The following is a 72,089-nucleotide window of genomic DNA, read 5'->3' on the forward strand; positions in this document are numbered from 1 at the left end:
TTGCCCAGTTGATTTCATACAAGAGATGCTATTGGCGGATGGCTGAGAAGCTACCCAATCAGAGCACGCAGTTAAGTTCCTGTGTGCTGCTGATTGGCTCAGCGACGGAGTGCTGCATTAACCAGGAAGTCTCATCTCACTCATTCAGCATTAACGTGCTCCTGTTACTGCTTCAGGGGCCGTGTCCAAGCGCCAACAGAAGATGCAAATGACTGCAGAAAAGGTAAAAGTTTTGGATATGTTGAAGGAAGGGAACAGCTACACTGCTGCAGGACACCATTACAGCATCAATGAGTCCACGATTCTTTTTATTTAAAAAGGAGGAAAAGCATATAAGATCTACGGCCGCAGTGTCCTTTAACCAGGGCGCAAAACGAGTTGCAAGTGGACGTGATAAGGCAGTAGTCTGGATGGAATCTGCTTTAGGAATCTTTGCAACAAGGTCGACGACGTCATGACCGCCTACAAGCTGCTACGTGTACTTCGCTATACAGTAAGTGTAAACTTATCTACCGATTTCATATTGCTTAGCAGTTGTCCCTGTTATTAATAGAGTAAAGGGGGGGTTGTAAACAATACAGGGAGGGTTTAAAAACGTCCAAACACACGTTGAATAATTAAATAAATATGGTGTCCCTACTTCGCGGAAATTCAGTTATCGCGGTCGGCCTTGGAACCTATCTCCCGCGATAAGTGAGGGATTACTGTATAACAAACGGTGGAGCAGACTTTTCTTCCTTTGGAGACTGAATTCCTTTAATGTGGAAAATTACATTCTTCACACCTTCTATAATTCTTGGTTGGCCAGTGCAACTTTCTACGCTGTGGTGTGCTGGGCTTGGAACATCACTCCAAGAGAGGCCTGCCAAATCAACTTAACAGGGCAGGCTCAGTTATAGGATGCACTCCACCCCCCCCCCCCCCCCCCCCCCCCCAACCAGATGTTGATGTGACGGAGAGAATTAAAAGAAAACTGAGTGCCATTATGAACAATGCTGCACATCCTCTCTGAAACATTAGCACTGATGACTGTCAGCAGATGTGTGTCAAAAGACACTACTGGGGCTCCTTTATATCAACAGCAACACGTCTGCATAATGCCTCACTGCGACTGTGACTGCCAAGTCAGACATTTTCTTTCTTTTTAATTTTCTTTCTTTTTAGTTATTCAGGCATGCATTCAGACCATATTGTGTGTATTTATCTATTTATTTATGTATTATTTAAATAGCCTCTGTAAAATGTATTATCTGTCTATCTATCTATTGGTCATAAGTCATCTGCAAAAGTTCATATCATGCCTCATTGGACAAATGCATTTTAGTGAACCATTGTACAGTACTTTTTAAATAAAACCCACTGGGTATTGCAGCTCCAGTAAAGATTCCTTACACAGTGGGTGGTGACCAAAGATGAGACAGTGCTACATTCTATAAAACACTGAATAGGAGGATAATTTTTATTTTATAGAAGCCACACACCACACAGTAGATCTGGCCACTTATAAGATTACTTGTCATGGACACTTTCTGAATGAGATCAATAAACATTTTATAGGACACTAATGTTTTACAGTCCCACATGGTAGAACATACACTGTACTTCAATTTTTCATTTAAGCTGAAGATATAAAGCTTAAAAAGCAGACATTATTGTCATTTGCATCTATCAAAATCAGACTTGTATAGGTCAGATAAAATGTAGTGCTGTCTTCGGATGATATGCGGTAGAAGTTTTAAATCAAAAGAAACCAAATACAATTTTTGATATTTTTTCGGCTAATAATGCTGTACATTCTTCTTGCAACAACAAAACTGATGTGTTTAAAGTAAAGATGTACAACAATGAACAATCAATAACAGCTTGTGATGATAAGTACTTAAGATTTCAGTGGCAAATGTTACTGGGAGAAAAAGACACATAATGGCTTGAATGAATGAATTGGCTCACTAGCTTTGTTTACCAACATTGGTTTCAAAAAGCTGTTTTCATTTTTACTTTACACATAGAGAAGCAATTTGACTGGTGATGACTGAAGATGCCTGGTGATAAAACATAGATTTATTCGGAACTGCATCTGAAATGGAAGGAGTAATTTGAATGGAATTAATATGAATTCTTGTTTACCACATTCTGATAAAGTTGTGGCCATTTGTTTTGCATTCCAAAATCATTTCATCTATGGGACAGGAAGGACCAGATAGAGTCAAAACAAACCTTATACTCTTTGAAATACTACTAATAATGAAAGTTGTATTATTATTTACAAAGTGTTCCTATGTTTTTGATGGAAGAAAAAAGTGTGAAGCATGCTTATAGTATGTATGCAAGAATGTACTATGCTTGGCTGCTATAACTCTGTGATGTCACGCTAGCCTCGCAAAGCATCATGGGGTGCTGGGGAAAAAAAGTGTCTAAGCTGGCCCAGCAATGAATTTCCAGGAAAATAAGGGTCACCAGCCAACACAGTTTATCTGCTGTGAAAAAAGCTTTGTCAAATTTCACCAATTAACACTACAATATTAGAACAATCTAGACAAGAATAGGCCATTCAGCTCAACAAAGTTCACCAGTCCAATCCACTTAACTCTTCCAAAAAACATTAACTAAAACTCTCTAAACTACGAAATTTACCCTTAACAAGTTCCCAACTGTATCCCAGTGTTCTTGATAAACTCATTTTAAAATAGCAGTTTCGACCTACTGTAGTAATTCCCTTCACAATTTCAAATGCTTCCATCATGTCACCTCTTAATCTTCTTTTGCTTACCAGTAAAAATCAAAAAAAGAAGTGGTTCAGCAATCATTACAAGACATTTCAAGGCAAAAGAACTACTAATCAAGTGTACCTTTACAAAAAATTAAATATAACCCAACAACCACAGTTCAGACTTTGCTCATTTCGTGACAGCTCTTCTTCAATGAAGTCCTTAACTAACAACATTGCATTCTGGAGTGATTACCTCTTAGCTTTTTCTTTCTCATTTAATGAGGAACAGGACATTGAATGTGACCATTGGATAACGTAAGCATGTCTGACTTGATACTTTCCATTTTGTTTTGTTACATTAAACCCAGTAATAAAACATTTTTAAATGATGGATGTCACAATCCATCCACCATGTTTTCTTTTAACAATCTGTGACTTTAAATCTATGTGCTACACAAGCATGGCTGAGCCTGTTTCCATGCAACCAAGAGCTCACTAAAAATGCCAACAAAAATTGGTCATATTCATTTACGGATAAAATAGTTGTTCAGTAATTTCACTCTGTCTTCAAATCTCGCAAAGGAAATTGCTTGGGGCTTAAGCTGACATCAGAACTTTCATCTAATACAATCCCAGGCTGAATGATTTTAAACACCTATAATTATTTATTCACATTTCTCTTTGTGGACATTTTTGATAGGACATCAATGGGTGGAGGATTTGCATGGATGAAGCGTTTTTATTTTCATTTTCTTTATTTTCTTCTAGAAGCAAATCCTTGCTTGTACTATTTGGATTCTTTTCAGTACAATTGGTTTTGAAGAAGGCAAAAGCGGAACATCAAAAAAAAAAAAAAAAAAAAAAAAGATCTTTATACAGTTACATGAGACATTTTGTCTCCATGCCTTTTTCATTTGCATCTAACCATCAGATGATTGCTAAATGTCACTGCCCATGTATCATCATTTACAGTGGAGTCCTAATCTTACTTTCATTATGACAGAGAGTTATATTTTGACCTGTTTGAATCCTTCTGACATTTATTTGTTTCATTATCATTATTCAGCTCTCCCAGACTTGAGGGAAAGCAGGGGGCCGCCCAAGGTCCCATGCCAGCCAAGTCCCTCAACACTTTCCACTCCATAATCTGTAATCCATTTTCACACCCACATAAAAGTATAAATACATGCTGTACAAATTCAAACATTTTAATAAAGCAACACACATTGAAATCTACTTCATGTTCTCCCTTCCCACTATAACACCCACTTTGCTTATTCCTTGAGCGGCCCACTCAGCTCTTTAAAACCCCCTAACCTTCGTCCATTACTGTCCCTGTTAATAGAGCTTTTGCCCCAACTCATCCAGACTTGAAACTCACTGTTAGGACTCACTGGCACAAAATAATTTCTTTAAGCAGCATAGCATGTGTTGACAACTGTTCGCATAAAATGTGACAGGGAGACGAAGTAGAAAAACTACTTATGGCATAAACCTTTCCACCTTTGCACGATGTGCTACACAAAAAAATAAAAATAAAAAAAACCTCAAGGGGCAGCTCTATGGTTGTTCAACTCAGAAGGTTGTATGAACGCTAAAATTGAGTTGTTGCCTAATTCACTTCTGCAGTTATACACATCATTAACACCTCACTTAACTCAGGTACCTTTCCTATTGTGTTCAAACAAACTCTGATAAGTCCACTCCTCTAAAAACCAACACTCAAGCCATTCCACGGTAACAATTACAGGCTCGTGTCTCTCCTTTCTTTCCAAAACACCTGAACATGCTACTTCTATCCAATTCTGTTCTTTCCATGTACAGAACAGATTGTTTAATCCCAGCCATTCTGACTTCTAAAGGAACCACTCTACTGGGACAGATCTACAGATTGTGGTCAACCAGCTGCGGTTAGCTACAGCTACCAGCATGTCCTGATCCTTCTAGATCTCTCCTCTGTCTTTGCTACAGTCAACCATGAGATGCTTCTTGCCACCTTCTCTGAACTTGGGCTGCACTCTGATGGTTTGAGTTCTACATCTCGGGCAGATTCCGCTATGTGTCCTGGTGAGGAGAAATGTCAATGGTGCATCAGAAATGCACAAGGTTGCCGCAGTGATCAGAGCTGGGTCCTCTACTCTTCTCTCTCTACATAACTTCACTGGACCCCATCATCCAATCCCATGGTTTCTCATATCGGTGCTATGTGGACAATACACAGCTGTACCTGTCCTTCCATCTGTCCTGAGGACAGCATGGTATCTACATGTCTTACTGATATTTCATCCTTGATGATGGACCACCATCTACAGCTCAACTTAACAAAGACGGAATTTCTTGCTATCATGACCAGCCAGTCTGCTCAACTCCCCATCTCTGTACACCCTGGGTCATTGTCACTAATACCTATCAATTCAGTACACAACCTCGGGGTGGTAATTGATTATTTTGGTTATTGATTATTTCTCTCCGACCACACTTCAGCTGTTTCTCATTTACTATATACTGATTCACTGTGTATAACATCTCCAAAATCAGACCTTATCTGACTAAGTATGCAGCATAACCTCTAGTACAGGCTTTGGTCTTGTCAGATTTGGAATACTGCACCTTACTAACTAGCAGGAGGAGTACAAGTCACAGCCCGTTTTTTTTGTTTGTTTGTTTGTTTTCAGCCAGTCAAGATAGCCACATGTCACTCCTCTCTTCAGGATGCTATATTAGCTGCCCTGTAGCAGCAGACATTAAAGTTCAAATCCTGGATACATGTCTACAGAGTAGTCAGTGGGTCAGCACCTGGAGTACGTTGGAGAAATTTTGCCAACTTGAGGATTAGCCTCTTAACTGGGACCAATTTTGCCCTTACTTTTCATGCACTCTCTAATTACTCTTTAGCCTGTGGTACTTCAACAGATTGTCTTAACCAGATTTCTCACACAGAGAAACACTCTGCGTGACCTCAATAACTGATACATTTACTCTTACACATTTCCAACTTGTATATTTTCCTGTTACACTTCAGTTAGCCGCACCCAAAGCAAACAAATCCCCTTTGTGTTGGATAGATTTCAAATCTTTTTTCACTCTTTTAAATGTTTTATGTTTAGAAAATATGAACTACAGCTAACCTTAGAACTTTCACAATGAACAACTAACAGTAGTAAAACAATTTATGAAATAGTTCACTTCAGTTAGAATCTGTTGTCTATGAAAGCTATTGCCACTGCCACAAGACTATCTGGACTGTTATTTTTTGAGATTGACTCAAAATATTTCATTAACAAAATGTGGTATAACTATTGTGACCACAAGAGGGAGCCACTGAGCCCTAAACCTCAGACACAATGTAACTCAAAATAATTCCAGCTTCAAATAAAATGTTTTTTTATTTTTCACCAACACTTTTACTCAAAACATAATTTCTTCCTCCTTACACCTCTAGTGGAGTGTTGCACTCTGCCTCCCCAATGTGAGGTGACAAGCTCCTTTAAAGTTGGACCCAGGAATGCTTCCGGTGCCACAGCATGTCTTGGACGCACTTTTGGGTCATAAGGAAATTAGAACAGAGCCCTATAATGGCATCCAGTTACCCCAAAAGGGTTGCACTTCAGGAATCCAATTCCCATGTACCTCTATGGGTGTCCAAACTGGGATGCCACTAAAGAACCACTACCAATATGTCATATGGGGGAAGGAACTGCTCCTAGCCTCCAGATTCAGATAATGTGTATGACTTTGGCCGGGCAAGAAGTGGTTTCCTCCTCCATTCGACATGCTCATACATCCTTACAGTCTGGCCTCCCACTGGGGAAATAAATTACCCTCCATCCCTGGTCTTCTTCTTGGTCACTTACACTGTGTTAGGGAAATTAAAAAAACACTTGCCTGTTGTAGCTTGTTCAGTCATTGCATCAATGGACTCACATGATGTGATATAATTCCAAAAGTTGAATCATTCAGTAGGTTTCAGAATGTTATGCTAAAATTCAATCTGAAATCCATTTAGCTATACCTATCAAAAATGAAATGGTAATTTTTATTTAAACTATACAGTTCTACAGATTAATTTTCTATAGTAAACAGTATCAGAATATTCCACATAAGAAAAATAATGAATGGGATGCGCTTGTGTGGCTTTGTGTGTCTACAACAAAGTTTGCACTGTTGAGTGTTGTAGTTTTCCAGCTGGCTCTTTTTCAAACATACTCATCCAGAAAATCCCCCCTTTTTTGACATCCATATGGTCTAGCTGCTATTTCCAGAACTGCAGCAGATTTGCAGCTATCAAGGGAGCCTTAATAAAAAGCCAGTTGGAATGATGGGGGCTGTTGATTCATAAATCTAAGAAAATCAGTTACATAAAACTCAGTACAATGCTTGTGATTTTAAATTTAAAATCTTACTGAGATTTTCCAAATTACAAATGCCTCATTTTAAAATTATTCATTTGTCTTCAACCAATTATGATAAAAAAAATCTCCAACACCCCTGAGAAAAAAACAAGAGCATTTTAAAAATGATTACTATACTTGCCTTGAGGTGTTACCAAACCTGTTTAATTCAGTTCAGGAGGCAGTCCGCAGCACTCATGCTACATGTTAATCTGCAATTAACCTAACAAACTTGTTTTTAGTACACAGTCATTGCAACACTTATTTATATAACACATTTTCACATAGAAGTGTATCTTAAACTGGATCATAAATAACAATAAAAAGGAAAAAAAGCCCCTTAAATAGGGAGCAAAAGTCAACATCCAATTTGAAAATACTGTGGTCAAACAGCCATGGAGAAGAGGAAAACGAAACTCCAACAGGCATGGATGCTGAACAACATTGACCTCTAGAGTTTCCATGGCCAAAAGACCACCCTTGGGTAAGTAAAGTCACACAGCCAACTCTATACACATTACTCTGATTATAGGAACATGTGGTTGTGAGGCAGACACTCTTCTTTTCATGCCACTTTGTTTAAAGAACATGTTCCTTCTTAGCAGAGAAAGATGTCTAAATAATTTTTATAAAAATTAGTCTTACCATTCTCACATATCTCTATGGAAACAAACAACTACTGTATTTATTTTGGTATTTTCACAAATATGACAGAAAAAATATCTTCTTAATCCTTTTTAAAAGTTTTCAAGGTTGGACAGTTTCTCAGAGTTAAATCTCTTGAATCTCTTGTAGATGCAGGGCTTCATTACCTGAGAAACCTTGTTTGCTAGATGCTCCAGTTTCTGTTTCAGAAGTTTAGAAGGCTTTTGGCTCCATGAATTCTGGGAAAGCACCTGGTCCTGAAGGGTTACCACCTGAATGTTTATCCAAATTAAAATAATCCATTCTCTGCCCTGTTACATCAAAAAGGTGTCACCTTTAAACCAAAATCCTGTATTAACTGACTAATGATTTCAGTTCACCTTAAACACGGAATGGAACATTTTGAAAGTTCCAGCTAATGCCCATTATAATTCATGAATTCAGATGTTAAATTGTTGAGAAAAGCACTTGCACATCAGCCACTGAGAGTGGTTCATACATTGATATGCCTTGATCAGACAAGGTTTCTTAAATCATTGGGCTTTGAACAATATCTGATTTCTTTTTTATATTATTGATGATCACTTGATGCAGATAAGGTCTTTGATAGGGTGAATTGGGCCTTTCTATGGATAGTCTTGGAGGAGAGGGAATTTGAAGGTAGCTTCCCTCTTCAGGAAGAACTGTGAGGTGGAGTGGAGGAAGAACAAGTAAATAAGATGGTACAACTTGAGCTTTGCCCTTCACAAACTTGAAATGATCTCTCCTATAAGCATTTACAATATTCAATATAAGCTTAAGATTTCCCCGTATGCTGATATTTTACTTTTCTTATGGAATAACTCATGTGACCTCCCACATGTTCTTAATCTCTTTAATTTTTCTAATCGGTCTAAATCTGAACTGCTTATGCCCACAGGCCACTCTTCCTTGGTCCATAACAATCCTATTTGAATTCCTTGGTTTTGGCATTTGCACCCTGCTCCTAAATATTGCCATTATCAACTACTGCAGTATTACAAGGAGCCTCTGGCCTACTCTTCTTTTTCTTTTTTACTTTCAGTTGGCAGTTATTAAAAATTAATAATTGCATTGATGACTCTGGGTTCCTTCCATTACACTAATTATATCTGAGGATTTTTTTTTAATCCTTTCTACCTCTTTTTTCCTACATGCATCTCAGACTAGTCTATGTAGTGTGCCACTGTCTTCCTCTTCAACCTTCGTATGATGTTTCGCTCCTCAACTCAAGACAAGAAACCAGCCTCCACAATGTATTCTATTCTATCTGAAAGTGTCCTACTGTTTCCTCTCATTTTACTCTCTCTAACCCATTTGGTCTTCCTTCTGCCTCGCTATTGTTCTGGAATAACAAATAAGAACCACTCTCCAGCCACCAAAAATCCAAACCTCAGCGTATACAGTTTAAATTTGTTTGTGCACCATCTATTACTTTAGGACTTGCTGTCAGCTTTTGATGTAACCTATGATCTCCTAACATCTCTTGGCATCCTTATCCACACGTTCTGGGTTAGCCCCATGTTGCTCACTCCCAGTTCATTGTGTCCAACTCTCTAAGGTTCTGTCTTTGAATATTCCTTTTCTTCCTCCTCATATTTTTCTGCTCCTGTATCCATCTGCATAATCTTTGATCAATAAAATCCAAACTATTTACTAGACACAATAACAGCAAAATTGGCTTTAACCTCTCTCTGGAAGTCATCACCTATTCTCTTCTTTCTAACCTCTCAAAATCTATAATTTAGTTTGCTGTGCTCCATATTAATGCGTCATCCAGTGTCACATATTGACAAGTGGTCAGTCGGATGGTACTTGTGCAGTGATTTTTTTTTTTTGCCTATTCACAGAACTATGTGGGTTGAAAAGGGCTGATTGACACGATGTTTTTTTAATGATTTTTCATCTGTGTTCCCTTTGATATGTTTGATATTTCATTGTATATTTTAACATTATAAAATTTGATCGTAATAAAAATGCAGGCCTTTAATATATAACACATTTTTAAAACATAAACTCATGATCATCTCTTGTAAGAAATAACTTGCAACACATGTGGGTGACAGTGAGGTGCGACAGTGAATAGAACTTCTACCAGACTTGACGCCATGGAGTCTCCACACATTTTCCCTACTTACCTTCCACAGTCCTCAGACATACGGTTAGGTTCAGTGTCTGTGTCCCCCTTTATACAATTGCCCCCACAGCCGGGGTCTGATCCTAATTCCTGGCAGCTGATGTCAAGCAAGAACAAGTTCCTTATTTACCCAAGTCCTGCAGCAGAAAAGGCAAAATTGCAAAGGGAGAGGACTTGCAATTCTTCAATGGAATTCTCTCTGTTGGTCGTCATTTTGTGAATTCAATTTTTGTCTTCTTAGAAGCATGAAAGACAGCTATTTGCCAAAACACAGTGAAACTTTATATTAACCCACCTTCCAATTCATACTATTGGAAAAAATAAAATTTATATTTTTTCAACAAGTAACAGAAGAAAAAAGTTTCATCTAGAATTCATTCATGTATTGTTTTTTCAGCAGGCTCCTTAGTTTTGAACCATAAGACAGAGGCCATCTAATAAAGAAGGCTGTGTTCTGCACTCATTTTAAGTTTTGTAAGCCGATTAAATGGTTTTAACACATTTATTTAAAAAAATAAAATAAAAGGAGGAATTAGCCATACCCTTTGAATACAAGATCTGAAAAAAATTGATTTTAGGCAGAAAAAGAATCAAAATTATGAAACATTTAAAAACACTTTGATCAATTTAAACAGGATTACTGCGAATTGTGCACATTGATTAAAGTGCTTTCTTCTATTTACTGAGGTCAAAGCAGATAAAAATTTATTACAACTGAAAAATGATATTGGATGCATTGTTGTGCAGTGAGTAAAAACCCCACTTAAAGAATTTACAGTAGGTATTGCAGATGCAAATTGATGTCCACGGCCATTTCCTGCCTTGTGCCCAGCATTGTCAGGACAGACTTTGACAGACTGCAACCCTAAACTGTGTTTGAGAACACTAAGCTTAATATGAAATAAAAAATTAAAAAGCAAAGCATACAGAAATAGCTAAATTTCTTTCCATTGAATATTGGGACAGTCAAGCCAAAATTGCACTTTTTTCTGTATATTCAATCAATATTGATTTGTGAGGAACACTGAATACAAATCAAAAGCACATAATAGAACTTATTTATAGAAAAAGAAAAAAAAAAAAATATATATATATATATATATACACACACACACACACACACAGGGCTGTCAAGGTGTTAATGCCTATGATTATTGAAACAGTAGACAGATTTTTTTTTTTTTTAATTGCATACATTTCCATACCCTTTACCATCTAGAGAAGTAAAAAAAATTATGGTTGCTTTCCCAGACAGTTCAAAGGACAAAAATGTTGATATTTGTAAACGTAGTGCTGGCAAGTTTAAATATCATGCTGTATTAATTAAGAGCATATTATGCCACAGTTAAAAAACATTTAATCCGCAAAGTCTGTGCCAGATAACTTAACTGTACAACATGATCCAAAATCTACTGCTACTGAAAAACTAACATCATTGTCAGAGGTGTAAGAGTTCAGTACCTATAAAAGATGTAAAGTCCAAAGCAGTTATATCTGACTGGGACAGTGAATTCTGAATGCTCAACTTTTCTACAAAATTATACATACAGTATAATTTTTAGTGAAATGCTTAGTTGCTTCTCTCCTATGACTACCTTGAGATGAATATAAACAGACAATACAAAAATTTACAATTTCAAAAATCATTAATAGAATTATAAATATATAATAACAACTGAAAAGAATACTTAAATAACTTAATGTGAGATAATTAACAACAGGGCATCATGTATTTCTAGACATTTTTCTTACTTAACATATGGATTAACTGTAGGAAAAAGCTCCTAGGATTCTATCCTGTTATAATTTTTATAGGATTTTAACAATGTTTGCCCAGTTACTCAGTTTGGCTGGATAGCCCCCCCCCAAAAAAAAAGAGTCCTGGTGGTTCCAGACTTCTATTTCATAATTGCTGAGATAATCCAGGGAACACTCTAAGCTTTAAAAATGGTTTTATACCCTTTCTTATAACTTTATTGTGTAGGTCTACAGGGAATTTCTTGGATGTCATTTCTTGGTTTTTGTTCTGCCATGCAGTGTGAATTGTGGGACCTTATATAGACAAGTGTTTGCCTTTCAGTTGTCCAATCAGTTCACAATACCTCAGGTGGACTCCAGTCAAGTTCTAAACACATCAAGGATAACGGAGTTAAACAGAAATGCCACAGCAAAAGGTCTGAATACTTATATACCGGTAAATAAGTGATTTCAGCTTTTTATTTTTAATACATTTGCAAACCTTTCAGAAATAATTTTTTCATTTTGTTATTAGGGGTTACGGAGTATAGATTGATGGGCAAAAATGTCAAATTTATCCCTTTCCAATTACATTTATAACACAATAAAGTGAAGGGATCTGAATACTTTCTGAATACACCAGGTTTGGGTTGCAACCTGGGATAAAGTTAATTTGTGATTTTTGAGGCTAGTCAACTCTTGGTCCACCATTCAACATAGTTATTTGTTTTGTGCCTGCACTTGAAGAAACATGCAAAGTTCTTGAAATTTTCTGAATCTATTTACTTTCATTTCTTAATTTAAGGATATACTGTTGTTTCGTCTTGCTAAGTTGACCTATTCTTGTCATATCACAGACTACTACAACCAGAAATAATGGCTTTCTACCAAATAGGTATTAATACTCACAATTACCTTGTCACAACAAAACAGGCTCAAGAACATTAATGAGGAAAGAAATTCCACAAATTACCTTTTAAAAAGGCATACATAGTATTAGGTTGATATAATGATTGTGGTTAAATATTTTCCTATCTTAAAATGCAATTATTTACTAAACAAAACTACTCTACTGACTGGGGGACTTTTAAAAAAAAAAGTATACTTTTATTGTCAAACTTTATAAAGGTATCAGGTTCACCATTTATGTAGTGTCTTACAATTTTCATACAGATGAAAAGTCGAATATGAAAAACATACATTTATTCAGGCATGTCCAAACCTTTGACTGCTACTGTGCATTATTCTGTCCTTTTGTCACAGTGTGATCCAGCATGTCATTTCCATCAGGTGTGCTGCAGTTTAAGCTACCTGACAATTCTAAATATTAAGAAGCTATAACAGGTTGCCACACAGGAAGGCAAATTATTGCAGATGATGTGGAAAACATTGTAATTGTGAGCCAGTGGCTAATGCTGAAGAAACTAGGAATCATCTCAGCAGATAAACAATTACTCATTATACAGGCTATGAAGTACTTACCCAAATAGATCAGGAGCCTTAAAGATCCATAAAAACTGTCAGGCATTTTCTGTAATTTAACAAAAATTAGTGTAACAAAGTAAAAAATAATAAAAAGGAATGTAACATCCTCATCCCTTAAGCGTGGAGAAAAGGCCTACACTGGCAGTATTGGGTGCTAGGCAGAAAATGGCCATGAGTAGGGTAACAACCCATCTTTGAAATATAATGAAAAATGTAACATTTTTCTGCTAAACTATAGGGTCATTCCATGTCAAATCAACAGATGTACCCATGTTATCCAGGAGACACCTTATAAAATTATTTTGATGCAAGATGAATACTTTCCATGATACAACCAATTTTGTGAGGGAACAGGGGATTCGAATTTTTCATCAATTTCACAAGAACATATCTGAAGAACTAAACCACCCTGTAGGATCAAATTTTGCATACTGGTACCTTTACAGGTATAGTACATAACAAAATCAAAATGTTTGGTCTAGATGGCATCACTTGGTAATAGCATCTGACCGGCAATATTTGGGGGAAAAAAAAAATTTTGCATCTTTGGCTTTGCCATGTTTAGACTTTCAGAAAGCATACTAATAACCTATACAGCCTGCTAAAAATTTTCCATGTCTGGATACCTACACAGGACTTTTCAAAATGTTGTAAACAAACAAGAAACTGCATCAGGGTTTGAGCAGCAAACCTGTCAAAAGTGAAAAAATCATTTTGGGTCTAATTTTCAGACCAGCTTAATGCACTTATGGGAATGTCCAGACATTTTTAAAATTATTCTTCCTGTATCTTACATGATCCATTCTTTCTCAAAAAACAAGTCTTACTTTTATTATGTAAATCTTTCATTTTTATTTTCCATTCTAAACATGGGTTAAATTCAGCATTTCACAGTAATGATAATCATCAAGTTCATCATCACTAAATTGGGTACCGGATTAATGGAAAAAAAAAACCAAATCACCAAAGGCACATTAAGTTCAACACATGAACAACAGCTGCTTAAACTATCATTAAATACAACACTAGTTATAATGAAATGTTAACATCTTGGTATTGAAGCAGCAGGAATGTGACCCACTTCATTTCTGTTTCAATCAAAGTGCAGAGCATCTTTGTCATTGAGATTAAGGTGTTACTGCCTCCCACTGACCACTGTAATGGCATCTAACAAATATTGTCTTAGGTGGCCAATGGAAAGACTGTGCAGGATAGTTTGGATGCATGAAACGTATCAGGATGCCTTCCACTCTTGTCACGAATCACACCAATCCAACATTTTCATCATACATGCACTGAACATAGCCTCCAATAGGACACTGGTCTAATGTGAGGGAAGCATCTGATCTATCGCCATTGTGATTGCAAGAGGGCAGGATCACAACAGCCGCTTAAAATGGTGAATACTCAGACAGCCACCTGACTTAGAGTTTGCCATCTTCTGTGGGGATGTAACAGTGGTACTCTTTTGGCCATGGAGAATCACATTCTATTCAGCAACATGAGATAGGACACTGTCATTTGATATGAAAAAAGTTTGACATTTTTGATAAGTTACTGATCGAAAACTCAATGATTACCATTATTGACACATGGTGCATTCAGCCTTTGTTGAGGATGGAAAATAAACATGAAAGATTTGCATAAGAAAAGTAGAGACAATGTAGAATAAATGAAAAATATTTTTAAAATTACCTGCACATTCCCAAATGTCATTAGGGTGCTTTGAAAATTAAATCCAAAATGATTTTTCGGATTTGAGAGGTCTGCTGATCAAACCCTGATAGTTATTTTCTGTTATTGCTATTTCAGAAAGCCGATGTAGTAAAATCAAGTCTGTTTTGGTTATAAAGGTGTGTTTCTGAGGCCTAAACATACTGTAGCTAAGCCAAAAATTAAAATGATTGGTCAATTTCCAGGGGCTGCTTTGACCATGCAGGGTCATCAGGACCAAATGTTTTAATTTTGTCACATACTATACCAATTAATGTACCAGCATGCAAAGTCTGAGCCTGCACGGTGGTTTAGTTCTTAAGCTATGGACTTGTGAAATATGATGAAAAAATGAGGCCGGATAAAATTGATAATGCCCCCCAGCCCCCCATGGTAAACTGGCTGTATCTTGGAAAGTACTGATCTTACATCCAAGATGTTTTACAAGGTGTCACCTGACTAATATGGGTACATCAGGTAATTTTTCCAGAATTTTTTCAGTCCGAAGTGTGAAGGCTAATGGTTGTTTTGACATGGAATGACCCTATATGATGTATAGATGTATGATATAATTATGCTGTAGTGTTCAGGGAGACCTACTTAAATCATACTTAATTAACCTGGATGAGGGAGTTTGAGTGTGCACAAGTATGTCCCGTGATGGACTGCCTTATAATCCATAGTGCCAAATTTGACTCTGTCTCATTTGGTATAAATACAGGCACACAAACATTACAAATTTTTAAAAAAAGAAAAAAATTAAAATGGTCATTATACTTTAGTATACACACATAAAAATAAAAATACACATTATGTATTTGTACCAAAATGTTTATACATTTCAATGGTCAAGAACTCACGCAAGGGTTTATCCCAAGAAAAAAAAACCAAATATAAATTCATCTGTTACATACACATTTTATTACAATATATTAATATATACAGGGTATATATGCCATACAATATATTGTATCAAGTGTTCAGATTGTTCACTGTTAGTGTCCACACACAGTTGCTATCTTCAAATAAGTGATCTGCAAATGTTCATCAAGGTGTCTTCTGGCACTGTTGCACAAAGTTTTTCCTTAGATTGCCCTTAACCCTGTAAATGTTGCATGTTTAACACCATATAACATACAAGAGGTTACATGGGTAAATGCATACATTTAAATATTTTTACAAAACTTTAATCTTTTGGTAATTATAACTGCACTAAACAGTGTTTAAACCAATAATTTGAAAGATGATACATTAGAAAAAATGAGATAAAAATCAGTAATTAAAATGTAACATTATGTTACAGAATCTGAATGCTTGGCTAAAATTCATCCTCGTGTTTTCTTCAAAACAGCCTAAATAGAAAAGGAGAAGAAAAATCATGAGATATTACTGAATACATTTTAAAAAGACCATTGCTACATCTTTGATATAAACCAGGAGTTGCCATCTTCACTCCTGAAGGGCCACAGGTTTTTGTTCCTGGCCAATGTTAATTAGAAGCTAAAGCTTCCTAAAGCAGTTATCACTCAAGCAACATAATTGTGCTTCATTTACGTTAACTTGCTTCTTAAGATTCCAAACAAATCTCTATATAGTTTAGTCTTAATCAGCTACATTGGTTTTAACTGATCCTGGTTTTCTTAACCATCTGCCAATTAACAACGAGTTTCAAATGACAAAGAGGCCAGCGTTCACATACTGTATAACTTAGTTCCTCTCATACCTCTGTGTGCTCACCATGAAATATCAGTTTTGATAAAATATTTGGAAAGAAATTAATGAGAAAAAGAATGGAGAATTAATAATCTACTCCAGTCCACAAATCATCTGAATGATATGCTCAGAAAGGAAAAGCCTAAAATATAACAATGACCTAATGTGAAAGAATGAAAACACCAAACAAACGACAAAATTAGATGGAAAATTCTGTGTTTACCAAGGATCAGTTTCTAATTAAGCCAACAGACCAAAACAAGCAACTGCAGCCCTGTAGGTGTAAAGTTGGGAACTCCAGACAGAGCCAGACAGACAGCTTTATTAATCCCAAGGGGAAATTCACATACTCCAGCAGCAGCACATACTACCCAACTTATCCTTAAGATTGAGGTGTTAAATACTAGATATTAAAAAAGCAACTCATACTTATTTAACACCTCCTTGTACATAGTTTTTATTCTTAGACCAGATTAGCGATCTTTTATTTGACTCTTCCCTGAAGAAGGGGCCTGAGTTGCCTTGAAAGCTTGCATATTGTAATCTTTTTAGTTAGCCAATAAAAGGTGTTATTTTTTATATAGCTTAGAAACAGAAAAAAAAAAGAATGCTATTACCTGATATGTAAAATAGTGAAAATATTTTAATTTATTCTGACCAAACAAATTGATACTATAATAGGCAATTAAAGTAACAAACACAAATATTTTACTGAATTAAAGAGGAGAAATGATCTATGCCATAGTTAAATGCAACTACCAAAAAAAAAAAAAAAACAATCTGGATATAAAACCTGAACTGTTGTCACAACAATCAACAGTACAGTACATAGTCTAAAGTCACTGTAGCCATAAATTTGAAAACATCAGATTTCCTACTGTGAGAAAGAACACCTGCCACACAGAGTTGTGCAAGGCTGTCCTTTACCTATCAAAATACGTTGTAATGTTTCTTTAATCATGAGAAAAAGGTTAAAACAAATTATCAATCAATCATTACAGCAGGATGCTGTAATCTGTGTTCTCTGCAAACATTTAGACAAACCTTTTAGCATCTTTTACTACATGAATCAACTATAAAGGCTGTGATGGGCTGGCGCCCTGCCCGGGGTTTGTTTCCTGCCTTGCGCCCTGTGTTGGCTGGGATTGGCTGCAGCAGACCCCTGTGACCCTGTAGTTGGGATATAGTGGGTTGGATAATGGATGGATGGATCAACTATAAAGGTATGCTACAAAGTTACTTCCAACAGGTAAAGACATAATACTTAAAGATATCCACATACAGTAGATATTTCTAGTTAATCTAAAAATAGTGATATTGTAAATACATAGTCTGGTGAGTTTGCCAATCAAGATGTGATTGCTAATGAAAAACCATTCAACCATCAATCCATTACAAAATACATTGTTATCAGTGGGAGCCTCTCCTAAGAAAATTGTGAGCAGTCAAAAATATTCTCAATACTATAATTTACATGCAATTATCATCCCTGGTGTTACCATTCACAGTGTAATTTTGTCTCATTTTCTTGGAGCCATTTAGGAACTGCACAGCCAAATGATGACAGATACTCTGGTAAAAACAAAAACAACCTCTCCCTAAAACACAAACACTATGGAAGAGCACTTCTAAAAACTTCAGGCAATAATTTTTTGGACTTGAAAATTGCATTGCCAAGTCAGCAAAACAATAAATGCTGGGAAGCAGCATAGTTTATTGTGACACTTTTATAGTTTTGACTTAAGTGTTAGGATGACATTATAGAAGTTTTCAGTATTGACATAGTATATTCTGCACACACATTTTAAAAAGAGCACTTGATTCTTGCTAAATCAATATTATTTAAGCTGTACATTACATGGCCAGAGATCTGCACTTATAGATTTACCAAAAGGTGGACTGAAGATAGACTGACATACAACTGCCTTTTAATTTTATGACTCTTGTTTTAAGACAAAATGTTGTTATGGTTCTGTTCAGACCTGTTCTTTAATGTGACAAGGGTTAAGCTTAATGCCTGTTTTAATAAACTTCACAACTATGGTACATCATGCTCTAATAACAATTTTCATTTTAATGACCCTTGTAAATAATTCACAATGTTACATAAAGTGTTTTAGTAGGACTAATCAATTTTGTTTCTTTGGAGGGTAAATTGTTAAAAAAAAATTAGCTACAGTTTACAGCCAGAATTACTGTTTACAAAGTCTATTTTAATGCTTTTTTTCTACATCTGCCTGGGAAGAAAACCATTTTTTATTTACCATTACTGGTCACTATTTAAATAACTGACTATAGCACATAAGCAACATGAACAATGCATACATGAGTAAATGATAACTACTACTACTTAATTACTTTTCAATATCCCAAAACCTAGAAAAGTCAGACCTATAAAAAGAAGTAAATGATCAATCCAGCTTTGTAGAGGGTTGCTACAATTTTAACTGAAAAAAAAAATGTACTAAAGTAGTAATGCTACTTGTTTAAAACAATCAGCAGTGGTTTAATTGTGTTGAATGTTAGAGACGAAAAAGGTCATTGCTATTTTGTACAAAAGGATATTTAGAATATTTAGCATGTTCTGAAATACATTTAGCATATAGCAGATCATAACATAGTTGAAGTATTAGTAGATGAAAGTCACTATATAGTCTAATTAATATTAAGGACAGTGCTTACAACCAATGATTTCACTATACAAGAACAACTGTCAAAAACTAGCATATTATGTAGATAATGAAAAAACAATACATGAAAATTCTTTCGTTCTCTCTTTCACAAGTATATGCAGACTGCAGTTAAAATTAGATTTACAAGTACTTGCTTTACATGTTGAAATCTTATAACTTTCATCTCAATTAAAAAAATTGAATATGTTTTTGCAAATTAAGTGCTATTTTACCTTTGCTACTTCAAGAAAATGTTCCTCTCGAATGGTGGCACTTCTTTTTTCAAATGCTTTAGCTCTTGACTCTTCTGCTAATCGTTTTGTGAAAAGTAAATAGTTTAACAGAAGCTAGAAAACAAAGAAAACAGTCGGTGAAATATTCATTTTATGATTAATTACTTTGTAGAGATAATAATTACATTAAGTAATTAGCAACATGCACAAAATATCTATTTGTTAAAAAAGTGGTTCATTAGAAAGATATAGTATTTGAATATCTAGAATTAGGGATATCACAAGAACAAATATTTCAATAGTAAATTGGTGCTAAAGTTCCAAAAACATAACGGTGCCATCATTTTTATAGTATTGGCAGTACCAAATGAGAGTCAGTACTGCATTGCATTTTGGATTACTACACATTTTATGCTTCACTACTGGTCAAAAGTTTCAGAACATCTCAGTTTTTTTCAGTTTTTATGTAAATGGGTGCAGTTTAGAATCTTAATGTTTCATGAAATCAAGGCACAGAACAAATAAATAATGGTAAAAAGTCAAGAAATCATTAAGTGGACAAAACTTTATTCAAAGTTTTTGATTCAAAAGTAGCCACCTTTTGCTGATACAACAGCCAAACTATGGTAACCCTTTTGATTCAGAATGCCAATTACTCTGTCCAAGTCACCAACTCTACCTCCAGCAAAAAAAACCCAGACCATCCCACTTCCTCCTCCATGTTTGACAGTTGGTGTCACACATCAAGGAACCATCCTTTCACCAACTTGACGGTTTACAATCACCCTGCATAATGTACCAAAGTTTTCAAATTTTGATTCATCCATCCATAAAACTTCCTTCCATTCTGCAGAAGTCCACAGCTGATATTTCAAAGCCCTATTTTGTCCTTTAAAAAATGGCTTTCTTATTGCCACTTGCCCTGTCAAACCTGCAGCACCTGCAGAAACTTGCTTTTTTCGACAACTGTTAAGTTGTGCTTTGAAGCTGTTGTGCTGTGAGGTGCCTATCAAGCAAGCTGGTGAAAGGTGAAAGGCCTACACCTCTAAGAGCAATAATGCTCTGTCTCATTTCATTTGTTAACTGTTGTTTTCTTGCCATGGTCCATGGAATTTACAACTTTCTACAGTGTAACATTGTCCAAGTAGTACTTGAATTGCAAGGTGCAACATGATGAAATATATACCATTGATACTTTTGATATATTTGACAACACTAGGGCATATCACACACAAGTGAAATAAAATTAGTCAACACATAGACCTAGTCATCACAGAGAGACCAATCATTTTAGAAATAGCAGTTAGTTTCCTCATTCAGAACAGAACACAGCAGTCTGCAACTTAAACAAAATCATGGATATATTTATGATTTGCTAAAGTATTTGATTAACTTTTGCACAAGGCTATACAAATATAACATTATCAAACTTACTTTAAGTCAGGGTCACAGGGGGCTGTGGCTAGAGTTGCAAGGTAGGAAAAAGCCCTGGACTGAGCACTGGTCCACTGCAGGGCCCACTCACGACCACAGCCCCCCACCCAAACACACACAGGGTCAAACTGGAATCACCAAAACCCTGGATGATAGCCCAACCAAACATTTAAGAGTGTGTAGACTCCACACAAACAGGTGGAGGATTAGAATCTGGAATGCTGGATCCTCGAGGAAGCAGCAGAACAAATACAAATATAAATTTTAAACTCATAATGAACAAAATTACAATACAATATCGAAAATAATTACAAGAAAATAAAAATAAAAAAAGTATGAGACACATGAAGAGAAGCTTTAAAGTATACCTGACAAATCGTAACTGCAATTAATAGAACAAATAAATATATCAGCTAATATAACATTACTAGCCAACCCGTGGCGTAGCATACGCCGCATAATTAACTATTGATGGGTGAACACTTCCTGAACGACACAGTTGTCCAAATGAGGTGGGTTTGTGGATACCACTGTGAGTGAATGAAAAGATAGACCTCTGGAGAGAGCAACATATAATTGTCCGTGACTGAAACCAGGATCGTCTGTGACGAAGAAGGCCACGCTGGTGAAAGTTACTTCGTCGGTAGGGATAAGTGTCAGTACTTGCATTTGCAACATTTGGAAAATCCGTAACGCTGCTTTCAGTAAGTACAATGCACACGCATGTAATTTGTCGGCCACTTTTTGCCAGCCGTCTTTTCTGGTTTGGGTTGCTTTTGTAGTGTTACCGCTTGTGCATATTAAATCTTGAAATCCTTCGAGTAACTAATTAACTAACTAACACCCACCCACACAGCTTGTGTGAAAAAATGCACCCGTACTTTCATAATTTTGTTGCAGCCTATAGTGGAGTCAGGCACAGAGAAGGTCAGCTGCTGAGCGAGCGTCTCGACTGTTGCAGGGCCTGCATTGGTGAAGCAGGTGAGACGCTAATGAAACAGTGGCACAGGGCTTATTGGTTTTTAAAGACTGCTTCCTTCATTGTGTTTTAACCTCAGTTTTAAAGGATTGTTTTAAGGATCCCATGGGATACCCCTCGCAAACTGTTTTAGACGCTGCATTCAGCAGTTCACATCTGCGACAAACATGCCTGTTCTTACATGGTCCTGCCGCGCCCACCCTCGTTCTCAAAGCATACACACCGCCTGGTCATGTGCCAGCTCGCAAGAGCAACTCACGGAGACCCGCCGTTGTTTTTAAAAAAACAACAACCACCGGTATAATAGTTTCTTATTGGTCATTACCCAAAATGTGTTGGGGGTTGTTACCTATGGGTCTTGTATGGTTTGCAAAATGGGTTTTTTTTTTTTTTTTTTTTAAACAATTGTCATTACTAAACTCTAAACAAACAATGCTGGCGATTCTTCAAGCGGGGACTCAACTGACAATCGGTGGCAATTCTACCAGGGGGAACCCTACCACAATGATCAGTGACAATTCTTGAAGGGGGACTAACATCAAGGTCCCTTTTTTTTTGTTCCAAGGAGGACAACAGCTCTCCAAAAAAAAAAAAACTAACCCAGCAACATGACGATCATCACAGGTCTCAAAGACACTAAGAGAGGCCAGAGTGGGATGGGTGAAAGAAAAGACACCCACTGATGTTCATCTTTCTAAGCAAAAATGCTACATGATACAATTTATAAAGAAACAGAACTGTACAGTTTATATTTTATATTGTTACTCTGTTACCTTATCCAGCTCTGTATCTTGCTAGTGTTTGTGAGAGAAGGAAGTTTTAAAAAAATGCAAATGCGAGATTATACTTTGGAAAATTTTAGAAATAAATGCTTCTTTCATACTGTGCCGCTTGTCATTTTCAGAGCAATACTGCAATAGTTATAAATTGTTCATCATTTCCAAAGCTAAATTGTGCCCAGTCAGGGTTGTTTTGAACTTTCTAGTCTTGTTTTGCTTAGCTAGACAACACTTCAGAACTGCACATACACATGAACCAAACTTCCATCCATCCATCCATTTTCCAACCCGCTGAATCCGAACACAGGGTCACGGGGGTCTGCTGGAGCCAATCCCAGCCAACACAGGGCACAAGGCAGGGAACCAATCCCGGGCAGGGTGCCAACCCACCGCAGGTCACACACAAACACACCCACACACCAAGCACACACTAGGGCCAATTTAGAATCGCCAATCCACCTAACCTGCATGTCTTTGGACTGTGGGAGGAAACCGGAGCGCCCGGAGGAAACCCACGCAGACACGGGGAGAACATGCAAACTCCATGCAGGGAGGACCCGGGAATCGAACCCAGGTCCCCAGATGTCCCAACTGCAAGGCAGCAGCGCTATCCACTGCGCCACCGTGCCGCCCTGAACCAAACTTTTAACAAGAAATTGTATTATTAAAAATGTAGTAATCAATTTAGTTATAACCAACTACACTGGCTTCTGCTGTGATTAATGCCCATTGCAAACACAAGAATTCAATTAACAAACTAAGTTAGTACTTTAATTTGTAGGAAGACCAAAAGAATCGTGTATAGTAGCAACACAGTGTTAACTAAGCCACATCCTTGCAAAATAATAGCACTAAATTAGAGTAAATGGCACAATGCTTTGATGAGTTCTCTATAATACTATGCTTTACTGACTATTTTGTGAAAATATAAAGGAAGAGCTTGAGGTGGGCTCACATTATCTGAAACAAAGTTAGACTAACCATAAAATCTTAAACATTTGCTTGTAAAAGTCTGAGGTCACTTCCAGCTTTTATGTAAAACAGATAATTAGATACTTAGTAATTGGTCAAGGAACCTGACTGAGAACGGAGAGGAAAAAATCATTACATCTGATTGTCCTTTAAGGTAGGAAATGCTCATGTTGAGTTAAAATCACAAAAGACGTTTTCTGAAACAAACAACAACTTAAATTACTAAAAGGACCTGAAAAGAAGCTGAAAAAAAAATATACTTAATATAAACTGTTCTGAATAGATAGAAGTTATCGTACAGAAATGTCAATTTATAAAAGTTCAAACTTACTCTTAATTTACACAAAAATCCACAGTTTTGTTATTTTTATTCTATAGCCCAGTCAAAAGTGATTTTACAAGGTAGTATGATATAAAAATCTGGATTGCTACTAATAAGGAAAATGGTGGTGAGACAGTGATTTAAAACCACTACTAATGAAAAGATTAAATTTAGATAATTAAAAAAAAAAAAAAAAAGCTACCAAACTCAAGGGGTAAAACAACAATGATCTCAAAACAAAGGTAAACTACAGCAAAATATTTAAAAACACTGTAGACATGGTCACTTCCAGAATTGATAAAACAAAGTAATGCATATTGCATTTTATAATATTTAAGTTGTCAACACTTGACTATCAATGCTAAATTTCCATCACGGGAGAAAAAAAAAAAAAACCTGAATATGTTAGTTCTGTCTAAGCTAATAAAATGTTAGCTAGAAGACCAACACATTGTCTCTGTTATATTTTGAATTAGAGTTTGCCATGGTCACAAATTACACACATATATGTTGAGGACGGACATAAGTAAATGTTTAACACAGATTTCAATTTGAGAAATAGAATAAACAGCTTACATTTAACTACAGGGTTGGTCCGGTCCACCCATCACTCACCCTCCATTTAATCACAATGTCAAAATCACAATCCCAACTCGATAATATCAGTGCCACATTAACCAGTAAATAATGATATTATTTATGATACTTCATATGCATTATCATCTCATTTACAACTCTTAACCTGTAACACACATCTTTTCAAATAAACTGTCTCCTCAAATCATTTTGGAGGCTATCTGATGTCTGCAATTGTGAGATGTTATTGTATTTGCATATTCAGGAACCTTAGAGAACATTTTTTCTTAAAAGTAATAAACAACTGTCTGCCTTCAATCATTTTAAAACACCTGTAAAAATAACCTTTACTGTTTTGTTTTCAAGAAATGCCACACTGCTGATCAGACATTTGCCATTGTTTTCAGGTAGTCACATCCAGAATTTGCCCTAAAACTGGACTGGCCACTATTCCATCAACATATTCACAATTTAAAACTTCATCTCAGTGGCTCCCTTAATATTCAAAGGCATGCTGTGTGTAATTTTAACAGGGGCGGACATATAGGTAGCTCAGATTTCAAGGACTACCAGTTTTTAATTCCAGGAAACTAAACAACAGACCAACAAAGCTGCATGGTCTACCAAATGTTTCAGATCTTTGGTCCATGCAGTATTTCACTTATCCAAAGCAATCTGATAAAAACAAAAGACCCAAATCATCATGTACAATCTTATCTTTTAGTGTCACTTTTAAAGGCAGTTGCTTTTAGCATGCCAGGCTGCTGTAACCACCTTCTACAGCCTAGTTTTTACTTCATGTGCCTTCAGTGCTTGCAAGGGCAACACAGCAAAAATTACATCAGATGTGGTGAAATGCACTGGGTGTTGCCAAGTGCAGTGCATGGAATTTTTTACAACTATGCAGTGCTGCAGATGTGGCACCATGTACTCTAAATGCTGAATTTCTGGGAGAGGCTGGTTATGTGGGTTCCAGAATTATAACTGAAGGACTAAATATGATAAAATAGATCAAAGCACAAGGTAGACATACCATTCAAAAATATTTGAAGAGAATTTTTTTCCATCATTGTACTCACCCTCCCTTCACCACTTTTGGTTAACAGGTCTAAATGCACACACACACTAGTGAGTAATACAGCAAAATTGTGCAGCATGTCTTTAAAGCAAAGACGACAAACAATAGTGTTAGCTATAAAGCAACTAGTATGTGAGAGAAAGAATAACAAAAGTTTACTGTATCATTTCATCAATTACTATGATACAAAGTAATACCTAACACATATTTTGTAACAGAATTAGAAGGAAAAAAAAAAGTGAGAGAGCTAAGAGGAGAGGACAAGGCAAACTGTTCCAGTATTGCTTCAATACCAGTTACTAGTAATATGATTCATAATTGCAAGCAGTATTATGTCAATAATGAAAAAAAAAATCAAATACTCAAAGAACTATTTTTAAAAGATTAAATACAGAGGATATTCCACAAAGTAGCGATGACTGCAGGGAGATAACAAATCACAACTAAGTCAGAGGATGTACTGTGCTATATGCAGACAGCATCCAGAAATCCCATATAAAAGCAGTCCTTTGATTTATTGGGCAAAATTAATTTTAGGACTGAAAAGGTGAGACAACACATAACGTTGGACTGTTTACTGTACTAGACTGCATGCAATATCTACCAAATTCTGATGCAGTGCAGAGTCATTTCATTACAAAAATTTACACTGTTGTAGCAGGTAAGTCTTTTCAACAGACAGGGCTTGCTACCATTGAGAAAAATTACCTAAAATATTCAGCAGCTTTTTAATCACATATGATGAACTGAATGTTCCAACAAATTTTCAAGTATTCAGGTTTAACAAAACTGACTTTAAACCTTTGGAAATCAGAAGGCTATGCCCCATTACAAAGAGGTTTGCCTTATGCAATCTCAGAACACGCATAACCGGAATCTTATTTAAAAGAAAAAAATAAGATGCTCACCATTCAACTAATATGTGCACTGGGCTCCTAACAGTTATACTGGATTTCATGAACATGCTTCGTACTCTTAGCCCATAAATTGCAGAGTGTGAACATACTTTTTCAGACCTAAATATCATCTTTAATAACAGAAAAACCTGCTTAATGGTCCCATTTGACAATTTTTAATTTGGCTGTATGCACAGATCACTTGCTGTGGCCAACTAAAAGTGTATGACACTATAAAGGACATATTGCACCACAGAAAAACACTGAAACTCAAACTGATGATGTTTTTGACAAGTAAACTAATTGCTGGGGTCTAAATACATCTGAAAACAAAATTAATGCAGTATTTCAGTTTATTTTTAATAAAATATTTTTGTGCACATTGGAAAAAAAGACCATGAATCAGCATGACAATCCTTTACAAATCACTTGCTAAAATATTCTCTTCCAAGGTGCCAATTGTGTTTATATTGCGGTTAGATGAGTGCTACAGGATTGAAAGAATAAAACGCAAGGCACATGTGGATACAACTATCAGGACGTTTTATCAAGTAAAGAATATTAAAGAAATAAAAAAATTATTGCTACAACCTTTTTGCTTCTTATTACTTAGTAATGTGTTTAAATATGTTCATTTTGTTCTTTCAGAAAATATTAATTATGATGCTGATATATGTATTCCATTGTCTTCAAAAACCCAAACAGCAACACAAATTCAGTTTTGCTAATTTGTTTTTAGCAGCCCTACTAAATGCATGACTCTGTGAAACTGCACTATAGCTTATCTTTAGGGATGCTTCAATAAGGTTCTTTTAAGGCCAATACCGATCACAGAGTAATGTTACTAGAATTGGCCAATTTAGATTTGTTTTTGCATAACCAGAAATACAGAAACCTTATGTTCTCCTTTAAAGTGGTATTTTTATAATTAACCTCCTTAGTGTTACTTTTTTTTTTTGAAAACAAAACATGTAAAAAGTGCTGCATTTTTTGGCTTGAAAAATTACATATTTATTAAATCTCACTTTTCTACTGTAAAAATGTGCAAAACACTAAAAGTACAAAGTCAGAAGTGCAGAAAGTATACAGTAACAATGAAACAAACAACGAATAATAATAAAAATAATGCTAATAACATATATACTGTCAAAATGTGTCATTTGTGTGATATATCTTGAAGCACATTGAAATATACAATCCAATGTCACAGTCAGGACAATAGTAGCATGATTACTTGCGGATTTTCTTTCCAGACTGATCAGCTTTTGAACAGCACACTGAACATTTGTGTTTGACACAAGCATCACTTTCAGATTCACCAAAATAATTTTTGATTTAACTGGTTGTTTCAATTTCACTGCCTGAAGAGAATTTTACCTCGTCATCACTACTTGTATAACTGTCAAGAGCTTGCAACACCCGAATCTAGGAAAAGACATGTCTGCACCATTGCCTGATTAACAATCAGGACTGTAACTTGTGCAAGACATGCCTATATCATTTCCCAAGCAATAGTTATGGGTAGTTCAAGCTTACACAATGTGGCTCTTTTCCTTAGTCTAGTTAAAGTGAAGGTCAAATGACCATGGACACTACAGAATTGACCAATTTGAACAACACGCCTTAGTGAGATTTTTTTGAGCAGAGGGAGTTAATCCTACTGAAATTCAGTTCTCTTTTCGCATTATCTGTCATTCCACTCTATGCCTCAGACTCCCTTTTTCAGATTATTACTACACTTTCTTAAATGTAAATAAAGACCAATATTTCTGCATTCACTCTCTCCTAAAGTCTGCCTCTTTGCTTTTTCGCTACAGGAAGGTCAAATGCAAAATAACAAAAACAAGTCTTCAAATACCTTAATAATTTGTATAAAGGAGCAGTACAACTAAATTACCATAAAGCTTAGAAAAGCATAGTCTGAAAAAAAAAATCTATTTGAGTTCAGCTAATATACAAATCACTGTGCCATTTTGTGAAAATTGTTCAATCACGATCAACAGCCAAATGATCAGAGCATCGCTATTCATCTCTAATGCTTTAAATATATGATATGCAATGCTTGTAGAGACCTATCTCGAAAGAGTTGAAGCTTTGTTACCAAAGGGGCTTACACAAAGGACTCTTAATTTTGGGTCTGAATCAGAGATAAACGATTAATTTGTTTCAAATTGTGATTTCGATTTGAAATCATCGCAAGGCTGCAATTTAGGATATATGTTACACAGAGTGTCTGATCAATAGGGCTGTTAGATAGAATGTTGCTATTTGAGTTTAATTCAAATTTATTTGTAAAATGTCTTATTCAAAGGCAAATGCTAACAATCAATCGTAAAAGAACGGTTATTCTATTTTACCCGCACTAATTTTAGCATTGTGTTACTCCAGACATACTATGCAAAGCTGCAGTACTTTGCAGATCTGTTTTTGTACTTCCCTTCCATGATCAACCTTTTCATAATTTTGAATGGTTAGCTTGTTTTCTCCATTAGTAAAACTTATAGCTAGATCCTCTTTTTTCCCCTCTCTGCCCTAATGCTGTTCTCTTTGATTAACAAATTGGACCTGTCACTGTAGACGAGCCTCAGGGCACCATGCCTGTCCAATCAGACTGCTAGGGCCATTCACTAATAATTTTTTAATGGGGAAAAATACTCTCTTATAAAATGTACATACTTGTAGACACAAACAACCAAACAGGAGGTTTTTTGATTAATAAGTGCCATGTTGGCAAGTATGAGAACATATCATACCCAAACTGGTTAATTGGCATGGATAGTAACTCCAGATTACCTCAGGCAGGAAGTTGCACGGACGTACAAAGTCATCAATGTGGACCATTTTTACAAAGCATAGCGCATCAATCTCAAAAAAGTACATTATACATAATGCAAAACACTGCCCCCGCACCTTATTTACATGACTATCTACCTGATATTTCACCAGATGATCTTATTAACAACAGAATTCAGCTATTAAATGGCATGAGTGAAAGCGCCGAACAGAGTCGGACAGAGTATCTATCGTGCTAAAAGTCTGATCACCATAGATGACTTAGGCATGGACAGTCCTAACCAAGTTGTACTGAGGGAGATCCATACAGGGGAAGTTTTTACCCTGATCTCTTTCTGGGCTTGACTGCATGTGGAATGTGTTGCACAGCCAGATGTGAGCTCGTCTACTGCTGAAAGTGGCACCGACCTCTCATTACAAAACAAATCATCTCTTTAAACTACAACTTGATTGATTAGCGCATCAGTATCTCTGTTGTTCATTAATTTTGAAATCAGTGCTTTAGTGCAATAGGATCCACTATATTTAAAACCACTTTTTCTAAACGCTTCTCCACTGATGTGAACGTATCATTTTGTATCTAAATGCACTATAGGAGAAAACTGTAGAGACTGAATGACCCTGACTAGATAACACGATGATTACCCATTTCTGAGAACGTCCAAAGATGCTTTTTTTTTGAATGCCGTGATACAGTATTAAATGTACCCTGCCTGGGCAGATCCAAAATAATAAAACAAGTTTATCTCCAATCTGCCTGCTGTTTTCCTTCCTTCACTATTCTCCCACTGTCGCAGTCTTACTAACTTACTGACTATTACTGTATTTGTCTTGATCCTTGTTAGGACAGGGAGCCATAAAAGCAGCCACAAAAAGGAGCCTAAATCCTAAAAAGGGCACACATGCTGGGGTGAGGGATAAGATTGTGCTTTCGCAAAAAAGGCTATCCAGTTTATACTTGAGCATCTAGCTGTCAGTAGCAGACTGAAAACAAGACAGTGGTGCTGATGCTTGGCACTTTGATTGTTTTTACTGTTGCACAAATATGGGTAGGATTTTTTTTTTTTTTTTTTTTTTTATATAAAGTTGGTGTTTGTTCTTGTTCTAGCAGCCTCTGTGGCCAATCTATTACAGTAAAGAATAAAAATATAAGTACAAATGTGCATGAAACGTCCAGTTTGAAAATGTACTTATTTTTTAATTTGAACATTCAAACATTACTTTTTGGTCAATTTGACAAGCCCTAGCACACAATGTTAACTTTCCAACGCCATGAGTTCGCTAGCAGACAGGCTATTTAGTGCTGTGGCAATGCAGTCACGTGTCATTTCAGTGTTTATGTCTGAAATCAGCAAAGGTTGGCTGCTGGTTTTCTTGACAAAACAGATCTGTAAAGACCACAATTAGTGTTGAGAAGAAGTAGAGATATCAGGAAAGCAAGTATTATGCAAGTTTTCTATTTGGAGTAATTTTAAGATTTTAGTTGTTCTGCAGTATATACTGACAGCCTTTGTGAAAAAAAAGTTCAAAAGGTAATTGCTGGTTATCTGCAAATATTTTATTTTAATGTGCAATATTTAGATATTTTGTGTAACATTTAGGTCCTATTTCTATTATATTTAGTTATCAAATTTTTGATAATTATTTTGTGGTTTGTCAATCCATATTACTAACCGAGAATGCTAAACCGGATGGACGCAGGGACATCCGGCCATGGGCCGTAGCCACAAAAAGACGTACTGCGCAGGCGCCCCAAGAAATGAGGGGCCGCGAGAGGCGGATGAGGGGCCACGAGAGGCGGACAAGACCACAGAAAAAAGGAGTGAGCACAGAAAAAAGGAGTCAAAGAAATGAGGCGCAAAGAGCACAGAAAAAAGGAAAAGGCACAGAAAAAAGTAGTCAAACGCAGGCGCCGCACGAAACCCATTGCACACGAAACTAGTACACAACAAAAAAGAAGACGCTCGCGCACAACAGCAAGGCACCCCCCCCCCCCCCCCCTACAGGCACCGGACGGGACACACACCAAGAGGGGGATTCAACAAGCCCCTGGAACACAAAAAAAAAAACACAAAACCACCCCACACACCCTACAAGCAATGGACGGGACACACACAAAGAGGGGGATTCAACAAGCCCCTGGAACAGAAAAAGAAAGAAGACGCTCGCGCAACAACAATCCTCACCCACCCCCCCCCCCCCACACACATCAATAAGAAGTGACACCCAAAGCCACATTTCTAAAGGAAACGTCCATATTAAACATACGTCATCTCAACACCTTCACACTAGGCAGCATAGGTGGATCTCCTTACAATAAAGCACTATTAACCGTTCAACTGCAGAAAAGGCTACATATTAACAGTGAGTGCGATCCTCCTTATTACTTATCCATATTTCGCATGCTGAGGAACAAACAAGTCATGAATACACGGTCACGGGTACAAAACGATTCGGATCGGATAACGGGACCAAACACACGAACACGAATGAAACAACAAAATACACGGCGGCACATACAACGCGCTTCTGAAACTCCGGGAGAAAAAATGTCTCGGCTCAAAAAACGCAAAGCTCAAGTAACCCCGTTACAGAGACATGCCCAAATGGACAGACACAATGAACGTAGACGCATACAGCGCGCGTCTCAAAGTGCTGCATCGAAACAAGCACGATTTCAAACCGAAAGAGCTCGCGTCTCAGACATACAAAAAAGGGAGCGAAGAGACGGAATAAATGAACGCAGACGTGTACAACGCTTATATGAACTGCCAGAAAACAAGCAAGCAAGACTCCAAAAGCAGAAAGCTCAACTGACCGACATACAAAAACGGACAAGGCTCGATACAAACAATGCACGACGTAGACTGAAACGGACTTTTCGCAAAGCGGAGGCGAATCAATTAAAACTCAAAAATAGCGCGTCACAAATAATGGACATGCAACAACGCGGGACTCAAACGCCACAAGCAAAACATGCCCGTCGCGGACATCAACGCCAGACACCTGCTACACGCTTACGCCAGTTGGCTGACAACGCCTTCAATAATGAGTCCACTATTGAGGAAAATTCATTGGGATTAATGAATGTCATTTGCAATCATTGTCATTCACTTAACTTCCCAAAAGAAACAACTGACAATACAAATAATGAATTTACATGTTGTTGTCAAAAGGGGCAGATTAGACTGCCTCCTTTACATTCATATCCTGAATATCTACAGAAGCTTCTAACTAACGATGTGCCTGAAAGTAAAAACTTTATGAACTGCATTAGATCCTACAATAGTTCATTTGCTTTTGCATCTACCGGAGTACATATCAGGCCAACAAAAGGCAATAGCCCATACTGCTTTCGCATATGTGGTTAACACAACGCACTATATTATGTCCAAAAAATATTACTGTTTATCACAATAATAACCAGGTCATTTCATTACTTCCTGGAGAGACACGGCTCTTTCTAAACTCTGATAAAGTTGACTCTGATGACGACAATGAACATCTGAATTTCCCCTTAGAATATTTGAACACTATTAACCCGGCCGGATGACCAAAACACAACCTTACCCTTAAAAACGGAACAATAATCATTCTATTAATAAACCTTAACACTAAACAGGGTTTATGCAATGGCACACGGTTAGTCGTCAACACCATGACACACAATGTTATTCAAGCAACAGTTCTTACAGGATCACATGCTAACAATACTGTTCTCATTCCTAGAATTGACCTTACGAGTTCTGACCTAGAATTACCTTTTACATTGAAACGCCGACAGTTCCCCATTAAACCTGCATTTGCCATGACCATCAACAAATCACAAGGACAAACCATGGACAAGGTTGGCATCTACCTATCTGAACCCGTTTTTAGACATGGACAACTTTATGTTGCCTTCTCACGTGTTCGACGTTCATCTGACGTTAAAGTTAAAGTTATAAATTATCCATGCCAAGGAAGACTCATTCAAGGACAAGACACCATCTTTACTACTAATGTTGTATACAAAGAAATATTCCAATAAAACATTACTCTATGCCAAACACTCTATTTTTTATTTCTATAGGCATCCTCCAAACCTGCACACTATTCTATATCTAATTCATACATCTCACTCTTTGTCATGCCCCAACGCCAGAGGTTGGCGAACGAAGCGAGCAGGGGGCAGAGCCCCCTAATTTATAATCTAAATGCTGGATATCAGTAAATAACTATTCTATTATATAACCCTAAATACAAAGAGGACTATTTCATTTATGTTAGGTAGAATGCCCAGAGAGGACTGTGCGATCTCGTGGCCTGGAACCCCTGCAGATTTTATTTTTTTCTCCAGTCATCTGTAGTTTTTTTTTGTTTTTTCTGCCCTCCCTGGTCATCAGACCTTACTCTTATTCTATGTTAATTAATGTTGTCTTATTTTAATTTCTTACTTTGTCTTTTATTTTTCTTTTCTTCATTATGTAAAGCACTTTGAGCTACATTTTTTTTGTATAAAAATGTGCTATATACAGTAAATAAAATGTTGTTGTTATTGATGAGAAGTTGTGCAATATTTAGATGCTTCTCCTGAGCAGCAAGTCACAGCTTTGATGATAACTGCTCTTTAATTGTTCTATGCCAATTAAAAAAAATTAATAACTATTTCATCCTTGCAGTAGAATATAAAGCAGTTAATATTTGATGGTATCTCATGTGGTAATGCTCTATCATGTTTTAAATGCATTACACAGTGAATACTGAACTGAAGCTTGACATATTGCAAAACAATTCACAATAGCAATATATGTCAGAAAAATCACAATTATATATTTTCTCCAAATCGTACAGCCATGTCTGAATTAGCAATTCCAGTTTCCGATTTTTAATAAATTTGCAAAATTTTCTTAAAAATGTTTTCACTTTATTATTATGGGTTACTGGGTGTATTGATTGGCAAAAATGGCAATACATAAATCCACAACACCATAACACCTGTTACTGGCTACAAGTGCACAAGTCAGCATTTGTGATGGTATCGGGTTGGAGGCACCATTAATGCCAAGAAGTGCACACAGAGTTTGAAGTAACATATGCTACCTTCAAGAAGACATTTCTTTCATGAACACCAATGCATATTTTAGCAAGACAATGCAAAACCACATTTACCACACATCACAAAAATATTACTGCATAAGAAGAAGTGTGTGGGTGCTCGACTGGCCTGCCTGAGGTCCTGACCTGTCACTTAACTGAAATTGTGTGGTACATATTAAAACACAAAACATGACGATGAAGGCCCCATATTGATGCACACCATAAGACTTGTTTGCAAGAAGAATGGGACAAAATTACACCAGAAAGGCAGAAAACTTTTTGTCAATACATAAACAAGAATTATGAGAAGGTAAGGCAATGTTACAAAGTAGTAAATTATATACTGTCCAAACATTTTTGGAATATGTTACAAATATCAAAATCATAACATATCCTTGAAAAACAAAACATTAATTAGTAACAACAAACAATAGGGTTATTCTATTGCTTTCATGACAAAAATCATTTACTATCAATACCTAATCAATGCTTTCTGTTTTTATTAGATTTACCATACCATCCCAACTTTTTTCAAGTTGTGGTTATACAGTGAATCCGGAAAGTATTCACAGCGCATCATCTTTTCCACATTTTGTTATGTTACAGCCTTATTCCAAAATGGATTGGATTCATTTTTTTCCTCAGAATTCTACACACAACACACCATAATGACAACGTGAAAAAAGATTACTTGAGGTTTTTGCAAATTTATTAAAAATAAAAAAAACTGAGAAATCACATGTACATAAGTATTCACAGCCTTTGCTCAATACTTTGTTGATGCACCTTTGGCAGCAATTATAGCCTCACGTCTTTTTGAATATGATGCAGTTTCGCCCATTCCTCTTTGCAGCACCTCTCAAGCTCCATCAGGTTGGATGGGAAGCATCGGTGCACAGCTATTTTAAGATCTCTCCAGAGATGTTCAATTGGATTCAAGTCTGGGCTCTGGCTGGGCCACTCAAGGACATTCACAGAGTTGTCCTGAAGCCACTCCTTTGATATCTTGGCTGTGTGCTTAGGGTTGTTGCCCTGCTGAAAGATGAACCATCGCCCTAGTTTGAGGTCATGAGCGCTCTGGAGCAGGTTTTCATCCAGGATGTCTCTGTACATTGCTGCAGTCATCTTTCCCTTTATCCTGTCTAGTCTCCACATTCCTGCCACCGAAAAACATCCCCACAGCATGGTGCTGCCACCACCATGCTTCACTGTAGGGATGGTATTGGCCTGGTGATGAGCGGTGCCTGGTTTCCTCCAAACGTGACGCCTGACATTCACACCAAAGAGTTCAATCTTTGTCTCATCAGACCAGAGAATTTTCTTTCTCATGGTCTGAGAGTCCTTCAGGTGCCTTTTGGCAAACTCCAGGCGGGCTGCCATGTGACTTTTACTAAGGAGTGGCTTCCGTCTGGCCACTCTACCATACAGATCTGATTGGTGGATTGCTGCAGAGATGGTTGTCCTTCTGGAAGGTTCTCCTCTCTCCGCAGCAGACCTCTGGAGCGCTGACAGAGTGACCATCGGGTTCTTGGTCACCTCCCTGACTAAGGCCCTTCTCCCCCGATCGCTCAGTTTAGATGGCCGGCCAGCTCTAGGAAGAGTCCTGGTGGTTTCGAACTTCTTCCACTTACAGATGATGGAGGCCACTGTGCTCATTGGGACCTTCAAATCAGCAGAAATTTTTCTGTAACCTTCCCCAGATTTGTGACTTGAGACAATCCTGTCTCGGAGGTTTACAGACAATTCCTTTGACTTCATGCTTAGTTTGTGCTCTGACATGAACTGTCAACTGTGGGACCTTATATAGACAGGTATGTGCCTTTCCAAATCATGTCTAATCAACTGAATTTACCACAGGTGGACTCCAATTAAGCTGCAGAAACATCTCAAGGATGATCAGGGGAAACAGGATGCACCTGAGCTCAATTTCGAGCTTCATGGCAAAGGCTGTGAATACTTATGTACATGTGCTTTCTCAATTTTTTTATTTTTAATAAATTTGCAAAAACCTCAAGTAAACTTTTTTCACGTTGTCATTATGGGGTGTTGTGTGTAGAATTCTGAGGAAAAAAATGAATTTAATCCATTTTGGAATAAGGCTGTAACATAACAAAATGTGCAAAAAGTGATGTGGTGTGAATACTTTCCGGATGCACTGTATATATGCAGTTTGTTGGATTTTCTCAAGCAGCAGGCTTTTTGTCTTTACTCTTTGATGAGACCGATTATCATGATTTGCTTCAAGAGAAAGGCATTTATCCACTTTATTAAATACAATAAAAAAAACACAACTTTCCGGCTGCATTTAAAAGGAACTGAATATGATCTTTTGTTAACGTGCCAACTATCTGATACAGTACATTGTGTTTTCATGATAAAGTACATTATGTTTTATAACTCATTGGTTGAGCAATATTAAATGAAATATTAATTATTTCACATATCTAGGTACTGTAGCTGTGTTCGGAGTTACTTGTTGGTTAGTTTTGTTATTTTCATATTCAGCTCAACTCGTTCTCTTATTTATTAGCAGAAACGAGTTTCAAATAATCAAAATTATGATGATGTATTTAAGCTATATAATTTAATTTAAGATCAAATTCATTTATCACATTATCAATATGCTTATAGAATTATTTTATATGGCATCTAAACATTGTCCTTTCTGGTGACTGTGTTTTCATAGTTCACAATTGCACCTTAAAAGTGCCCAACAATTGATTAACAAGAAATTACACACTTGGAGGCTAATACGAAGCAATGGTGTGATGTTCTTGCTCATTGAGCAGTAATAATTCAGTCTCTAGCAGAGCAGGATTTTGATTTAACGGGGTCCACAGGCACTGCACACCAGCCAAACAATACCGTCCTTTTTTTTTTTTTTTTTTTTTTTTTTTTATAAAGAAGTTTAACTTCTTGCCAAATTTAACCCTGTTGTGAAACAGTATATAGAACACATTTATGGGGGGCACCAGAACTCACACAAGCTACCTTGGCAAAACAATTCAAAATTAGCTCATTAATTCCATAGGTGAGAAGGTAACTGAGCATATATATAGTAACATCAAGCTGTCCAAATATAACTCAATTATTTTCGATTGCACACCTGAAGTTAGTTATAAGGATAAAGCACTGATTAAAAGAATTGTCACACAGGAGGTCTATCCATGAAGTACTCTGAATTAAAGACTGCATTATGGGATTCTTTCCAGCAACAGAGACAACAGGAGAAATTTTGTCTTCTCTTGCCATGGATAGACTAGAGGAAGTAAATATCCATTTTGATGATTGCAAAAGGCAATCATATGATAAATGTGCCAAAATGAACAAGAAGGATAAAAGTGTGCAGGTCAGATAGATAGCTGCATCTCACAAGTGGACTATCAGATGTTCTATCAGACAGTTGTGGCGAATGCCCTCTTCTACGCAGTGGTGTGCTGGGGAGGCAGCATAAAAAAAGAAGGACACCTCACGCCTGGACAAACTGGTGAGGAAGGCAGGCTCTATTGCAGGCATGGAGCTGGACAGTTTGACATCCGTGGCAGAGCGACGGGCGCTCAGCAGGCTCCTATCAATTATGGAGAATCCACTGCATCCACTAAACAATGTCATCTCCAGACGGAGGAGCAGCTTCAGCGACAGATTGCTGTCACTGTCCTCCTCCACTGACAGACTGAGGTGATCGTTCCTCCCCCAAACTATGCGACTCTTCAATTCCACCCGGGGGGGTATACGTTAACATTATTCAAAGTTATTGTCTGTTTTTACCTACATTTTTATTACTCTTTAATTTAGTATTGTTTTTTTGTATCAGTATGCTGCTGCTGGAGTATGTGAATTTCACCTTGGGATTAATAAAGTATCTATCTCCAGATATTATGAAGCATTTGGCAATCAACTTCCATAAGGCCTTTCTACACTGTCTGTGTTATTCCTCTCTTTAGAAATGATAAAGAAACAACAGGTGAAATAAAACTCACGAATATATTACAGATGCTCTACCCTAACAGAGATCTTAATTCTAGATGTTTGTTTATCCCTCCAATAAATTCAGTCTTGGAACAGACTGCAATCGTTTATTATGAGGATTATGGAATTCTTTCTCACAGCAGCTAAGAGAGTCTCGTACTTTCAGTAGTTTTAAGTTTCAATGAACATTTCCTTTATTGTATGGCTTTTTCTTGATTTTAATTTACATTAATTTTGCACACCATTTTAAAATTTTACATACGTATTTTTGCTCAATACTTTTTAAAATAACATTGGTTGTACTGCTCTTTTCATTATTTATAAAACATGTTGTGATGCAATTATACTTAATAGGCACTGTACAAATAAAACTATCTTTATAATTAATAAACCATTGTTGAAATTAATTTTTAACTATTGATTCACATTTCCTCTTGGTAAACGTCAATATATTTTAAGCTGAAATGTCAACAGTTAAAAACAAACATGTAATAATGTTATGACTGCAAACAAATAATTAATCTTTTCATTTAATAATTTTGCACTAAGATTGGTAAATACTTGCATGAAATCATGAACATAACACTAACACCGACTTATGGAAAAACACTCATTACATATTTGTTTCAAATCCAAAAGAATATTTTAGTTTTAAGTTGTCCATGCCATAATGGAACAAAACAATACCCCAGGATTGTGCACTTCTTTAAGTTAAAGTCTTAATGTAGCCTTGTTTATGAATAATATTGGTTAAACACTGTGTTGCACACATTCAATGTCTAGGAGGTGATTGATATACGCAAAACGAGAATTTATTCATTCCGCGACGAGTACAAAACTGCATTGTATAAAGGCTTATAAACTGGAATTAAATTAACGCGGTTACTGGTTGATTTTCAAATGTTTTAACACATAAAATCATGCAACAGATCTCGATCCTGTAAAACGTCTGCCAATGAAGAAAAATAAAAACAAACCATATATTAAACCCCGGCTCCTAGTTACGCCGCATTAGATTAACCCGCTTTAAAAACAAACAGTACATTAAGCACATATCGTAACCTTCTCAAACCCGTTAAATCAACTTCAGGGTCTAGGGGATCGTAGCTTATATTGGCACAATCGGCAAGGTAGAAACACTAGTCCATCACAGGGCCTAATGATGTGCGCATTCGCATTCACACCCACACTGGACCAGCTTAGAATACGGACTTAACTTTACATGCACGTCTCCAGAGGACCTAGAACTAATTCCACACAGACACGGGAAAAAAACGCCTTATTAATTCATTTGGAAAAGTTTCTCATACCGTAATATGTGTTTATCACAATAAAATGAAAAGTAGGACCGTTGCTTTTTGGAAAATAAACACTTACCAGTGCGTCAACATTTTTCCCAATTCCCAGATTTGGTTTCCTCTTCTTTAAAATGGCTTTCAAGTTAGCTCTCGATGGTTTCTTCATTTTACAGAGTTTCTTAATTAAAAATGCCTGCCAATACTCGGGAAAAGAATTCACACATAAAGTGAAAGGCACCGCAAACAAGTTGAAAAATGCCGCCTCTCTCTGATAACACTTTCACGTCACTCTCCACAGCGCCGTCTTTCTTACCGTAAAGAAGATTCCGGAAACGGAAGCCACAGAACGGAGAGCATTTTGGGAAATTGAGTTGCCTCATAACCATGAAAAATATATAGGCAGTATATACAGTTATTGTAAACGTGACCATGGTATACGTTTAATCCAGTAGATTCCAAAATACTGATAATAAGGGCACACGAAAGGTAATGATTGAAAGAAATGTAACGCTTTTTGTTTGTATGGGAATAGAACGAGTGTCCCAGCATGGTTATATATATTTATATATTCATGTCTTTGGATTTAATTATTTATGCCTAATAATAACTTAATACTATTATATAGTTATGTGAAAGTGAATTCATAAAATATGTTTAAACTATGGGCGGCACGGTGGCGCAGTGGGTAGCGCTGCTGCCTCGCAGTTAGGAGACCCAGGTTCACTTCCCAAGTCCACCCTGCGTGGAGTTTGCATGTTCTCCCCGTGTGTGCATGGGTTTCCTCCCAAAGACATGCAGGTTAGGTGCATTGGCGTTTCTAAATTGTCCCGTTTGTGTGGGCTGGGGTTTGTTTCCTGCCTTGTGCCCAGTGTTAGCTGGGATTGGCTCCAGCAGACCCCCGTGACCCTGTAGTTAGGATATAGCGGGTTGGATAATGGATGGATGTTTAAACCATATACAGTACATTTTATACTCAATTTGAAGAGTTGCAGTATTTAAATAGTTAGTTACAACTAGTCTAAGCTGGAAATATGTTTTCTCCAACTTTTAAATGAAAGTTTAACACAAATATTATGTACTAGTGCTTCCTGGAGCCATTAATGTACATTTTGGATAGTCTACATTTTTTATTGTTATGTGCATTTGACCACAACCAGTATTTGAAATGAAAAAAAGTAAGTCATGGGAAGCTGCACACACAACTCTGTGCACCCAACTGATTAACCCACACCCATATATATAAAATTGAATTCCTCAGGTTTCCATATTCTCAAAAATTCACCAATCTGTATTGTCATAATTAATGGTTAATTTCTTTTATGTACCCTCCATGGATCTGGTACACAAGAAAAAAAGGAGCTGCTAATCTTAAGACTGCAAGGTGCATGACCAGCCCTCAGCATTTCTGTGGCACAAATTAACTTAAGTAGCTAAAGGAAATTCTTTAGCCAGCAATGACATTGTAATAAACCCCTTGGGTAAGAGATGGAGAAACATGGCTACTGCTACTCTGGTCTTCCAATGCTTCTTCCAATTGGCTCAGTTTGTTGTGAATGGGAGCCCCAAACATAGTAAAATAGGTACTGTAGATACTTCCAAAATACATTCACAAAACAGGCCAGGAACCTCACAGCCAGCAACAGGCTCACCCAGTCCAACTTTATTAGACCTACTTCTTGCTGGCTTCTGGCCAAACATTTGAACTTGTGAAAATAATTAGAAAAGTCCCAAAATATATGAAAATCTCAAAAACAGGGATGGTGACCGTAAATCCCCAGCTTGTACACAGGGGGGCAAACAAAGGATCTTCATTTATAAAGAGTTTATAAAAAAAACAGACAAGGCAAAATTGTACTAATATAAAACCAAAATCCAATGACAGAAGCAAAGCAAGTCCAGAAAACCGTAAAAGTCAACAAAAATAGAAATATAAGAATCATCCACCAGTGCAATGATCTCCTGCTCCTGAGCCTTCTCTGCTCTGGCTATTTAAACCAGAGAAAAAGCAAACTCAGGAGTGGTGCATTATATTTGTGAAGGAGATCTTTGGGAGTATTGTTTTATGTGTGGCTTTTCTGAATTTTTGTTTAATTCTGGTCTAGTTTTTGGATTTTGTTTACAAATTGGGACTTCTTTGCTGTGTCTTTGGCTTTTTAGACTACTGTACTCCTATTCTCTCCCTTTTGAGTATTTCTTGTTGCTTTTCACTTTCTGAAATAAATCCTCATTTATAAAGATTTCTTGGTTAATTGTGTCTCCTCAACCCAAAGGGATTTTTTTTTGTGATTTCCTTTTTAATGGGGTATTTATAGATCTGTAAAAGGCATTTTGAACTTTAAAGCCATTTCCCATTTTCTGGGTAGGCCACAGCACCAGGCAGTATTGTGGGAGCTGGTTAGATTGGAGAGAGGTTAGTTTGGGCAGTGCAGTGGAGATCCTGGTCTGCTCTGATGCTTATTTGAAGGCCTCACATTATTTCTGCTATGGTCCTGACTCCAGTTCATAACAACAGTGTTCTCTCTAATTCTACTATGTTCAGTGCCTGTACAATGATGCTGTGAGCTCTGACCCCGCTGCTCACTTCACGTCAGAGGCAAAACCATCTGTACTCATTTCCTCAACTCTTTGAGCTGATCAATACCAGGATCTTCCCAAGACTCTCTGACAGTCAGCCACACACCCAAGCCAGTGGATTTAAACATGCTGTTCTTTAAGTGCTTGGCACCCTTTCACCTTCAAAGTTCTGCACATATTCCCTTTACATGTTCCTTTTCAAGATGCCAGCTGAAGACAAATGCATTTGCTGCTTACCACTACTGCAGCTGGAAAATGTAGACATGTCTAAGGACTAGCATGGTTTGTCAAGGAAAAATGTAAATTGGAGGAAGTGACTGAAGCAGGATGTATGAAATGGGCACATTTTGTAAATTTGTTTATTGATCTTTTTAACTGCTGTGGCACATTGCTTAGTGTTGGTGCCTCAAAGTTTCAACTGGCTACATGAAGTTTATATGTTCTCCATTGATTTCTTGTGAGCATTACCCTAGGCCCTTGAGATTACCTTGCGGTCTTTAAAGATATGCATCCAAATTACATCTAATGTAAGCACTACAAACAATAGCTTCAAGAATCAGGATAAGGACAGTCCATTATTTTATTTTATTTTATTTTCACATCCTGGGTATTTGCTTTTCAAGACATTTTTTTAGGTAAAAGGCAATGTCATGCTATACAGTTAGAGACACATTTTTTACTTTGTGATATTCTACTCCATCACGTCTGATTTGCATGATAGATTTCTTCCTTCATGAAAGATGCCAGAGAATCTGTGATGAAAATGAATTACTTCCAACTTCATTTCAATATTATAAACATACCTTAGAAACATAGAAGACATGATTTGACACAGGAAGCTTTTCTGCTTTAATGTGTATGTGCTGGGTAATTTTTTGGGCTTTTTTCACATATCTTCTGGAACTCCATGGATCACCATGTAAGCTTCTTTTAGAGATACATTATATTTCATCTCCCACAAATCTGCCTATGCCTGCATGCAGTCCAAGTCCCTCTGTAATGATTCAACAGATTTCAGATTATCTGCCAAACCTCCTAGTTTAGTATCCTCTGCAAATGTAACCAACTTGTTACTTATATTCCTATCCCAATAATTTATATATACATGTATCAATAATGGCAGCAGTCCATGTATGCAGCATTCAAACTGTAGAAAACACAATTTAGATGCTGTCACAAACTCGAGACAGAGTCATATAAAGGTTTGGGGCAGCCACCCGTATAATTTGGTATCCTGGCTGCAAAGTTGCTTTCTTAAAATATACAGCACTGATGTGCATACAACCGAGTCCAAAACAAGACTGAGGGAATAGGGAAAAGGTGCAGGCTTTTAAAGGGGGAGACAGGAAGTGAGATCATAAGGATCGGGCTCATGTTCTTCAGCCATTGGTTCGAGCCCGGACATGACATCACAGGGGCCGGAGCCGGCAAGGTCTCCTTCCATTGGCTCGATCCCGGAAGTGACGTCAAGAGAGCCAGGTGGAATCTCCCGTGAATGGTCTACAAGGAAGGGAGAAAAAGAGTCAGTGCACTCTGCCACATCCCGGCATGCCTCAGAACTGCCTTTACTCAAGCCCTTTAGCTTCCTCCCATGCGCACGTGTGTGACAATACATACAGTAAAGCAACATAATAAGCGTCATGGAAAGCCACTCCTATATGTGTGCTAGGTTTAAATATAGTTTTCTTCCATGAAGTGTGATACCAATCAGGAAGTGAGACGATGCAACAAGCAGAATCCAATTTAAGAGAAGGGCTGCATAATTAGTATCAACAAATCAGAGCACGGTTAGAATCTGCTTCTGTGAAAAGAAAGTCTACACCACAACACTGAGGCTGCATTTTCAGAAGTTTATGGTATTGGAGTGTTTTTTTAAAGAATATTTCCATTGGTTGAACACACTGGGATGGTGCAGACAAAAGGTGAAAGAGACTAATGTCTGCGCTTTTAAACAAAAACTTAGTAGTGTTGACAGGGCCTAGCTGTTTGTAGAACACTTATGCACTGAAAAGAATGGAGACTACTAGTTTCTAAAATAAATAACACATAAAGTACATAATAAAGTACAGAAATAAAGTATAGAGACCTTCTAAAGCACCCTCATATATTTGCTTTTTCCAGCAAACACACTATCATAAGAGGTCTTTCACTACTCTGCATTTAACTAAATCTTAAAGAGAACATTACAGACTACCACAGAATACTAATGAAAAATAAAATAAAAAAAATAAAAGTCCTAAGAAAATGATCTTATTACATATTAAAACTTTTCGTGATGGCTGTACAAACAAAAGGGGGCATGATGCAGAGATAAAAGTGAGAAAAAATGAGTCCAACAACAAACACTTACATAGATACTGTTGGTAATTAATAAAAAGATCATGCAAGATGCAAGAATCACAATTGCATATTTTTGCATCCTTTCAGTCAGAGCATGTGCATTTGCAGTTCTAGAAGGGGCCATTGCACATTGTCTATATCTTTATCTATATATAAATATATAAAATACTAGCTGTGTAAGCCCGTACTGTAAAAACTATTGAAATCACTCACGTGCCAGCCTCTGTTCAAGTCGGTCTACCACTCGCCATGTGTTGGAGCATACCTTGCCTACACTTAGCTAGCGATACTTGTTTGTTCAACAGACATTTTCATCTACAGATTGTTAAGGAGTAACTTTTGACATTTTTGAGAGAGAGATCAAAGCTACATGTGTTTTAGAGGGTAGCTGCTAATTGCAAGAGATATCACAGCCATGTCTTTTTCTCTCCACACATGGGACGCTCTCCTGTCAGAGCTGAACATGATCAAATACAGTGCCAACGTTTGACGTTGGAGCATACATACCTTCCGCTTGGCCAGGATTACATTTTTTTAATTTTTTTTATTGATTTTTAAAGTTTGTCTTGTTTCACTACTACATGGGAGGAGCCGCGGTAGACAGTGTGACAGTTTAAGGTCTCCGTGACCCCTTGAACCCTCAGACCAGACGTCAGACACCAGATAAAAGTCCAAATATTGAATTTATTATTATAATAATGTGCACAAAGCACCTACACTCCACAATACTCATAAACAAACAGGAGGTTTGAAACCTAGGAGTCACTCAAGCCACCCTAACCCTAACTTTCTAATAAATATCTAATATTTCATGACCCCTTCCATTACAATACCGGGTCAGCCTTACTGGAAAAGAATTTTAGATTTCTGCACATATTTGTTTTGGCCAGTGGGACCTTCACTATCACAAAGACTGCATCAGCTAACTTACGTTTTTGCCCACCTTCTACAGTATGTGAAATAGATTAAAAAAATAAGCCATGATGATCCTTCTACTGTTTGCCATGACACCTTTAGAAAAACGAACTACCTCAAACATGCCCAAATAATATTTTTTTACCCAATAAAATTGTACATACCAAGAAGTGTAGGCTAATCTGTTGGCAAATGGTTTTGTACTCTGGTTACCTAATGAGGCTTGCAATATAATTTTAACTGTAATGTTAAATATTCTATTGTTACAGAAGATCTTAAATTTGTATAGCTTTGTTAGTTACTTATTAGTTACCTTGAATGAACTTTTTTATCTTTCAGCACATATCATACAAAGGCAGCTCCATTTAATTGAACTTGTTAAGCTGTCATTAATAATTACAGCAAACAGAGGAGATGGAAAGTGAGAGAGTGACAGGTAGCTAGTTATAGGGTTTCTCAAACTCCATTTGTAAAGAACAGTTTAAAGGAATCATTGTTACCGCCGAATGCTTTACCCTACTCAGACACACTAAAACACTTTTAAAAACATATTTTCAGTTAACTTTGCACCTGAAAATAAATGAAAACAGCTTTTCTTTGAAAGGGAGTTCTCGTTTCTAAATATGTTAAATTACAGGTAATAGACCTTCATGCATTACCAAACATTATGAATGCTAAACATCTGCAAAGCATTTGCAGTATCAAAAAGAAATTATTAAATGATATAGCCCTGAAAAACAGCCAAAAAATTTGAGCTAATTTTAATGGTACACATTTTATGTTTTTTATTAATTTTGTTTTAGACTTGAGTATTTGGCAAGAGTTACACTGAAAAAAGAACAGCCTGAGGACATATATCACATCCCCTAATAAAAATATCAGGTCAACATAGTTTTAATTTTTCTGTCTTGATTACAGACAGAGATCAAAATGCGTCGCCTGACGGATGAAAAAAATAAAACTGCAAATAAACATTGAAGAAGGAGTTTTTTTTTTTCAAAGGAGCAGATGTTACTTTTATTTACGTCACAGTCAAAGATTATTTAGGTATAAATGAATAAGAAAGAAAGAAAGAAAGAAAGAAAGAAAGAAAGAAAGAAAGAAAGAAAGAAAGAAAGAAAGAAAGAAAGAAATTGCCATAATGCTGCTAATAATGTATAATTTCCAATCTAGTAAAGACAATAAAAGGTAAAACCATTTGCAAATGTATTTTCTTTTTATTAAGGATTTGTAATGTATATTGTTGTTCTCTTTTATAGAATTCTTTTCTTTTTTATATGTGTTGGACATGAGTATTGCAGTAGTTAGCAATACTGCTCCTGGATCAAATGTCCTGGGTGCAAATCCCACAAGGGGTTGATGGCAGGGTTGAGTTTGCATGTTCTCCCTGTGTCCATATATATTTTTATCAGAATACCCTAGTTTTTATTTCCACCCCAAAGACATGAGTGAATTCAAAAATCACCCAGTGGTTGTGATTAGGAGTGAGTCCTATCCATAGCTGGTTCCTTCCTAGTGCTTCATGCTGCAAGGTGATGCTCCTGACTCCCAGAACCTGAAACTGGATTAACCAGGTTTAAAAATATTATGGAATGCTATGCATTGGGGTTTGAACTACAGAAACCTAAAACTTGCTTATAAATCAAACCAAACAACCATACAGAATAAAAACACATTAGTAGTTATGAAACAGCTGAATTCCTTTGTTGAAACCAGTCTCACTCAACAAAAATGCATATACTATAGATACTATATGCATTTACAGCCAGTTATGTTCTGAACAAGTTCCTTTCCTTTCAGCTCAGGCTTCCATTGCCTATTCAAGCAAAACTGGGTGCAAGAGGTAACCAGGAATGCATTAGGCATACAGTATGTATATATCAATATGGTGCTACGCTCCTTCTTACTGTCTGCCTGGAAAAATATCTGGTGATGACGCCTCTGTGTGGTATGAAGTCTCAATCCAGACTCTTTTCCTGTGTAGTTCCTAGTTGGTGGAATGAGCTGCTCACCTCCATCTAAACTGCTGACTCCCTATATGTATTTAAGAAGCACTTGAAAACCATCTGTTCTGTGAATATCTGCCCAATTGATTGGGGAAAAGAAAAAAAAAACTTCTGTAATCTTTCATACTGTTAGTTGATTTGTTGTTACATTAAGTTTAATTGCTTTATCAACTGTTAATTTATGTTTCTAAATGTATTAGTTATTACATCTTTTTACTTGTGGCAATCAACTTTTGTTACCTGTCATACTACACCTGCTGAACAAACAGGCTGTATGTAGCCTTGTGTTATTCGATTATGTTTACCTGTTTTGTAAGTTGCTTTGGTTAAAAGCATCTTCCAAGCAAGTGCTCTCTACCTGCAACAGGCAGTATATGGAATGTATCCCTGGAGAAAATTAGAACTTAAAAAGGTTTTTTTTAAAGCCTTTGGATCATTTGTAGCCTTAGGTTTTAGCTAAAGGCAAAAGAGAAGAATAAAAGTTCATCCAGCTTGGGTAAGCTGAATTGAAAATCCTGTTCAGTCTAGAGCTGGAGTGTCAAACTCAGATCCTGGAGGGCTGCAGAGCTGCAGATTCTTATTTCAGCCAGTTTTTAAGATAAAATTTAGTTACTGCTGCTAATTTAAGATACTGTAGTTCTTTTATCTCATTTAGAATTGACTTGCTTAATTATTGTCCTTTCCCTAAACTGGCAAGCAAGCAACATAGGCAAGGAAGGAATACCAACAGAGGGCCAACTAATTGTCAAAAATTCCTGGAGGGGACACCATTTTCATTCAAAACAGCCTTTTTAGCTGTTAAAGAAAGCCATTATTTAATTCTATGGCTTGTTAGTATTCTCATTCTGCCAGTCATTTTGAAAACTGATTTTCTAATTTCTGAGATCACCATCCAAATGCTTTGCAGACCGCAGCAGAACAATATTTCTCAAACCTTCACTTTTTTCATTTCAACTATTATACTGCGACAGATATTATATGAAAGAGAAAGGTACAACTTGGATCTAAGATAGCATGGTCATCTGTAAGCTTGCTTTGTATCTCATTATTATTTGGCTATTGGTTAAAGAAAAAGCAAAACAATTATAGTGCAAATCACTTAACATTAAAGCAACATGGTGTTTCCCATTAGTATTAGTAATTGGTTACTAATAAAGAAAGTAGCTGAAACAAAAATTAGCAGCCACTGCTGCCCTCCAAGAACTGAATTTGACACCCCTGGTCTACAGTATCAAATAACACAACACTAAATTGTTCTTGAATATTGCTTCTTTATTTACACTCCATGATGCACACACCCCAGACACCTGAGAATACATAATAACATCCCATTTCAAGACCTGACACTACCATGTGTGAAAAACCTGGTAGGGTTTCTTTTCCTAATAACTTCTGGCCAGACACACAGTATACATATAGATATATACAATAGGTACATGAAAAAAGTATCATATATGTTTTTGGACTCTGATATATGCTGAATAGTCAACGAATAATACATTTTCCTAATAATGTTTTCAAAAGAACAAATCTTTCTTTCCATTCAGATAAAATCACAAAGCACAGCAAAGAAAAAAATGTTAATCTCAGGTAATTGTTTACACATTTTTACTTGTTAGTTTAAAAAGAAAAATGTAATAGCAAAAATATGTCATGCATTATCATGGATTTAAAATTTTCCCTCATTAATATGACAAGGTTGGGATTAGTCTGGTCTTTTCTGTTCTAACTAGAGTATAATTATTTATTACTGTCATGTAACTTGGACAAGAATCATTTTGCTGGATTGTCACAAACATAATACATATTTTACCAGGTTATTGACTGAAAAAGAACTTGAGCTCCAATAGTGTTTTAAACAGTGTTTGGTTAGTTGGGCAAAGATTAGCAAAACATTAGAGAAATATAAAAGTGAATTTAAAACCATGTGGCAAAGAGTGCCATCTAGGAAAATGTTATACATCATACCTGTACTTACAGGTTTTCTCTGGGTATTTTCACCATCATTTTCACTTCCCAAATGCTGTCAGGCTAACTGCTCACTCACACAGCTAAGTGTGAGTAGGTGTGAGTGTTTGTGTTTTCCATAAACTGGCACTCCATTTATAGCTGGTCTTCATATGCTTTTGCTATGTATTACTTTGACAAGAGGGAGAAATTCAGCTTACACAATAGAAAAAAATTGGGAAAGGTGAGAAATAATTTAAAATTGCATTAAATATTACTGTTGTATATGGCAATTTATGCTGTTATGTTCATATGTACGTTTAAAAAAGCAGTATACAGTATATTGTTAAACTAAAGATCAAATATAATGACACTGTAAAATAAAGTGCTTAACCATATGATGCTCATTTTAAAATTTTTGGTCAATAGCAGTATTTTTGAAATACATCCATTCATTTGATCAATGTGTTTAATTCGTTCAGTGCTACAAGGAAAACAGAGCTAATTGAGTGCTGGGCAGGAATCCATCCACTGTGGAATGCCAATTCATTACAGTACACCCATGTTTGGTCAATTTAATACTGACAATTAACCTTTTGTAGACATCTTTAGGATATGAGAGGAAACCAGACTACCTGAAGACAAATAAACACACATGCACACACTCGCACACCTACAAACATATGCAATGGTGTGCTCAGAAGCACCCTGGATGTCTTTTCTTCCCACTGCTATCAGGCAATTCAATGCTTTGACCCGATGTACTTGTTATTTTTAGTTATATATTTATTGATTGATTGATTGGCTGTTTTATCTGTTCTGTGAGTCTGTATCTTTGTTTTTATGTTGTTTTATGCTGATGTATGCATCTGAATTTCCCCTTGGGATTAATAAAGTTTATCTAATCTAATCAGATCTAAAAAAGGCAATTTGGAGTAGTGTCCAGTTCTACTAATGTAATCAGAGCACTTTACTTCACTCATATTGCAATAACGGTACCTAGTGAGAATAAGGCTGCTTTTGTTAACTGTAAGAGGTGACACTCCATTAACACAAATGTTATCTGTGATGCCAAGATGACGTTGACAAATGTCATGACTTACTGTAGTGGCCTGGGTCAACCTGTAATTCATTTATTTTGAGGCAAAGTAACTTTTACAGATATGACGGTGCTATACTTGGTCACTGGCTTATTGGTAAGGTAAGTGGCTAAACCTTCAGTTTCTCAAATAGCTTGTAGTAGTCATTGTAATAGCAAACATGTTGTTCCATGGGCTAGGTAATAGCAACTACCTGCTCAGATGCTGGTACCTTACTCCTTTCCCTGTATGAGAACACAGAGGAGTGGCATTATAATGCTGTGCATGATCTTGCACTCTCAGTTGCAGGGAGCAGCTAGATACTCATGAATACAGGTGGCACTGTCTTCATGCATCAGGTGGGAGGCTGCTCTACCAGCCAGTGAACTACAACAGCATCACGATTGCATTTGTATGAGGTTGATTAGCATGCTCCATACATGGATGTTTCAAGGCAGTTTTCAAGGTATGTTCACGCACACACATTTACAAGATGATTGTAATTTATAAAGGGTAAAATGTGCATACACCAGATTTTATAAATCTGATTTTTTTGGAATATCAATTTTCCTGTTTTTTGCCATGTGCATATTTTCATGTTCTAGTCCCTTTAGAAGTGAGGCCCTAGGTAAGGACAATATGCCAAGCTGAAAAATACTAGCCACCCTATCCCAAGTACCTTCAGATCCACATTCATAAATGCTCAGAGGCCAGTCCGAAGACACACTTCATCCAAGGTGCCTGCAATCTCCTCCTGGGTTTTCCCTACTGGGCTGTGCCTGGTACACCAACCATTGGTGGCACCTAGTGGGCAACTTGACTTCATTTAGAAAACCACCTAATTTGGTTTCTTCAAATGCAAAGAAACAATGGTTTGTCCAGCAACCATGCACCTTATTCCAGACTCTTCGATTTCAGTACCTCCCTCTTGCAGTCAATACCCTGAATTTATGACAAAAAGTGAGGAGGAGGAAAACATAGACTGACAAGTACATGAAAAGCTTTGTCCAAGGACTTATCTCCTGTTTCAAAACCACAGTACAATTTAGTGGTCTCTGAGCTGCTGTTTTGCAAATGTCATGATCACTGCAACCATCACTCCTAAACAAAGCTACAAGGCACCTGAACTCCTCCATTTGAGGCAGCTGCTTATCCCTTACATGAAGAGAACAAGCTACTCTTTTGCAGCAGGGGACCATGATGTCAGCTTAACAGGTACCCAACCCATCACACCCAGCTATAAGTCAATCCTCAAAGTCTGATGAGGCAATGAAGACAACCTCATCTATAAATGGCAGAGATGCAGCTTCTTGATTACCAATGTACACATGATCATTACCTTAGTATCCTATCCTTAAATATCATGGAAAAGAAAAGAGGCAAGTTACACTATTGGCAAAGTACAAAATCCACATTTAAGGGATGGATTTGACTTAATACCAACTATGCAAACACAATGCTGTATCAGAGACATGGGACCAAATGACATGCAGCAGCAGCCCTAGAACTCCATAAGCTTTCCAAATATATGAAATGACTGGACTGGCCAACTTACATGAACGCTCAAAAATCAATGGAAGCACAAGAGTTGTTTCAGTTTTCCATGGCCAGGATGGAATTCATATTGCTCTTCTTGGATCTAAGGTTCAGCTATTTCATTGAATCTCTGGTCCAGTACCTTAGAATAGGTTTTTCAAAGGGACACTAAGTAATGTATTTCCTTGGTAATTGAAACACCACTCCATTGAATAGTCATGTTAGCCAAAAACTCCCTATAATATCCCGTTCCTTTAGCATTTCCAGTTAGATATCACACACTCCTGCAGCTTCTTAATAGCTGTATTGACCTTAGCCATACTATAGCAAAGGATTCAAACCCAGTCGATACTTCTGGCTCTATAGCCTCCAAGGGAATGTATCCACAGGGATTTAGTCATTCCTCAGGTACCCCTCCCACATCTTGACAAATTCCCAAGTGAAGGAAAAATGTTTCCCTATCTTTTTTGAGAACAAACTGATTGACATTTGACATTAGTTAAGACAACATGTTTAAATTAATTAATGTTCATTTTGTTCTTGTATGTTTTTCTAAGCATCTTGTGATGTTTAAAAGATTTCAGATTTGAGAGCTACTGAACTAAATAATAAATGAGGAATGTATATCCCTTAAAATTGTGGCACAGCAAGTCTAATTCACACACAATTAATTTTATATTGGCAAATTAAAATATGGAAAATGTTCCTTTACTTGGTAATTCTAAGTTAATTTATGTAATATTAACGATGTAAGACTATTAAGCACAACTAAAACCCAGAGGGGATCTTGTAGCACCCTGATGTGAACACTGCACCACATATGAGTGCAAACATCCTTTTTTTATATGGTATTCATACCTTAGTTTAAAAAAAAAGTTTTATATAGTTTTTTTCAGTATAGTTTTTAAGATTTTGCATACTTTTTGCCTACTGTCATGCTCAAATTATACAAATGTATTTTTTCATCTCTTCTTCCATCTCAATTTTTGGCAATACATAAATAATAAATACATTTAAAATAACCATCCATTTTCCAACCCGCTGAATCCGAACACAGGGGTCTGCTGGAGCCAATCCCAGCCAACAAAGGGCACAAGGCAGGAACCAATCCCGGGCAGGGTGCCAACCCACCGTAGGACACACACGGGCCAATTTAGAATCGCCAATCCACCTAACCTGCATGTTTTTGGTCTGTGGGAGGAAACCCATGCAGACACGGGGAGAACATGCAAACTCCATGCAGGGAGGACCCGGGAAGTGAACCCGGGTCTCCTAACTGCAAGGCAGCAGCACTACCACTGCGCCACCGTGCCACCCATTTAAAATAACATAATGTTTAAATAGTAAACAAATCGATTTTTTTGTATAGGAAGACAGTAACTGAATATGATGAATTCTTTCTTTAACCATTGCTTGTGCCTGTCCTAAAAGACATATAAATCATAACGCCTTTATGTTCACTCATAAGAACTGTACAGTGTTTCATCTGCCTGCTACGCTGTAAATTTATCTTATTATCACCCACTCTTCCCCATTTTCAGTAATGTACAGTACATCAACATTTTCTGAATGATAAATATACAGTATATTTTGAAAAAAATAGTTTAATACAATAACATTTGCTTTAACAAATTTAAGCAAATTAAAAATATAAAAGTTTAAGTGTTTGTCATGCAGAAACCCACTTCCTGAATACCATACTTTTAACCATTAACTGTGGCTGTACTGAAAGAACAGATTAATGGCTTATCTATGAAAAGCCTGTCACTCAGAAGTCACAATTAAAATACTCCATATTTCTGTTTTTCATTTGGGCACAGGTTTTATAGGCTAAAAAAAGGGAAACCCTACTTTTTAATGAAGGCAATTTAAGTGCCGCATATGGCATCACATATTTCTAGCGCAAGGTTATGGAAATATTTACTTTCTCTTTTTTGACGAAAGTTTTAATTTGGTTTAAAAAGAAGCAGATTTCGGTGTTTCTCCAGAAAAAGGAGCTGCCAATCAGTAATATGTCATGTTGACCCTGACATAAAAATTCTTTAACAATGGCAATTTAATGGAAAGGCAAATGTTACGTATTGCTGTGCACCAACTAGCATCAAATAAAGGTCTATAAAAATATGTATTTATTTTTATATTTATATGTTCTTATATTTAACTAATGACATTTTACTTAATGATTTTTTAAAAAGTGTTTTAATTTTTTGCATGTGTATTGTATTAGTTGTCATAGTTCTTATTTTCTGCTAAAGGTTGTGTTCAGATAAAGATCTCCTCTTTTTAATATTGCTAGTTATAAAGAAAGATGAAAGCAAAAATATAGTTTACAAGTTTATTTTGCTTATCTGTTCACCTATTATGTTATTATAATAGCATTAAATACATTTACTTGAACAATACATTTTTTTTTTCAAGATGGCAATGGTCGTTGTTTAGCCAGATCTGATCAGACTGTGTTTTTATTTTGTCAGTCAGCCAGTCATTTTCTAACCTGTTCAGATGTGAACAGGGTCATGGGGGGTGCTGGAGCCTATCTCAGCTAGCACAGAATGCAAGGCGGGAACAAACCCTGGACAGAGCACCAGTCTATCGCAGGGTGAACACAAACACATCCCCAACCACACTAGGACTAATTTAGCATCACCAATTCACCTAACCAACATGTCTTTGGACTGTGGGAGAAAACCAAAACACCCGGAGTGTCTTGTTTTCACAAATTGTGAAAAATGAAATGATGGCGAGACTTTTTTTAAGTATGCAGGGGAGTTTTATTTATCACAGCTCTTACATCCATGGCATCCATGCTCTAAATTAAATCTAACACAGAAAACATTGAGGTCCCTTTTTCTGGTATCTTCCAGATGACAATGGTGCTTAAACCATGCCTGATAATAATAATACATTTCAATGACATAAATATTACATCCCCTTCCTTAAAATAATGATAGAACACAATCAACGTAACATTGTCCTATGACTTCAGCATATACTATCGAATACTGCAACCTACAAATACAAATGTTTTAATAATTGACTGTCAATAAAAATAACAATACAAAGGAACAAGTGGCAATGCAAAACAGAATTTCAGTATCTTACACATAAATACTTATTATATAATGTCAAACACATTCTAAAAACACAAGAACATTTTCATTTTTAAATATGGCAGCAATCCACCTATACTCTTTACAACTCACAGATCTAGGACTGTTCGTGGTTTGACTTCTCGTCCAGACCTAGTGCGATATGAGGGTAAATGTGATCCTGAACTAGGTAATGATTCAGTGGTGCAAGTATCAGGTAACGGTGGTGTGTTTTCAGGTGTGCAAGTTTCTGGTGAGACTGGTGTGTTTACATGTGTGGATTTTAATTGTGTGTCACATTGTCCATCTGGTTCTGTGTCTGCAATGTTGAAGTTATTCGAACTAAGCTTTTCCTTAGCACTCCAAATGTGCCTGCGGTTGCGGTGATACACCTGTCCATCTGAAGTGTGCAGGATATATGATCGATCAGTTCCAGCTGGTTGGATGACAACCACATGGTTTCCAATGTCCCTGTTCTTGGAGTCTGACAGTTGCTCCAGCATCAAGTGGTGGTAATGGCTTGGATGATCTGTTGTAGTAAACCTTTTGGTAATGTTGTCTTTGGCTCCTTCTTATGAATTCTTCCTTATGGCTAACAACTTGCGGTTGTAATTGCTTGCTTGTTGTTGGCAGAATTGAGCGAAGTCGTCGGCTCATCAACAACTGTGCTGGGGACTTAAAATTGTCCACTGGCGTGTTACGATATTCAAGCAGACTGAGATATGGGTCTTTTCCATCTGCATCAGCTTTGTCCAAAAGTGCTTTGGCTGTCTGCACAGTTGTTTCAGCAAGACTATTACTCTGTGGGTAGTGTGGACTTGAAGTGATATGTGTGAATTCCCATGACTTGGCAAATGATTCAAACTCCTTTGATGTGTATTGGGGTCCATTGTCTGATATTAATGTCTCTACAATGTCATGTCTAGTGAAGGCTGCTTTCAGTTTGCGTATCACAGTTGCTGATGTGGTGGTGTGAAGTTTGTCTAATTCAAAATATTTGCTATAGTAGTCAACAGTTATGAGGTAGTTTCCACTGTTCCAAGTGAATATGTCTGTACGTACAACTTGCCATGGCCTGTCTGGGATGCAATGAGGTATCATGGGTTCTTTGGTGTTCGATGGATAACGTTCCAGACAGATTTGACACTTTGCTACAATTGCCTCTATATGCTTTGACATTCCAGGCCAGAACATTATATCACGTGCTCTTTGTTTGCATTTTTCCATGCCCCTGTGACTTGCATGGATCTTCATTAGCATTTGTTCTCTAAGACTTGTAGGAATGACCATTTTTTCTCCCTTAAAGACAATTCCATTGATTTCGGACAACTCATCTTGGTGATTCCAGAACTGCATGATGCTCTGGGGGCACTTTCTCCTCTCCTCAGGCCATCCATTGTGAATAACTGTTCTCAGAGCACTAAGATGTTCATCTTTCTCAGTTTAAACTTGTATCTACTTTAATCTGGTGTCACTCACTGGTAAGCTGTTGAAAACTGTGTGAACATGCACATCCATCCCTTCACTGAGGTTGCTGTCATGGGAGGTAATGAACTGTCTTGAGAGTGTGTCGGCAACAGGAATGTCTTTTCCTAGTCGGTGAACAATGTGGAAGTCATATCTGTGCAGTTGAAGGATCATTATCTGTAGCCTTGGTGGGGCTGTGGCTAATGGTTTTCTTAAGATTGACTCCAACGGCTTGTGGTCTGACTCCACACAAACTCAACGACCATATACATATTGGTGAAAACGCTTGGACCCAAAGAGAATTGCATACATTTCTTTTTCAATCTGGGCATAATTTATCTCACTGTCTGTGAGTGGGACGGCATGGTGGCGCAGTGGGTAGCGCTGCTGCCTCGCAGTTGGGAGACCTGGGGACCTGGGTTTGCTTCCCGGGTCCTCCCTGCGTGGAGTTTGCATGTTCTCCCCGTGTCTGCGTGGGTTTCCTCCGGGCGCTCCGGTTTCCTCCCACAGTCTAAAGACATGCTAGTTAGGTGGATTGGCGATTCTAAATTGGCCCTAGTGTGTGCTTGGTGTGTGGGTGTGTTTGTGTGTGTCCTGCAGTGGGTTGGCACCCTGCCCGGGATTGGTTACGGCCTTGTGCCCTGTGTTGGCTGGGATTGGCTCCAGCAGACCCCCGTGACCCTGTGTTCAGATTCAGCGGGTTGGAAAATAGATGGATGGATGGATGTCTGTGAGTGACTTGGAAGCATAGCTGATGGATCTGCCTTCTTGTAGCAGTACAGCACCAAGCCCATATTTTGATGCATCTACTTGCAAGTAGAGTTCTTTCTCAGGATTGAAATAGGCAAGAACTGGTCCTGGTTCTCTAGTAATAATGTCTTTCATTTTCTGAAATGCTGCATCATGCTGCTTATCCCATAAAAACTTGCTTGACTGCTTCAAGAGATGACGCATTGGCGCACTGACCTCAGACAGATTAGGTGCAAACTTGGCGAGGTAATTTGCCATGCCTAGCACTGTCTCCAGTTCTGCCCGATTCTTTGGTGGCTTCATCATCTTGATAGCAGAGATTTTCACTGGGTCTGGTTTGATGCCTTCTGCTGAGAGGCGATGACCAAAGTAGCTGATCTCAGTGGCTCCAATGGTGAGTTTCTCAGCATTGAGACGGACTCCTTTGTCCCGTGAACGTTGTAGCATGGCACAGAGGTTCTGGTCATGCTCTTCACGGGTTGCACCATAGATGAGGATGTCGTCCATGATGGCAACCACTCTATTGAGGCTTTAATATGTCTCATATATTTTCCTCTGAAATTCATCCTGGGCAGAGATGAGGCCAAACGGTAAGCTCAGGAAATGATAGCGTCCAAACAGGGTGTTAAATGTTGTCAGCAGAGAAGATTCTTCCGTGAGCTTTATAGCCCAGTATCCCGAACGGGCATCTACACTGAAGTAGTGTGCTCCTGTCAGCTGTGGCGTGATGTCCTCTAGTGTTGGCAGAGGGTAGTGGGGCTGTTTAATAGCTTTGTTCAAGTCTCTAGGGTCAAGACAAACTCTGAGCTTGCCTGTTCTTGGTTTTTCAACGACCACCAATGCATTCACCCATGCAGTTGGTTCTGTCACCTTGCAAAGAATTCCTGATTTCTCCATATTCAGCAGCTCTTCCTTTAGTCGACTTCGCAAGGCAAGGGGAATGCTTCTTGGCGGGTACACTACTGGAACTGCTGCGGGGTCAAGGTGAATACTACACTCCCCAGGGAACAGACCAATGCCCTTAAAAACGTCAGCAAACTCTTTTTTTATTGACTGTATGTCAGCTGCTGAGGTCACTGCTGGGACTAGCTTAATCAAATCTAAATCTAGACATGCCTTTAGCCCTAACACTGGAGGTGCCTGTGTCTCTATAACATAGAAATCCAAAACCATACTGCGCTCCTTGTATTTACAATGCAGCGTACATGTACCTCTTACTATAAGCTGCTCTCCTCCATACCCTGTCAGTTTGCGCACAGTGGGCTGTAGTTTGCATTCACTCAGTAGACTATTGTACTCACTCACAGGAATTACATTAACTTGTGCACCAGTGTCTAATTTAAATTTAAGTTTTACACCTTGCTTTCCTATTGCTATGTCGGCAAAGGCTTGTTCAGCTTCAGATGGTTGTTCCTTTCTTACTGCATCAATAAACAGCTCGTCTTCCTCTTTATCTGAGACAGCACACACTGCATGCACGGGTTTACCTTTCCCAGTCCTGCAAACTTTAGCGAAGTGGTTCAGTTTACCACATTTTTTACACTGTCTTCATTTAGCTCGACATTGACTTTTTCTACCGTGTGCTTTGTTTCCGCAGTAGCTGCACTTCTGAGTATGCTTGTATGCGTCACTCGCTTCATATTCTTTTGCTGCCATCTCAATTGTGTAATGTGTTTTTTGTGCAGCGCTCTTTGGAGCTGTTACTTGTTGTCTGCGTACTGCGTTCCATTCTTCAGGCAGGTTAAGAGAATCCCAGTCAATTCGTGCCAAGGGAACTCCAGCAAAATCCATGACTGTCCTCTATTCTGACACCATGTCTTGTTTTCACAAATTGTGAAATATGAAATGATGGCGAGACTTTTTTTAAGTATGCAGGGGAGCTTTATTTATCACAGCTCTTACATTCACAGCATCCATGCTCTAAATTAAATCTAACACAGAAAACATTGAGGTCCCTTTTTCTGGTACCTTCCTGATGACATAGGTGCCTAAACCATGCCTGATAATAATAATACATTTCAATGACATATAAATATTACACGGAGGAAACCCACAGAGACATGTGAAGAAAATGCAAACTTCACACAGGGAGGACTCAGAATGCGAACCCTGGTCCTCTTATTGTGAAGCAGCAACGCTATCACTGCTCCATTCATACTTTGTATTATATGCTGTTGTATTTACTTTTTTTTTTACACCTGCTACCTTGTGTTTCATTAGTTATGATTGGCAGACACATATAAAGATTGGATCACAAGTTACTCGCCAGCTTTCTGACTTCATATTTGCTGACTCAGCTTGACCGAGTGTGATCCTTCAGAAAAATGGCAGATGCACCCAAAAGAAACACTGAGGGAAAGGCACCGGAGTTCACAACAAACTGATGGCTTGTGCACACTGAATGCCGCTATCCAATGTCCTATTACCCAATGTCTAGTCACTGGAAAACAAGCTGGATGACATCAGAGTAAGGCTAAAGTTCCAGTGAGACATTTGGGACTGCAAAATCTTTTGTTTTACAGAGACATAGCAGACTATAACGGTACCAGATCATGTGGTTTGGCCTGCTGAATTTCACTCTCGCTTTACCATATGGACAGAATAGTGAAGTGTGGTAAATTGAAAGGTGGAGGAGTATGTGTCATGGTCAAGAAAAACTGGTGCAATAACAGGAAGGCAACAATCTGATCATGCTACTCTTCATTAAATACAGACCATTTTATTTTTCACACTGTTTACTTCAATCATTGACAAAGCTGTGTATATACACTGCCCAGACAGACTGTATGATAACCTGGACGCTGACTTCATTGTGGTGGTGATCTTAACAAGGCTACTCTCAGAAACATATTGCAGAACTTTTATCAGCACATTACATGTTCTACCATGTAGGTCTTATGAAGGTACAGGAAACTGAATCATTGCTATACTCACAAACATCATTGCCCACGAGGACCCCTGTTTATCTCTTCTGTCAACCAGTCCAACTTATTTGCAATGGTGATGGACAGGTTGACAGAGGAGATTAGACAGGAGTCCCTGTGGACTATGATTTTTGCGGATGACATTCTGATCTGTAACAAGAGTAGGGAGCAAGTTGAGGATGCCCTAGAGAGGTGGAGAAAAAGCCAGAGAGGCGAGATTGCGTTGGTTTGGACTTGTGCAGAGGTGAGATGCTGGATATATTGGGAGAAGGATGCTACGGATGGAGCTGCCAGGCAAGAGGAAAAGAGAAAGGCCTAAGAGGTGGTTAACAGATGTGGTGAGAAAGAACATGCACTTGGTGGGTGGTGGGGGACAGAGCAAGATGCAGAGGACAGGAAGGTAAGGAAAAAGATGATCCGCTGTGGCAACATCTAAAGTGAGCAGCCAAATGAAGAAGAAAATAAAGCACAGACCCTGTGTCAAGATACCATTCCAGGATGTGTTTTTAAGATTTGTGTTGATCAGCCTCTACCAGTGTTCATGGTAATATTTAATCTCTCCTTAACCCAGTCAATCGTACCAAAATGCTTTAAAAGATCTACCATTGTCTGTGTACCTAAGAAATCACATCCAGTCTTCTTGACTGACTAATGTCTATAGCAATGAAGTGTTTTGAGAGGTCATGTCAGGTTTGGGAGCATTCACTGGTACAGCTCATTGCTGCACCCACCACACGATGAAACAGCTCAGGATCCTGGTTGGCAACCCCTCAGGCAAACATACCATCCAGTCCCACTGCTCATGACTCCCCATGATCTCCCAATCCGTCTACTGACTTCATAGAAAGAGTCACCAGAGACATAAATGTCACTGCTGAGGTAAGTAAACCTCTCGACAAGGTAGACACTCTCTCTGCCAACAGACAAACTGCTGATGGCTGTTCCCAAGAGGTCATTAAAGGCCTGGATCTTGGTTTTTATCCAGGACACTCACAAGCCCAGACACTCACACTCCTCGCTCAGTCTCTTGAGAGACCCGATCAGAGCCTCCATTGACACCGTGAAGATCACAACATCGTCAGAAAAGTCAAGATCAGTGAATCTTTCTTCACCAATAGATGCCTCACAGCCGCTGGACCCTATGACCCTTCCCGACACCTAGTCCATGCAAGCATTGAACAGTGCAGGTGCAAGAACACACCCCTGATGAACCCCAGAATCAACTGGGAAAAACGCAGAGGTTCTGCCTCCATTCTGCACAGCACTCACAGTACCAGTGTACAAGCTGGACATGATATCCAGCAGCTTTGAGAGGATCACGCAAAATCTAAGGATGTCCTACAGGGTAGCTTGATCAACTGAGTCGAAAGCTTTATGAAAATCGACAAAGGCTGCAAAGAAACTCTGTTTACACTCCATGAGAACCCTCAGTGCCAGGATGCTATCGGTGGTGTAAATCCAGACTGCTCTGGACACTGGTAGGTGAGCAAGTGATCACAGATCCTATTGAGGATGAACCTATCAAGAACCTTACTCAGCATTGAGAACAGTGTTATCCCCCTGTAGTTGTCTCAATCCAGGCAATCACCCTTCCCTTTCCAGACAGAGACAACAAGTCCCATTTTCGCGTCAGTTCCTGTCCCCAAATGGAAGAAAAGAATGCTTGCAATGCCAGGTGAACAGCCTTACCACCAGCCTGGAGAAGTTCATCCTCGATACCACAGATCCCTGCAGCCTTCCCTACCCTCAGCTGGTTTACCACCTGTGCAATCTCAGTGAGATTGGGTAGTTCACAGATAATTGGAGGATCAGCCTCAAGAACTGTGGACGCAGAGATATCCAACATCTTAGCCGGAGGGTCAGCTTTAAACAGCTGCTCAAAGTAGCCAGCCCAGCAGGTCACAACTGCGGTGTCATCCGTAAGGGCTATCAACCATCAGGTGCCCTGACTATGACTCTCTGAGGAACAGATTCAGATGTGTGTAATGCTTCAGTTCCTCTGTAAGCAGGACATGGATCACTAGACCATAGATGAAGTGTCACTTTCTCAAAGATTACTCTTACAAAAGCCTCCTTATCTGCCCAAAGAACCCTCGCAGCCATCCTTCTCAGTTCTTGGCACAGACCAGAGTTGCCATCAAACCATGCGCTGTGACTCCTCTCAATGATATGCAGAGTGCCCTGCGAGATGAAACACTTCCTTCTGGGAACACTAGTTACACCAACACAACCCTCAGCAACCTTCAGAGTCTTGTCATGGAAGGTCTCCCACATTCACCTTAGGATCAGCAGTCGCACCCAAGTCCGTAAGTTCCTCACAAAAAATGCATTCTAACTTGTTAGAAACAGTCTGATCTTGGAGTCTGGCCAGGCCCAGCCTCATTTTCCTAGTAGGTGGTAGCATACTGGATCTACTGTAAGCTGTATCTTCAGAGTAGCAACAAGAAGTCTGTGGTCAGAATGCACAAACTGGGCACTTCTGTAGACCCTGCAGTTTTGTAAGAGCCTTCAGTGTCTGCCTATGAGAATGTGATCGATCTGTTTCACCGCACCACCAGTATTGGAGTACCAAGTCCAACGATGCAGCTCAGGGCACTAGAACCAGGATCCAGTGATCTGCAGTCCCTGACCTTTTGCGAAGTGAAGGAGCATGGAGCCACTTTCACAACAGTAGCTAGACCCATGGGGACTGACACAATCCTCATAGCCAGCCCTGTCAGTGCCAGTGGTCACATTGAAGTTACCCATGACCAGAGAAGTGTCACCTTGCGGGCACACAGCAATCACTGAGCGAAGTTGAAAATAAAATGTCTTCCTCACTGAGACATCACTCACTGTGGTGAGAGCATAAACTGAGACAACAGACAAGGCATCTGGAGAGTGCCATAATCTGAGTGTCATAATATGCTCGTTGAAAGAGTGAAATCAGGCACCATCAGAAAGAGCCGATCCACCACAGCAACAGCTATTACCTGAGTATGACAGCTATCAGAGCGACCAGACCAATAAAAGGTTTACCCACCTAAAGAGATCTGGCCAGTCCCAGGTCTACACACCTCAGAGAGTGTCACCACTGAAATGTGGTGTTTACAAAGCTCTTCTGACAGCAGAGGAAGATGATCATCATGCTGGGGAGACAAGATGTATGGGCTGCCTCAAATTGGGACCTAAGTATTTCCGTGCAGCAGGCGACGCCTCAGCACCACACCAGTTCCGATCCCCAACAGGCCTGACCCCATTGGATCTCCAACGGTTTTGAGGCTCCCTAGGGCTTTCCCCCATCCCCTTCATAATGCAAGCAGCCTTCCTATGGGTCACTGCAGAAGAGCCACTCCCGCAGAGAGCAGAAAGGAGACCTGTATGTTGTCTCAGAGCTGTGTGAAGTCCTTTTACGGTGGCTGGAGTGCCAATCCTTCCACCAACCCCCATGATTTCCCTGTAAGTTGGATGACTGCTTGCAGGGTCGGATGCAGTTTAAGATCATACCCTTGTTTTGAAAGGCCAATCAAGAATTACATATGCTCTTCTCTGCCTAAAGTACTGGATGCATTACAGTATGCATATTAATCAAGTAGATCCACAGAGGATACCATGTCCATGATCCTTCATACAGTACTTGCCCACCTGGATGGCAAGAGGGAGAGTTATGTGTAAGTGCTATTTCTAGACAACAGTTCTTCATTTAACACAACAATCCTTAATAAACTCATCACTAAACTTAGGGACCTGGATCTGAGTGCTTCATTGTGTGACTGGGTATTTAACTTCCTGACAGGTAGATCCCAGGTGGTTCAAGTGGGTAACCACACTTCATCATTCCTAACTCCACAGGGCTGTTTTCTGAGCCCTCGGCTGAACTCCCACTACACATATGATTGCACGGCTGCACATAACTCTAACATCGTTGTTAAGTTTGCCGATGAGCTTTTTGGTGCAGAATCCATCTCTGACATTTGTTTTTTAGTTGGACCATATTTTGACCATACTGTATATCTTTTTTAGATCTTATTTTGTTTCCAAATAAGTGTTACCATTTTGGGTAGTGGTTGCCCATAGAAAACCATTTGGAGGTGTATGACACATGACGGCTCCATCATGGCAGGATAAAAAGTCAGCACTGTGCATTTCAGGGTTATAGAAAAAAGGATAATACCTTCTAAAGTTTACAAATGCATGTTGTTTTGTTTTCTCTGGTTTAAAGACTTAATGACAAACTTTTTTTAACAATTATTTCTGTTGAGGGCTTTACATCAATTCAACTTGGCTTTCTAGTTACAAGCTTGGCTAGATTTTGACTACATTTTATCTTCTAGTCCATGTTTAAATATTTCTATCTGAGATTTACCTAAACAAGAACAGTGCCCTTATTGGCAACTGTGTTGCCACACACTGCTTAACATGGCAATATGTAAAATAAAAATAATGATTTAGATTTATAGAGCAACAGAAAAGAGAAGCAGTTTTAAAAATTCTAAGGAAAACTGGAGCAAGAATGATAATGATGGTGATGCCTGGGTAGGTTTGGAACTCCAAGACTAACACAGGATTCCTTTACTTTACAACAGATCATTTAACATTAAGGCTGACAGGTACAGGAGAGTGTTATATGGGCTAGTGACAAACATAATGCTTTTGCAATGGCTGAAGGTGCTTAATGTCTTTCAAGGATGAAAGAGATCATGGTCTAATGTCCCTGGAGTCCAAATTCTATAAAATTATTAAGGGCCACAGGTCTTAGAGAACATCAAGATTGGCCACATACATCAAGCAAATTTTATTGGAGCTGATGACTAACACATTCACAAATAGGGGCAACGCTTTTAGCAAAGCAATCAAACAAGGCCAACAAAAGTCATTGTGCTACACAAAGACAGATGTACAGTCTTCCTAGCGTTACTGCAATAGGATAATACAGTGTAGTGTTCAATGTGTTTCCAAAAGTACATCAAAAACTGACTTCTTCTAAATAGTGAAATATGCAATCAAAAACACAGTTGGAAACCAAAACAATGGAAATTAAAAGGGAAGCAAATTCCTTACACACAAATTAACTGGAAGCTTGAACAAACAATTAAGACATGCTATGGCTGAGGAAGTCGATACTCAGTGTTCATTTTTTATAATTAACTGCATGAGGTGCTCATAAAATTAGATATTACTTTTTCAAACAACTTTGTCTTAGGTTTAAAGTTGAATTTCCCCATGGGGTTAATAAAGTGTATCTAATTTAATATTGTATAATCTTATTTAATGTAATTCAATCTAATAGAATAGAATAATATAGAATAGAATAGAATAGAATAGAATAGAATAGAAATGCATTAACTAAGGTTATTCATTTTCCTGGATATGTTTGATGTATTTTGTCATTCTTGGTGGGGCAAGTAACCAACCTGCATACAAATTGAAAAAGTAATGTGTTACATGTCCTCCCCATCCTGTCATAAATAGGATAAAATACATACAATCAAATAAATTGCTCAAAAAATTATAGGCAATACAGTAGACCCCCGCAAAGTCACGGTTCAGAGTTTGCAGCCTCAGTCATTCGCGGATTTTTCCTTAGAACCTAACTAATAATTGTTAGTGGAAACCGCAAATATCCTCCGCAATTTTTATGGCTTTTTTCGTGGCAATACTGTACTGTAGAGAGAACAGGAAGCAGCTAGAGAAAACCGCGACTTGGGATGGTGAAAGTAGCCAATAGAATTTGAAACTGCAACACCCAGCAGTCCCTGCAGTGGCTCTGATTGATCTTCTGCTGAGGGTGCAGGGGCTGTTGAGGTCAAATGATATCAGCACGGCTTTAAAAAGGGGGCCAGTGACCAAAAACAAAAAAAAAAAAAGTTTTTGTAATTTGTGTTTCAAGTTCCTGTCTGTCTGCCTTCTGTTGGGTTACCTGTACTTATTCATTTGTCCTGGATCGTTTCGTGCATCTGGATTGTCTGCCATCTGCCTGTGTACATGAGGACTGTAAGTGGATTCATGGCCATCCTGCAAAGAAAGGAGCACTCCTGAACCCATCTTCACCATTTCAGGAACTACTGGTAGGACTATCTGTACATTCCCATTCAACGTCTAGATCTCTGGACTATCTATTTTCATCCATTGCCGTTTTTCATAAACTTTTTCATGATTTACTGTGTGTGTTTTGTCTGTGTTTTGTTGTATTTAATGTGTAATCGCCGTAAGGGGAACAGGGGTGGTATCGTTGTTTTCTTATTTCATTTGTTTTCATTACATTCTTTATTTGCTGTTTGATTACCAGTTTGCTTTGTTTTTGTCTCTGTTTGTGAGTGCGCATGGGTGGAGTCAAGGCTGAATGCGTCATTGGAATCTCCACCATAAAAATAAATAAATCGCCGTCTTCTCGATTGCGGCTTCTCGCGTGATGCTATGCTTACTTAAAAGCCTGAACTGTACCTGTCCTTTTTGGCTGATTGCTTTGTTTCTCTCTCCTCCCCCAGACATTCTCTGCTCCTGTTGGGGGGTTGTGCTCGCCTATGATGTTTGTCTATTGTTTAATCGATAACTAACTGCATACTGAGCTCCTTTTACTTCTGAGAGAGACATGTTTGTTTGAAGTGTTTGAATAAAGTTCCTGCCTGTACAATCTTCTGTGTTTCTGTGCAATTCTGTGCCCCAAGCGTTGCACTTTGTACATATTGTTCCAGTAGTTTTTAAAATAGTTTTTACAGTTCATTAGCAGTGTGTAAAATGATAGTGTTGCAGCAATTGTGAGGCTCTTTGCATGAAAAAAGTGTTCCATCAAAATTTCACTTTTTCTTTGTGAATTGTGACTTTACTTAAAGCGCAGCAAAAAAGTATTTGCCATCCAGGCATGCATTAACCCCACGTATGTGGCAGTTTAAGGGTTAAAGCCCCAAGATGCCACTGAAACCAGCTGCACCACCTAAGGCTTCTGGCAATGAAAATGCACTTGCATGAATTACAGTACATATAGCGGTAACATCGATATTTTACATTCTAGCACTGTGGGAGACGTAGCAGTACAGTATACAGGTTTACCTTTACATTCTTTATTTTTAGGTAATGTATTAAGATGAGTTTGAAATTAAATGAAAGTGTTTTGGGGGCATATTTAGGGTTTAAACTATGAAAATAGGCATTTTTAACCACATCCAAAATTTGCAATTTTTCACAGTTCGCGGGTGCTCTAGGAACGTAACCCCCGTGAATTTTGGGGGTGTACTGTATTATCATCTGTTAATATAGCTATTATACCTATTTGACTATTTGTCAAAAACTTTTGTCAAAAACAGACAATATGAATCCAAGGAATCCTGACAGCTAACCACACTGCCAGAAGCAATGTATGGCTCTTGGGGGATCCAAACCTCCTTTGAATTGACCGTTACCACAATTGCTTTTGTTACATCTAAATTTAATTTGTTGCATACAGGCAATTCAACCCTCCTCTGAGAACTGATCAACCCCAAAAGGATTTGTACTACATCTGCTGTTATGGCAGTTCTTTCAGTCCTGTCCAGCTTATATTAAGAAATTTTATATGCAAGCTAGACCACAGTCCTACAGCTCTAAAAAGTCTTAAACATAGCTATTTCTTCAGTAACAGCACAATTATACCTCTTCCAATTGCTTTAGTAAATGTCCACATTCATATTCTCCCTAGAGACCACCAGCATAATCCAAAGAGTATAACTTCACATTAAGACATTAAAATAATTCATGTTTACAATTTGTTTTTTAGGTTTCTGATGTATGACCAAAATGTGAGATACACACGCAGCACTCTGAGTCATTAAAACAGCATAAATGCTCCTTCAGCTGTAAGGTCTATGTTATACAAACCAAACCTGCATGAATGCATGATTTGTACTGTTCTCAGTAAATGTATATCTGGAATAAATTATTCTTCATTTATGGTAAAAAATTAGGCATAATTTTAAAAGGTAACTTTTATGGATTATTTCAGTCTAGCAGTTTTGAGCAATGCAATATACTGTAGTACTAGTTATTATACAACCACTGTGCTACTCCAAACACTATGCTGCTCCAGTTTGAAATAAAGTGTGGTTTTGTAAAGGATTATATAAAGAATGGTTTGCACTTTTTATGCACCCCTGAATAAGAATAAATTGGGAATAAATATTTGTGTGTGTGTATAAGGATGAGAGCCTATGAACATGGTAACTCATTTAACTTGGGACAGTTATTAACATTGTATAATGCTAGAAGCCTATTATATCACATTTGGGGACGGACACCGCCTACCCTGACAACAAGGAAGTTAACAACCTCAGACAGGGCACCAGTCTATCACAGGAACCACTCATGTACACACCCACCTGACCAATTTAGAGTTGACTATTAAGTTAGCTTTCCCATTTTTTGGGAAGTGGGAAGTAAACTGGAATACTTAGAGGGACAAACCAGATCTTGCAAACTCCATGCAGATGGTGAGGGAGTGCAGGATTTGAACCCAGGACGATGAGGTATACACACACACACACGCACACACACATACATATTGTAGAAAGGCACTATACTGGTGCCCGACCCAGCACATAGAGACACAGAGGCACACATTAAAATAAACCAAACTTTTATTTTCTCTTCAGCTGGGGGCCACATCTTCCCGTGTCCCTCAGCCCTAATACAGTCCCACAAGCACAAACAAGTCACAAAGCCAACACAAAGTACACTGGTCTTCATCACCACTCCTCCTGGAAAGCGTTGTCCTCCTCCTTCCAACTCTTGCTTCTGATGGTGGCTGCTGGCTCCCTTTTATAGCCTACCCGGAAGTGCTTCAGGTGATTGATGACCTATATTTGGCTGCACTTCCGGGTGTGGCTGCATCCCCACCCACATGGGCTCAGGAAGCCATGCAGCTCCAAAGTCCCATGTCTATGGCCCCAATGCAACCCAGGGGGGCTGCCACCAAGCGTTTCAGGGGAAGTAGTATGCTGCCCATGGCTGTTCCCCCGGACCAAGTGTCGAAGGGGCATCCCGGCCGGGCATGGACCATAGTGGCAAACGGCTGGGGGCGATACCCAGCCGGGACGCCCAGAAGGACCAAAGGAAGGATTATACCTCCTCCCGACCATGAGGGGGGCTATGGGGACCACAGGAAAGGAGCATGGAAGTTCAACCCTATAGGGGCCCGTGGTCACCGCCAGGGTGCGTCCAGATGCCTGAAGAGCCCTGGCCCTCGGCACTTCCACCACACCCAGACGAAGACCAGGGACACCCGGTGTGCTTCCAGGTGCACGGCCAGCACTTCCGCCACACCGGGGAGTGCCAGCAGAGGTGCATTGGGAGGCACCTGGAGCATGTCCGGGTGAGGATAAAAGGGACCGCCTCCCTCCATTCGATGGCCAGAGTCGGGAGGAGAGGACAAAGCTTCAAGGGAGGAGTGGTGGTGCCAGAAGGGCGTGTTTTGGTTGTGGACAGTGCTTGTTTGGGACTGTGTATTGCCTGTGGGGTTCATGGGGAAGACATGCCCCACAGGTGAAGAAAAATAAATTTTTATTTTGATTTTTATACGTGCCTCGGTGTGAGTCTGTGCCGGGACGGGTGCAAGAAGGTGCTATTGTTACAATACATAGTCATAGCGTAGCTTCAATATACAGAGTTTGCCTCCAAGTGCCCCAGACCCTTTATCTTGTGATCTTGTCTCTGATCTATATATATACTGAAATATACATAGCAGGTAATACAAGAAATATAGTTTAGCTAACTATATTATTTTTTTATTTCTTTCAGTAATTCAGCATGTCTCACATTACACAAAAACGTTTCAGATATTTTTTTTACAAACAAGCATGTAATAAAGATTACATAATAGCTGTTGCTGCTGTGACAAATCCCCTGTAGTCCTAAATTCAGTTCCTGTTCTGTTGAATGGCCCAGTGTGGAATAGGCTTCCAATGGGTTATCTTTCTTGTAGACATTCTGGTTCCTACCACCAATCCTAAAACATGAAGCTTAGGTTGACTGGTAACTCTAAATTTGTCCAGTATGAGTAAGTTAGTGTCTATGTGCACTAAGCACTGTAAATATGTTATGTTAAATGTTTGTGGCAGGGTGGCTTGGTGAATATGGTGTTAAGACTTTAACTCCCCCTAGGGTGTCAGTTTAATGCCAGATTATGACAAATTGTGTAACCTTGAGCCTGTGTAAGAATACATATGAAATATATATGTTACTAATTGCGCTATTACCCAGTAGTTGTAAAGGGTTGTGAGGTGGTGTTACCCTATAAAGGTGTTATATAAAATAAAGATTGTGAGCCTGCACATCTTGAATAATTCATTAGCACAGTTATAGGCAGCATATGCCTGGCAGAGGATTCTTGCATTTTAATTCAATTAACCTCAACAAATCTGACACCTTCAAGAGTCTGCTATCTATAAATTCAGCGTCGGGCTTTGAACAAAAGGCCATGGTCTTTTAATATTCTATAGCTCTGGTCATAATTTTTATAAGGTTTCTGTATCTTTGTCTTCCACAAAGGCTGAAACTTAACAGTATTTGCTTTGGTCTTTTATTAATTGCAAAGGCTTTTCTTTACACCAAAGCACTTTTGACAGATCTACTGTGGCTTTAGGGCTAAACTCATTCTGCTTGTTTTGGTCTCTTAGCTGTGGTAACTTTTCCAATAAATGTGCTAGTTAATTCCTAAACTTTTCATTTAGAATGTTTTCTTTTGTGTCATTTTCATTGATTAATGTCAATTTTAATGATTTACTAGTATAAGAAATGACTGTACTACCATGATGACAAAAGGCAGTAAGATGTATTATAGGGACCAGAAGAGGACAAAAGCCAAAACCAAAAGTCAGTTCTTTCTTTCATCTAAACCAGAATCAGAAAACAGAAGTCATAGTTGAACCTTTATTGCATAAAAGTCTTTTCTCCGGTGTCTCTTAACAAAGAACCACTCACTAAATATTTAGGAAATGGAAGATGCTGAACTTTAAACCATCACGTTGATGAGGCAACACATCTCACATTCCTGACATTCATGGATGGCAACGCCATAGCAGGTTTCCAAAAAGTAGTGGTGTCAATAAAAAAATAATAATGATGTCGCAGTAGAATGCAAACTAATTCTAGCACTAAGGTGGAAACAAATATTAGATATGAGTTCTCCAGTGTGAAAAGTTTCAAATAAAGAACCCAAGCCACCACAAAAGATCCAAAAATAGCCAGGAAAAGAGCCTAAAAAAGAAGAAGCTCATGGCAATGGCTGTTTAATTGTCTTTGTATTTTTAAAGTTGTCTGGTTTATTGATTTCACTCAGCGTTTTTGTTTCATAGCTCTTTGGCCTCCTTTCCACCTGATAGTAACCTGCAGTTTCAGAGATTCGATGAAGATTAAATAGCACTTGACCCTATTAAACCAAGTGCAACTGCACTTGTGATTGGACTGCAATCTGTTCACTCAGACTACATTCAGAGGTTGTCAGAAACAGTAGCCACAGTCAGCACACATGTAAGAGAGAATACAACATACAACAGATATCTGCATACAACAGCCTCAGAAGTGCTTAGAATTTTGCACATTTAAAAGTGTAATCAGATCTTTAGTGCAATACGATGAGGACACTGGAGATACATTTTAATACCAGGCATAAATGTAACCATATTAAATTATATTCATATTCTATATACAAAACAAAGATGTAAAAGGGGGGCAGTGTGAAGTTTTCATAAAAGGTTAATTGAATGTGTGGTAATATAGCATTGTTTGCATTGAGAGTGAATGTTTCTTGTGCAGAAGTCCTATTGCAAATCATTTCACTTGATGTAATATATTTGAACAAATTGGCTTCTATAGTCTTAACCTT

At 38.0% G+C, this 72,089-nt stretch overlaps 1 protein-coding gene across 1 annotated transcript; it reads right to left on the bottom strand.

Annotated features, from left to right (window-relative positions):
• Positions 1-15,734: 15,734 nt before the first annotated feature.
• On the bottom strand, positions 15,735-39,950 carry cenpw (centromere protein W). The gene is made up of 3 exons (XM_028797683.2): positions 39,709-39,950; positions 19,455-19,568; positions 15,735-16,188 (listed from the first exon to the last, which is right to left on the bottom strand). Exons 1-3 carry the CDS (start codon positions 39,793-39,795, stop codon positions 16,162-16,164), a joined length of 228 nt encoding a protein of 75 aa, XP_028653516.1. The 5' UTR covers positions 39,796-39,950; the 3' UTR covers positions 15,735-16,161.
• Between the last annotated feature and the right edge of the window lie 32,139 nt (positions 39,951-72,089).

The sequence above is a fragment of the Erpetoichthys calabaricus genome, chromosome 3 (genome assembly GCF_900747795.2).
Source record: "Erpetoichthys calabaricus chromosome 3, fErpCal1.3, whole genome shotgun sequence".
NCBI lineage: Eukaryota > Metazoa > Chordata > Cladistia > Polypteriformes > Polypteridae > Erpetoichthys > Erpetoichthys calabaricus.

Bases quoted from the DNA above. Each gene is read 5' to 3' on its own strand.
- cenpw (XM_028797683.2), bottom strand. From the start codon at position 39,795: ATGAAGAAACCATCGAGAGCTAACTTGAAAGCCATTTTAAAGAAGAGG. The intron at 19,569-39,708 runs GTAAGTGTTTAT...TTTGTTTTCTAG, and splicing joins GGAAAAATGTTGACGCACTG to CTTCTGTTAAACTATTTACT. The intron at 16,189-19,454 runs GTAAAATAGCAC...TTTTCTATTTAG, and splicing joins ATTTTCTTGAAGTAGCAAAG to GCTGTTTTGAAGAAAACACG.